The sequence below is a fragment of the Natator depressus genome, chromosome 15 (genome assembly GCF_965152275.1).
Source record: "Natator depressus isolate rNatDep1 chromosome 15, rNatDep2.hap1, whole genome shotgun sequence".
NCBI classification, from domain to species: Eukaryota; Metazoa; Chordata; order Testudines; family Cheloniidae; genus Natator; species Natator depressus.
Window position 1 is genome coordinate 5,898,273 of NC_134248.1, and position 53,330 is coordinate 5,951,602.

At 50.2% G+C, this 53,330-nt stretch overlaps 2 protein-coding genes across 4 annotated transcripts; one reads left to right on the forward strand and one right to left on the reverse strand.

The window, feature by feature from the left end:
- Positions 1-265: 265 nt before the first annotated feature.
- LOC141999206 (protein DGCR6-like) lies at positions 266-7,828 on the forward strand. Of its 3 annotated transcripts, none has more exons than XM_074972375.1 (5): positions 266-512; positions 912-1,072; positions 1,786-1,886; positions 4,478-4,618; positions 5,329-6,651. In XM_074972375.1, exons 1-5 carry the CDS (start codon positions 397-399, stop codon positions 5,386-5,388), a joined length of 579 nt encoding a protein of 192 aa, XP_074828476.1. In that variant the 5' UTR covers positions 266-396; the 3' UTR covers positions 5,389-6,651. The 3 variants fall into 3 exon arrangements, with proteins under 3 accessions (XP_074828476.1, XP_074828475.1, XP_074828474.1); XM_074972374.1 differs by lacking the exon at positions 5,329-6,651 and adding an exon at positions 6,680-7,828 and having other exon boundaries at positions 267-512; positions 912-1,060; XM_074972373.1 differs by lacking the exon at positions 5,329-6,651 and adding an exon at positions 6,680-7,826 and having other exon boundaries at positions 270-512.
- Positions 7,829-9,899: 2,071 nt separating this feature from the next.
- SLC7A4 (solute carrier family 7 member 4) lies at positions 9,900-24,414 on the reverse strand. Its single transcript, XM_074972942.1, has 5 exons — positions 24,292-24,414; positions 16,284-17,356; positions 14,917-15,593; positions 13,054-13,162; positions 9,900-12,450 (listed from the first exon to the last, which is right to left on the reverse strand). Exons 2-5 carry the CDS (start codon positions 17,263-17,265, stop codon positions 12,257-12,259), a joined length of 1,962 nt encoding a protein of 653 aa, XP_074829043.1. The 5' UTR covers positions 17,266-17,356; positions 24,292-24,414; the 3' UTR covers positions 9,900-12,256.
- Between the last annotated feature and the right edge of the window lie 28,916 nt (positions 24,415-53,330).

Sequence of the window (53,330 nt, forward strand, 5' to 3'; positions counted from 1 at the left end):
AATGCATTTACCAACCCTGACAGCCACACAGATCCTGCCCCCCACCTCCCGAGCGCTCCCATGGCCGCAGGCACACAGCCCCCTGCAGCCCCACAGCACGCACGGCCCCGGCCACCCAGGAGCCCTCCGGGCAGCTCGGTACCCCGCACCCCGCGAACCTGCCCCTACAGCTCCGCCCCGCACCTGCCGCGAACGCGCGCGCGCGGCCGCACGCCTACAGCCCCCACCCGCCTGCCCAGAGCGCGCACGTTCCCCACGCACAGCCTCCCTCCATGCCCAGAGCGCGCACGTTCCCCACGCACAGCCTCCCTCCATGCCCAGAGCGCGCAGGGCCGCAGACAAGCAGCCCCGTGTTGTCCCCAGAGCGCTCCCGCGGCGTCAGACCGTCCGCCCTGCATGGAGCGCTGCGGGCCCGGGCTCGGCTACGAGGAGCCGGCGGAGCGGGCCCGGCAGCAGGAGCGGCACTACCAGCTGCTGTCCGAGCTGCAGGCGCTGGTGAAGGGGCTGCCCAGGTGAGGGGGGCGCCGGGCCTGAGCCCCCCGCCTCATGGACACCCGCTGTCGCGATCGGAAACCCCCCTCCCCGCCGCGCGTGTCGAGCCCAGTCCGGCCAGGCCCGCGGCTGAGCTCTCCTCTGGACGCAGCCCGGGGGCGGGGCGGGGCGGGGCGGGGGGCGGCGGCGGCCCGGTAGCTGACCAGCCCCCGGGGGGAGCGGGGCTGTGCGGGAGTGCAGCCTCACGCCCCCTCTGCTCTGCCCTCCGGCCGGGCCGCTCCCTGCGGGGAGCTCGCCCTGGTTTCCAGCACAGGGGACCCTCTAGGGGGCTGCCCCACACCCCGGCTTTCCGGACTCGCCCTGGGCGCTGTCCGCTCCGCCCCCGACCCCGCACCCCTTTCCTTGCCCTTTCTCCGCAGCTCCTGCCAGCAGCGTTTATCGTACACCATCCTCAGTGACCTGGCGCTGGCACTTATCGATGGCACCGTCTTCGAGATCGTCCAGGGTCTGCTTGAGATCCAGCACCTGACGGAAAAAAACCTTTACAACCAACGGCTGAAGCTGCACAGTGAGCACCGCGGTGAGAGCCCCCGGTAGAGCTGAGCCACTGCCCAGGCCCGATCCCTCTCCCGCCTCCTTCCTAGGAAGCTGGTGCTTGTAGTTCCTTTGCTTTGCAGTCCAGCTGCTCAGCTCCGGACGCTGAGAGCAGGGGGAAGTCAGATTGTACAGAGATTAATAGCTGGGGAAACCCAGGGTCTTGCAGCCTGATCTCATGGGCTGGCAGCCCCAGTACAAGCATGAGTGGCCACTTTAGTAGATATAACATCAGTGAGTGTGTGCTTGTGGCAGGGATGTTGGGAGCAATGCTCCAGTCCTTGTCAGTGTATATGGCCGTGCTGCAGAACCAATGTTCTTGTGCAGATTGAAGAATTAATATAATTCCTCAATGGAACGTGAGCTACGTTAGTGGCTACATTTTAAAGCACTTAGTCTTACTGTGGGTAGCAAAGAGACTTGAGAACTTATGGACCGAATTCTGCTATTCAAACACCTTGATAAATACATTTGTGTGGTGGTTGATCTTCTGTACTTTTGCCTTTGGGTATCCACTCCTTGCCCCTGGAGATGCTCTGCTCCTGCTTGCAATGGAATTATTGAAAGCAGAGTTCTCTGAAATAAGATATTTAACTTCCAAAGCCTAGCCTTCTGCTGTGAATAGGGGAAATGCTGGGTGTCACTGCCTTGCCTACTGTCATTCTGGATGGAGAGTCTAACTTTGTATTTATTAATCAGTGCTCAAGCAAGAAATGTTCCACAGACACAAAGAGGCCCAGCAATCCTGCAAACCTCACAACCTGCCCGTTCTCAAAGCAGCTCAGCAGAGGGAGCTGGAGGTGAGGCTTTCATTAGCACTTTGAAGCTGGCGGTAGTGCAACGAGGTTGCTAGAGCTGTTCCTGTCTGTCATTTTTAAAAAACAATAAAGCCACATTTAAATGTAGGGCACAAACATTGAAGCTGGTTCTGAAATCATTCTAGAGACCTATGAGTTAGACTTCCAGCTATAGGATCTGATGATCGGAAAGGCCCTAACAAAGTTCTTTCCTCCCCATCTTCAGTCAGTAAGTAATGATGATCAAACCCTGTTGCGTGCTTTAGACTACCACTCCCACGGGCCTATCCTGAGAAATCACTAGAGGAGGTGAAAGGAATTGATTATTTGTGTACTGTGCACTTCTGGTGGCAGACTGCAGATGTAAATATGGTGGATCTGCTGTCAGGGCCGTCCCTAGGGGAGTGTGGGGCCCAAGGCGGATTCATCTCTTCAGGGACCGACCGACTGCGCCGGCCAATCACACCAGCCTATGGGGCCCAGGACGGAAGTGACGGATTCGTCTCCTCTGGGACCGACTATGCCAGCCAATCACACTGGCCCATGGGGCCCAGAGCAGTCGCCCCAATTCACCCTACCCAAGGGATGGCTCTGACTGCTGTTAAGGCCTCCATACTAATCAGTGAAGTACAAGAAATACAATGCTGTGTGCTTCTGCTGCTACGCTCCTAAGAAATTAGAGCTGGCAAGGACCAAGCAGAGGCAGAGAGTCAGGTTAGGAATCTTGGTGTGCTTACTGACCATGCCCAATTCCCACAATGCTTCCTGTGGGGTTGTTCCCTTGCTCAGGTTATGCCCTTATTTATCTCAGAAACCTTTTCTTGTGACATAGGACAGGGGTTCTGAACCTTTTTATTTCAGGCCACACCAACATGCTATAAAAATTCCACCTCCTGCCTGTGCCACAACAATGTTTTTCTGCATATTGAGTGGATTAAAAACCAGGGGTGGCATTAGGGGATAGCAAGCAGGGTCGGTCCTGGGGCTGGTTTTGTTCAATATCTTCATTAATGATCGGGAGGATGGCATGGATTGCACCCTCAGCAAGTTTGCAGATGACACTAAACTGGGAGGAGAGGTAGATACGCTGGAGGGTAGGGATAGGATACAGAGGGACCTAGACAAATGAGAGGATTGGGCCAAAAGAAATCTGATGAGGTTTAACAAGGACAAGTGCAGAGTCCTGCACTTAGGATGGAAGAATCCCATGCACTGCTACAGACTAGGGACCGAGTGGCTAGGCAGCAGTTCTGCAGAAAAGGACCTGGGGTTACAGTGGACGAGAAGCTGGATATGAGTCAACAGTGTGCCCTTGTTGCCGAGAAGGCCAATGGCATTTTGGGATGTATAAGTAGGGGCATTGCCAGCAGATTGAGGGATGTGATCGTTCCCCTCTATTCGACATGGGTGAGGCCTCCTCTGGAATACTGTGTTCAGTTTTGGGCCCCACACTACAAGAAGGATGTGGAAAAATTGGAAAGAGTCCAGCAGAGGGCAACAAAAATGATTGGGGACTGGAACACATGGCTTATGAGGAGAGGCTGAGGGAACTGGGATTGTTTAGTCTGTGGAAGAGAAGAATGAGGGGGGATTTGATAGCTGCTTTCAACTACCTGAAAGGGGGTTCCGAAGAGGATGGAGCTTGGCTGTTCTCAGTGGTGGCAGATGACAGAACGAGGAGTAAAGGTCTCAAGTTGCAGTGGGGGAGGTTTAGGCTGGATATTAGGAAAAACGTTTTCACTTTGAGGGTGGTGAAGCACTGGAATGGGTTACCTACGGAGGTGGTGGAATCTCCTTCCTTAGAGGTTTTTAAGGTCAGGCTTGACAAAGCCCTGGCTGGGATGATTTAGTTGGGGATTGGTCCTGCTCTGAGCAGGGGGTGGGACTAGGTGACCTCCTGAGGTCCCTTCCAGCCCTGAGATTCTGTGGTTCAATTGCCTGGGGCCCACACCACAGAGGGGCCCGCAAAGCTAAGTTGCTTGGGCTTCAGCTTCAGCTTTGGGTAGCGGGGCTGGGACTTCTGCTTTCTGCCCTGGGCCCCAGTGGCCTAACGCGAGCCCTGCTCTCTGGTTATTTTTGGCAGACCCCCTGAAACCTGCTCATGGCCCTTCAGGAGGCCCTGGACCCTGACTGAGGGCTGATCTCTCCCCAGGCGGATGCAGTTCCCACAAAGAATCAGTTTGTAGTTGCAGAGGTTGCCGTGACTGAACTGGCCTTCCTGTTAGAAAGTCAGGATTTGGGGAATTAGGTCTGTGAACAAATTGGCTCCAGGGGCTGCTCTGCAGAGACATATGCACCTGGTCTTGGTGTTCTAACTCACAGCCTCATGAGGAGAGCAGTTGTCCCATGCATTGTGGTGGGCACCATGATGGTGCTGCCTAGCCTATCTTCTTGTCCTTCAAAAATGCAGAGAATAAGCTATTCTTGGGGAGTACAAACAGGTCCTGGGCCCCTTTAAAAGCTTCCAAAGGATCAAAGTAGCTTCTGGGTTTCATTAGACAGGGGCTGGAGAAAAGCTAATAGGAAAGTAACTAGAGGAAGAACATTAAACTTCTTTAGCTTTAGAATCCTAGTGTCTTTTTCTCATTTCTGAGGCTGTGGAGCAGCGCATTCGAGAGGAACAGCGACTGATGGATGAGAAAATAGTCTTGGAACTGGACCAAAAAGTAGTTGACCAGCAGAGCACCCTGGAGAAAGCTGGAGTGTCTGGATTTTACATCACCACAAACCCACAGGTCTGTGAGCAGAGAGTGCAAGATTTGTCAGTACTCTTACAAGTAAATGGCTAAAAAGGGTAAAATACCAGAAGCCATCCTCATTGTTTCATCCAGCCACATGACAGAGGGTTTGAACTCTGTCTCCAGTGTTAGAAGTGTGATCCTTGCTCAGCTGCATGAACCAAAGGGCAAAAGGCTTGTCTACATGGCATATTAATGCTTGGCAACCTGGTGAACTGTAGATTGACAACCTGGCTTGCTGTACGCACTAACTCACTGCCTAGAGATGGCCTAAGTCCTCTGGCTGGAAACAGCAGCAGGCTCAAACTTCTTATGTAAACCAACCAGTAGAGAGGGACAAAGAGCCACAGTCTTCTACTGTGGGTTACACTGAGATGAGAAGTGTATGCCAGGAGCCTCTCAACCCTGAAACTTTAGTCTGCTTTAGCTAGAAAATAAACCTAACGTATAGTGAGCTGATTGCTTTCCTCATCTATAAATCACTGGCATCACCTCTGTGTAGCTGCCTACTGTAAAGTGACTTGGTAAAGGATACAGTTCTTGGTTGGAATCTCCAGCCTCTGCCATAATAGAAATAACCGATTGTTTTCCATAAATCTCCTTGTGCACCCATCAGCTCACGTTCCTATTCCAGTTTGCTCTACTAAACGCCTCCATACAGTTATTTTTCAAAAATACAGAAATATTATTGATCTGCGTTACCATAGTGTCTAAGAGGCCTCGTCATGGACCAGGACCCCACTGTGCTCATGCGCTACAAAAACTGAACAAAAAGATGGCCCCCTGCCCAAAAGACCTTACAATCTATGTAGGACAAGAAACAACAGATGGAGACAGACAGACAGGGGAGTATGAGAAAACTGACACAGCATTATCTGCAGTGGTCTGAGTATACCGGGGCCTAACCATTGTCAAATTTTTTGTAGGTATCACAGAAAAGGACATATATAAGAAGGGGTTTGAAGGAGGATAATAGTGGCTTTTTCAGGGGAGCTCCTCACAGTTGAGTAATGTTGTTTGCCAAGGGAGTACAAGTAATACCAGACCTAAATCTCAGTGATCACCTTTTCCTTTTGTGAGCATTTTAACTTGTAAGTTTTTAATGGAAAGTGTCACCTAGTGCCATACATGCTGCAAAGGCGACAGGCCACTGTGCCCCCTCACCTGGTATATTGACGAACAAGCAGTGGAAAAGGAAAGAACCTTCATAAAGTGTTGAGTCTTAAAGCATCAGTACCTTGTAATGCAGGGGTGGGCAAACTACGTTCCTTCAGGCCTTTTAATCCGGCCCTCGAGCTTCCGCCGGGGAGCAGGGTTGGGAGCTTTCCCAACTCTTGCCTTGCTCTGCTCTGTGCGTGCAGCAGCTCCGCATGGCTCCCGGAAGCAGGGGCAGCCAGGGGGCTCCACACAGTGCCCCCGCCCCAAGCGCCAGCTCCACAGCTCCCATTGGCCGGGAACCACAGCCAGTGGGGGCAGTGCCTGCGGACGGGGCAGCGTGCAGAATGGCATGGCCCCGCCCCTGTGTGGGAGCCAGAGGAGGACGGGCCACTGTTTCCAGGAGCCACACCTGCACCACTGAGCCGCGCCACCCCGCGTCCCAACCACCTGCCCCCAGCCCTGATCGCCCTCCAAACCCTTTGATCCCAGCCCAGAGCACCCTCCTGCACCCCCAAACTGTTATCCCTAGCCCCACCCCAGAGTCTGCACCCCCAGCTGGAGCCCTTATCGCCCCCATGCGCACCAATCCCCTGCCCCAGCTGGCCCTCCATACAATTTCCATACTGAGATGTGACCCTCAGGCCAAAAAGTTTGCCCACCCCTGCTGTAATGGGATGATTTGCATCAGATCTCATGTGGTGATGTACTTCATATTTTGTGGATGTGTTTAAACCAAAATAAGCCTTAGTTCTGCATGGGCAGTTTTTCCCTTTCATTCCCCTAGTGTGACTGACAGTCTGTGTGCTGCAGACCATGTTCTCCCTCTGCAGCTCTTGCTAGCAGCCAGTGTCAGAGAAATGGGACTGTCTGATTTCTTCATTAAAGTCTTTCCCTTCACAGGAGCTGACTTTACAGATTAACTTGTTAGAGCTGATACGAAAGTTGCAGCAGAAGGAATTGCAACCAGAGAAGGCTTTCCCCTGAGTAGGGCACAGCTCCTCTTTGTCCAGAATCTCCCTCTGAACGTCACACTAAAGAACAGGCTACTTACATCGTTTGCTCTGTAACATTGGAGAGAAGCCACTGGTCACCAAGTGTAGAAGAAACAACTAAAATTGTTAGATTCCGTTTCTTCGGGGAAAATGAAGAGCAGAGGGGGCAAGTAGAGAGCATTGTGCTTCTTTTATACCCTGCACCCCTCAGCGCATGGCGTCCACTCTGATTCCCCATATGTTCACTACCCAGCTCCTCAAGTACAGCTGTTGAGGAATAACTTGTGGTCTTTGAATAAGAAAATTAAGTTCTTTAGTGACCAATGCAGTGTCCATCCAGCCCAGAGTCCACGCTCTTGGGTGATGTGGGCACATTTTCCACAGATCACAAGACCAGAGACAGAGTTTCTGGGCACTTGGAAGGTATGTGTAAGGCACAAGATTTCTCAAGGAGACCAGTAATCCTCTTCCATGTGCAGTGTTGGCATGGCTTTACTAACACACCAGAGACCAGACCATGCTCGATATGATCTTGGCAGCCAGTTAGTGCCGTGGAGGTGTTTTCAGAGTGCCCAGCTGAGTGGGTCCTTCTGGAGAGCAGGCAAAGGGCTGCAACATCTTTGTGACGTGTGTATGTGTGAGTGGATCAATCTGGAGTAGTGAGCAGTATTTGCTGCTCCATCTCAAATGCAGCCTTGCCTTGCTACTGTGAGGGGGTGCATGTGTTGCAGATAAAGAACTGCAAATGATGGCATGGCATTTAACAGCTTCTGGTATCAAAGGCAGGAACTGGTCTTTTTAAAAGCAGACATCTGGCTGGAGTAAGCTCTCCTTCCCAAAGCAGCCTCTTGGCAGATAACGACACAGGTTTCCCTTCGTTGTGAGTTGCCACTTCTCTTCTCCCAGCTGAAGGAGAAAGCCAAGCCTGTGCCTGCCTACTCTGGGGCTGTGAAGGCAGATGTGCACTTTGTCTGAGAGGAGCCTGTTGGGGATGCTAAGGGTTATGTTACTGCATGCTACTTTAAAATGCCAGCCTCATAATGTTTAGAAATAAATAATTCATCTGCAATTCATGTCTGGCTCTTGGCTTTCATTTCCTGCTATCTGATTACTCTAACAGATGTTCCAATCTTTTGGTATTGTCAAAAGATGGCACTGGCCATTTAAGAGAAAAGGAGCCAGTGCTCCTGTGACTGACCGACTGCCTCCAACTTGGATTTTAAGAGAAGAAAAGGGGCAGGTGAGAGCTGCAAAGACCTGAAAGAAGCTGTAGGTGATTTTGGAGAAAGGCAGGAAAGCAGCAGGGAGGAATGCTCGTTGACTTTCTTAAGAGAGAGAGCAGCAGAAGCTGCTGACTTGTAAGCCTGGGAGGCCAAAGCCAAGGGCCAGAGAGGGCTGAAAGCAGGGGAGCAGTGGTGGGGTTTGCCAGCTGACATCGCACTGGAGAGCTGGAGCCAGAGGGATGCTCCCCTGTGAGGATAATCTGCCAGCAGAGAAGTTGTGGAGAAGAGCAGAGTTGCACTCCAGTTGGAAGGGCTGTGGTAGCTGTCCTGGCAAAAGGACAGGAAAGAATTGAAGACCCTGGGTGTGGCAGAAGATGCCAGTGTCCTACATATGAGACACTGGAATGAGGGGACCAGATGTAGTATTTTAAGTACTATGTGCACTGGACTATATTTGGGGGCTTTTGTTGTGGATTATTTGAACTGACTAATAAACCAGTCCCAAAGAGGGATATTAACTGAGGCAAGAGAGCTCTGGTGTAGTTACTGGGGACTCTGAAGGAGGGAAACTGAGGCAGGTGCACTAATTGTGCCACAGCCTGGTGCTGGAGGACACCCCAGGTAAGGCTGCCCTCTGACAGAATGCAGCCCTCCAAATGGGGGTCCTCTTGTAACCTTTAAGCATCTGCATAGGAACTTTTATTATTCTTACTTTAAAAATAAAAGTGCCTACTTACAAGCAACAGCACTGCTCTTTTTAACTGCTGGCAATACACTGTGCAGAGCCCCCGGATCCAGGGCAATGCACGGGTGCAGACTGGCTTGCTGGGGACATCACATTGTAAGGCAGGAGGGAGGGTGACCAAGGGTCACTGCCCAGAGGCAGGTGACAGTTGGAGCTCTGAGACCTGCCTGGACGCTCCTGGAGTGGACCATGAGCAGGGGGATACCCTGACAATATGGCAGGTGGGACAGGCAGGAGGAAAGGGGGCTCTAAGAACAAGTTTGGGGGGGAGCTATGGCAAAGAAAGCTGGAGGTATGGGTTGGGGCCAGGCCTAAGGCTCTGCTATGCCTAATGCAGGGCCACTTGCAGCCCTGCTCCCCATCATGAATTCACCCCCTGCCTGAAATGGCAGTGGCATAGTCCCCACCATGTCTTTTCAGACAAGCAGGTGTGGCAGCAGGGGCCCCTCCAGTGTATGCCCTGGCAGCTGGGGAGTATCAGCTTCTGTGGGTGGGCCAGCCCTCTTTTCCTCTAGCTACTCACACAGTCCCTTGGTGGCCTGTGGCTGATGGGGCATTGCATCAGGGTGTTAACTCCTCAGGAGGTGTCAGTGCACTGAGTACGCTGGGTTTGTGTCTTCCACCTTTTCTATGCAACAACTACAGCCAGGGGACTGACAAATTTTAAGGGTGCTGACATGACTCCAGCAGCTGGGGCCCTAGGCATGGATCTGTAGTGTCCGTGTTAATCCAGCCCTGTGGCCTATTAAAGGCTGGGGCTGGTGACACAGGAGCGAAGATACTATACCCCTGCTGCTGTGTAGACTTGCTCCTCAAAGGGGAGCCTCAAACTCATCTCCATACGGAGTTGGCCAACACACAGCAGCCAGCCTCCCAGTCCTGGAGCTTCTGCCTTGGTTCGGTCTTTGCAGGACTTGGGCATGATGCAGCAAAGCTGTTGGAGCTTTGGAAGAGCAAAGCACAAGAAGAGCCATGCCCTAATCCCTGCTGGTGCAGTGGGGTGCCTCAGAAGGGGTTTTGCTGGCCCCCCAGGACCACAGAAGGGATGGCCTCAGACTTGCACCAGGCTGGCTCCACTTTCATTTAGAGTGACTACAGAGCAGTGTGGACAGACTCCTCCCCAGGCAGAACTATTGCAGGACCATTATTTATACGTAGGGTGAGTGTCAGCACCTTTATTACAAACCGTTACACAGGCACTGAGCAGAGCACAGCAGGGACATACCACGCCATTGGCAACAGCAGCCCCAGTGTGGAACATTTCACACAACACAAGTGCCAGTGCAGGGCAAGGTGGCACCAACAGAGCATGGAGCAGGCAGGACCCAGAACAGTGTGTGCTAAGTACACCCGCTCTGGCAGTCACAGCAAATTCACAATGCCCATGCGGCACAGCTGCCTCCTGTGGGCTCCAGGAGCAGCCTCAGCCGACAAACAGCCAGGCTGTCAGAACGTAAGCCCAGTGTCCCTTCCCTGCTCTCCATCTCCTGCCTTGTGCAAACCCCTCCCAATGCTTTGTTGCAGGGCCTGGCTGTTGTGCTTTCTGTGGTGCTTGCATCGGCTCTGCACATTTCCTCCTAATAAATACGAGTAGCTAGGCCTCAGCCGGAAGCTCACCAGGTAACAATGCCGTACTCGCAGGTGAGTGTGAGGCTTACACCTGGCCCAAGCCCTACCTGCACCTCACGCTGTGGGGGCAGGGGACAGCTGCCATGACCACTCACGTATGCAGCTGCGGAGGGTGAGGGATATGTACAGTAAACAACAGCCACCTTCACGCTCGCCCTGGGCACTGGCCTAATGTCAGAGCTGGGCTCAGTAGCTCACAGCACAGCAGCCAAGAGGAGACAATGGGCAAAGGAAAACCGTGGGAAAAGGAGCCTCAGCAATGACCTGATGTGCAGGGCAAGGCCTCACCCTGACACCAGGCTGAGGGGAGCCCAAAGCTGGCTTTGCAGGGGAGGCCGCAGCCCAATTTACATGAAAGCTGGCAATAGAGCAGGGACAGCCTAGGGGCTGGAGCCTGCCAGGGCACTGGGGAAGTGAGGGCCTGCCCCCATCCCTGTATGCCACGAGAGCAGCCTGTAGGGCCCCAAGGAAACTGCAAGGGGCTAGGGGCACAGGAGCTGGAGCCCAAAGCAGCCCCTTACAGGGCCTGGTGTTAGCAGTGGGATGGGGTTGAGAAGCAGCTGTCTCATAGATGGGGCCCTAGGCCACTGCAAGCTACTTCAGCACTGAGTCAGGACACAAGTCCCAGGCCATTCTCAGAAACACAGAGCATGCCTAGGTCCTGCCTCTCACTTTCAGAGTGCGGTAGCTGCCAGGCAGGGACTAGCTGGCCTGTGTGTTGTACAGGGCTGAGCGCTGCAAACTAACCCGTGTGTGGGAGGCTGGGGGGACATGAGAGTCAGGCTGATGCACAGGCAGCCCAGCTGCTTGGGATGAGTGAGCGAGGGCACAGCCAGGGTAATGCACTATTCCACTGCACTAGTAAAGTGATTGATTGTCTAGAAACCATTTGCCTGGGAACAGCTAACAAAGGGTATGGGGAATCTCTGCTCCCTCTGCACTTGCCCCTGTGAGGCCATGGATTTACAACCAGAGTGCCTTGCCCTGGCCTCACCTTTGCCATCCCCACTCAGTACGAAGGCCTGGGCTGCCCCCTGCTCATTTCTGTGCCTTTTAGAATAATGGAACCACATGAATGTGCCCTGGGTGTGACCCCACCGAACTAGGTACTTGCACTGGACCTGGACCAGGGCAGGGAATGCCAGCAGGTGCCTGATCAGCACCCAATGGTCTGTGCCAAGAACCCCAGGAAAGCTAGTGCAGAAATGCCCTAATACTTTGCACTTCTAGAGCTTTGCACATTTCAAGTGCTTTACACACATCATCTAATTAAGCCCACAGCTGCTCAGTATAAGCATCACTCGCATTTTACTGATGAGGTGCAGGGAGAAGGGACTCAGCCAAGGCCAGGAGTCCCTGTGAGAGCCAGGATAAAGTCCTGACTCCCAGGCCTACACCCACCTGTGTGTCAACTCTTGCCTGTTTACCAGAGACCCTTCATCATACACCATGGACCACGGTGGGCTCTGGTGGGAATGGCCACATTGGCACTGCTGCCCCCCCAACATTTCAGGACGGGCAGGGCACAGAATGGTGGAACTGTAGAAAAGAAATGTGACCCCTCTGTTGCTATGAGGGTTGTGCTGGGTTTGGGAGGGGATTTGGGCAGAGCAGTTGGGGAAGACGCGGCTTACACATTACTAAGAGCTAGAAGTAGGTAGAGAAAAGCCAGATCCCCATGTGCCAGGGTATGGGAGAGGAGGCAGCCATCACCTCCCTGGTGCTTTTGCTGTGAGTGCCGATGGGGAAGTGTGTATATCACCATCCTGTCTCCAAACACCAGAGTTTGCTCAGGGAAGACCCAGCCCTGGCAGCTCTTTCTGCAGAGGAAAGTGGGGGTTGGGGGGTGTCCTTTTTCACTCAGGGAGGCTGCTATGCCGTGGACGCATCATCGCTTGGCTTCCTCAGTCACCATGTCCGACAGCCCCGTCGAGGGCTGGGGGTTGGGCTGAACCGCCTGCACCGTCTCCTCCAGGCTGCTGCTAGGGAACACCACGTAGCGGGCACTCACATTGCAGGACGTGAGCTCACGCAGGTTCTCTTTGCTGTGCCAGATGCCGTAACCAAAGTACACCAGGAGGCCTGTTGCAGCAGAGAGAGTTTGCTTTAGCAGTAAGGCAAAAGAGCTTGGAGGAGAGGAGCATAACTAAGTAGTGTCTGGCTCAGCCAAGGCAGGAGGGAGAGACCCCCGATGTGTGCGATGGAGACTGACTAGGAAAGAAAGGGAGAATGAAAGCGGGCCCAATGCCAATGCTGCAGGGCCCCACCAGCCCCAGCCCACCTACTCAACCAACTGGCATTTGCCATGGCCCATTGTCTATGGTCCTTCCACCAGTTTCAGACCATGTGACAGTATCACTTCCCTTCTCTTTATAATGGCCCTGACCAGTGTAGTATCCACACAACTTGCTGGCGAGTTAAAAACCAAAGCCCCAACAGGCCACTGGCCTGATTTCCCTTCTTACTTCCCCAGACCAGCCAGGGCCATTTCACTGATTTTTAGTTTTTTAACCCAAGACAATTTTAATTCATTTTCCCACTGACAGCCAGATGCATTTTATCAAACACTTGGCCTACAACTCCCTTGCCTAGCATCACCATGGATGTCAACCAGCTCCTCAGCTTAGAATGGGCCTGCTTCTCAGGAGAGTTAACATCACTGATTAGCCAAACTCCTGAACTCACCTAGGATCAACCAGATGGAGAATCGAAGCCATGTCATGTAGCTCAGCTTCAGCATGAGATAGATGTTCAGGAGAATGCTCAGCGCAGGAGTGAGTGGCACAAGTGGTATCTGCAAGGGAAAGAGCAACCAGTGACCAGGAGAGACCACACCTACGACAGTCACAACTAAGGCTGACCTCACACATTCAAAGGACACTGAAGTGTGGACAACTGCTGAGAAAAATTCTTCAAATGTTGTTGACCTACGACCTCTCCCTTGCTTGCAATGAGTATAATGATATAGGGGTATATGATTGACCTTGATGTTTTGCTTATTAGGTTGAAACAGACATGGGGGGCAAGCAGGTGAACATAAGTAATTGGTTTCAGAGTAGCAGCCGTGTTAGTCTGTATTCGCAAAAAGAAAAGGAGTACTTGTGGCACCTTAGAGACTAGCAAATTTATTTGAGCATAAGCTACAGCTGTAGCTCACGAAAGCTTAGTACTCCTTTTCTTTATAAGTAATTGGGTTACCAGGTTTGCTAGATTAAGGATTTGTTGTAGGAGACCTAATAGAAGTAGTTACACTAAAGGCTGGGTTTTAGTTATGATAGTATAGGCCTAGAGGAATATAACTTTAGGTCCTAGTTTTGCACTCCTATTCACAGAAGGTAAGCAGGAGACCATGAAAGGGACAGGGCAAGATTTCTGAAGAAGGGAGTTCAGGGTGTGTTTGGTCTTTAGGTTACCAGACACTAGGTAGGTAGTTAGACCACACTGCTGCATAGGAGTTGTTAGGAAATAACTGAGAAAGGATTGATGCAAATAGTTAATATTAGGGCTGTCAAACTATTAAAAATACTAATTGCAATTGCAGTTTTAATTGCACTGTTAAACACTAGAATATTAATTTAAGTTTATTATAAACATTTTGGACGTTTTTCTACATTTTCAAATATATTGATTTCAATTACACAGAATACAAAGTGTACAGTGCTCACTATGTTATTTTTTATTACAAATATTTGCACTGGAAAGAGATAAACAAACGATCTTGCTTCAACTTGTAGACTGCACTAAGGGGCATATGAAGGTTTAGCTTATCTGGCACATAAATACCTTCCAACCCTGGCTACAACAGTGCCACATGAACGCCTGTTCTTACTTTCAGGTGACATTGTAAATAAGAATCATGCAGCATTATCTCTTGTATCTCATTTCTCTGAGCGATTGGCTGAACAAGTAGGAGGACTGAGTAGACTTGTAGACACTAAAGTTTTCCATTGTTTTATTTTTTAGTGCAGTTATTTTAAAAAATTCTATGTTTGTAAGTTGTACTTTCAAGATAAAGAGATTATACTACAGTACTTTTATGAGGTGAATTGAAAAATACTATCTTTTGTTTATCTTTTTTTACAATGCAAATATTTAATAAAAATATAAATTGAGCACTGTACACTTCGTGTGCTGTGTTGTAATTGAAATCCATATGTTTGAAAAACATAGATCAGCATCAAAAAATTTAAATTGGCATTCTATTACTGTTTACCGGAGTAATTAAAACTGTGATTAATTGTGATTAATTTTTTAAATCGAGTTAATTTGTTTTGAGTTAATCACTTGAGTGAACTGTAACTAATTAATATTAATTATGCTTAATTTTGGACATTCAGAGATGGAGATGAAGGTGTCAGATGTAGAAGAGCTCTGTGTAACTCAAAAACTTGTCTCTCTCACCAACAGAAGTTGGTCCAATAAAAGAAAAGCCTGCACTTTAGCCACAAGCCCAGCCTTCCTCTCTACTGCAGACATTATTGTGCATGGGCCACTCCAACCTCCCCCAGACCACAGCAAGCAATGAGAATGAAATGGGCAGATGGCTACCTGAAAGGTCTGGGTGCTCTGCTGTTGCTCATGGACCCAAATGAGAAGCATGCTGAGCAGAAATCCCAGGCTGAAGAGCAGCAGCAGCAGGGAGTAGCTCCAGATGGGTAGATGAAGATGGGTGTTGCCAAATACCAAGATGGAGCACAGGCATATGGCAGACACCATCAAGGTAACCACGGCAATGGTGACCACCTCCCCAGGATGGAAGTCGCTGAGGAACTCCAGGTAGGGCTCGAAAGCTGCCTTCAGCTTCCCTGGCTCCCGGTGCACTTTGGCTTTGTACGTGCCCACCAGCTGCAGCTTGTCCGAAAAGGATTCATATTCCTTTAGCTCACTGGGGCCAGTCCCTTCGTTGGGCCCAGGACTGGGCTGGCTCCTGGCAGGCTGAGGGGGAGCTGCCGATTTCTCCTGCTGAAAGCGCAGCACAACAATGCTGGCTGCCACGAAGGTGTAAGCCAGCAGAGTGCCAATGGACAGGAACTGCACCAGGGCCTCCAGGTCGAAGATGAGGGCCATCAGAGCCATGAGCACCCCAAACACCACAATCCCAATCACGGGCACCTGCGTGCGGGGGTGCACTCTGGAGAACACCTGGAAAAAGAGCCCGTCCTCCGCCATGGCGTAAACAATTCTGGGGAGGGAGAAGAGGTTGCTCAGCAGCACCGTGTTCATCGCTGGGGGGGGAGGGAAGGATAAAGAAAGAGAGAGGCCACGGGGTCAGAGTCAGAATCAGAGCCACACACCCGAACCTGCCCATGCCACCCTGGGGACCAGAGTTGGCTCAGGGACAAGGCAGCAGTGCAGTTCCTGAGCTCATGTGCACCTGCCAAGGAGTGCAGGGATCTCTCCCATGAGGAGGTCACAATCAGGCTCATCTGCTCACTCCAGTGGAGGCCATTGCTCCTCAGTGGTTTTAGATCCAGGACCCTGGAGCCCCAGAGAATACTTTGCCATCAGGAGAGATTGCCCGGGAGTAGGAACTCTATCCAGGACTCTGCTTCATTCCCTCAGTCCCAGGACAGATCAACAGGCAACCCCAGACAATGGGAGCAACTCCGAGGGGAGGCAACCTCCAAGGAGGTGGAGTTAGCACACAGCATTTACTATTACACAGCATTGCACAGTGTAGTTAAGTGACTTGCCCGAGGTCACACTGAGAGTCAGTGGCAAACCTGGAAATGGAATACAGGGCTCGGAGCACAAACCAGTAGCCTGGCTATGACTCAGGCCCTGGAAACATGCAGTGCATAACCAGAGATGTTATTTCTTTCACGTACCCTGCCAGAGGACACAGGCCTAGCTACTAGCCCAGGGACTGGGGCACTGGGAGTCTGGACATGAGGTTTCAGCCTGTCCATACTTACCACAAATGGAACCAACAGCTACTATAAACCCTGCCCACGAGTAACCCCTTCTGTAAAACGCATCTGCCAGGGCAGCGTCAGGATCCAGAGTGTGCCAGGGCACCATTAGTGTCAGCACCACGGACACCAGTATATAGACCCCTGTGGCCAGGCCCAAGGAGATGGCTATTGCTCTGGGAACAGCCTTCTGAGGATTTCTGGCTTCTTCACTGGAGGCTGCTATGACATCAAAGCCTACAAAGGCATAGAAGCAGGTGGCCGTGCCTGCCATGATGCCCGACAGTCCATACGGAGCAAAGCCGCCTTCCTGGGCACTCCAGTTCTTGGGCTCTGCGAGAATGAATCCCATAATGAGGATGAAGAGGATCACACCCAAGCTGATGGCAGAGAACACATGGTTAAGCCAGGAGGACACTTTGGCCCCAAAGGAGATGAATGCTGTGGCTATCAGCAGGATGCCTGCTGCCAGGAAATCTGGGTAATGTGCCAGGAACGGCACCTGCCATGTGCCAATGTGGGTCTCGGTGAAATTTTTTATTTTATGACTAAATATGGAATCCAGGTAGCCACTCCATGCCCTTGCCACTGCAGCGCCCCCGATCATGTACTCCAGGAGCACATTCCAGCCAATCAGGAAGGCCCAGATCTCACCCATGGAGACGTAGGTGAACATGTACGCGGAGCCTGTCTTAGGCACCCGGGCACCAAACTCGGCATAACAGAGAGCAGCCAGCAGAGAGGCAAAGCCAGCAATGATGAAAGAGACGATGACAGCAGGGCCAGAGATCTCCTTGGCTACTGTGCCCGTGAGGACATACAGGCCAGAGCCAACCATGCCCCCTATGCCCAGCAGTGTCAAGTCAATGGTGGAGAGGCATCTGTTGAAGGTTGTCTCCATCATGTCATCCTCCAGAGTTTTCACCCGGTTGAGTTTCTGGCAGAAGCGGGTTAGGTCCGCAGAGCGAGGCAGCCGGCCCGCCATCTCAGACAGACAGCCCTGCCCGCAGCAGGGACAGCGGAAGGATGGGGAGGGTCAGAGCAGCGTGTTGCACAGAAGTCTCCACGTCAAAGACCTAGCGAGAATTAAAGAAAGCATGAACCAGCCCCTTTCCCCCCTGTACACACGTGACCCAAACACGAGCCAGCTCCTCTCCCTCCCCGCTCCCCACGGCCACACTTTAACTAACTCAGGTCCAGCAAGCACTAGCCAGGCTCTCAATTGTGTAACACCCAGCATCACATGACCAAGGATACTTCTCTCCAAACTCCCAACGATTACCAGCAGGGGGCAGGCAAGTGGCAAGGGCTCAGAAAGGTTTCAGTTTCCAGCCGAGCCCCTACAATCCCAGCGTCAGGCCTGCCTTGGCTGTTCCTCCAGGAACCACACTGGTTATGGGGAGCTGTGTGTTATGGCTGTACAGTGCAGCCAGGGAATCCAAGAGAAGTAGGGAAGAAGCAATTTTTTATTAAGTATGTATTGGTGTTCCATCAAAAAGTCCCTTCCCAGGAGGATTCCTGCTCACCCAGGAGTGCACCTGTCCTTTGTTAACAGACCACAGAATTGATTCCATACGTGTATCCACAAACCATTTACATGGGAGCCAATGACTTCTTTGAAATGGGTATTTTAGGCAGAGCTGGTAGCGTCACCTCTAGGGAAGCTGACGGACACTTTCAGTGATAAGACGTGTTTTCAGTTGCATATAACTTTGCCAAACATTAAGGGTTTGGGCTGAAATTCCCAATGCTGGGTGTCTACCTCAGCCTGACTCTTTTTAGATGTTATCAGAACCTGTTCAGCTGTTTCTGAGAACAAGATTAAGAGGAAAAAATACATTGTTTTGCCTATGTGCACAAAACCCCGTACAACCATTTCACTGTGAAACTCTAGCCCCTCCAGGCTCTGAAGCAGGGCCTGACATTTGGCAGAGAGGTTACCCTATAGTCCGGGATGTGCCTTTTGCTGTCCCATTGAAAACCTGCCCAAGTTTGGTCACATTTTAAGCCTTTAAGATTTTGGTTCACACATCAACACTCAGTAGAGACTGGCAGCATTATTATCTGAGACCAACTGCATGGTGCATGTACCATTCCCTCCCGGTGCACGTACATGCTGACCAGACTGATGGTATTCTGTCCCCACAGAGCATGCTCCACCCCAGGACAGTGGGGGCTCAGCAGGACTTTCCCTCTAATTCCTCCTCCCAGCTGCTGGGGGCTGCTGTGGGGACAGGCTCAGGACAAGGCAGCAGTCTGGCTCAAATAAAAAGGGTGGAGGAGCAGAGGGGGGAAAAGAGGGGCAGAGGCTGGAGTAGGAGCAGAGGGGGAGGGGGCAGAAGGGTCCTCAATCATAAGAGGACACTCCCCTCCAGAACCTGTAACTGAACCCAGGATTCCTGCATCTCCACACTCCTCTGCTGTTAGCCAACAGCTATGAAACCCACTGGCAAAGTGGCTGCTTCATCCCCCTTTAGTGGATGGTTCCTCGCAAGCGAACAGTCTGCTAATGCTCAGAGGTCTGTGCTGTGCATCTAAAGGTTCCAACTCTGCTGGTGACCCAAGTACGGTCCAAAATGAACAAACAGAAATGTTATTGTGGCTTTTAAAAAAAAAATGTATGAAACTACATTTTAAAAAAATCTGTTTCTCTCGTGCTGAATGTTTAGTGTATGTTTGTTCCTCCATTTTTTAAACTGCAGCTGAGTAAAACAACCTGCCTTGGAATTGGTGGTTTACAGCAATGAGCAGGATCAGCTCCCGAACAGATGCTGAGGGCCTCTGGCTAGCATGGTACTAGGGGAGGAGCTATGCTATGCACTCTTACGTGTGTAACCCACACACCTCCTGGGTGTGGTTTCTGTCCCATCAAGTGGCACCAAGACCACTTAGAGAGAGAGATTAATGAGTCTGCTCTACAGCCTTAACTAACAGCCACATGGCTTTTAGCTCACGCAGTAGAGGCTTGTGCACTAAGCTCCAGAGACCCCAGTTCAATCCCACCCACCTGTGACAGGGGTCTGTTGGCATTACACAAGGATATCTCAGAGATCTTCCTGGGCAAAGCACAATTCAGGAAAGGAGAAGACAATCTACAGACGGTGGCTGGGTGCAGGGAGAACAGATAAGGGATGAATTAGGCCCCCCTGTGTTTAAGCAGAAAATGTATCAACATTCCAGGTAGACAGAGTCACAGGTTTAAGATTAGAATGGACCCCCAGATCATCATGTCTGACCTTCTGTATAGCACAGGCCACCAACCCCTCCAGCCACCCCCACACCAAACCCAACAACCAGAATTAGACCAACATATTTCAGACCCCAGGAGACTAGACTATTCTGTGCCACAGGCAGAGAAGAGGAGGGACCCAGGGTGAACCAATGCCCGAGGCAATGGCAGGGAATCAATTTAGTGAGACATGCTGAGATCACTCTAGCAACTGACCCACACCCGATGCTGCTGAGAAAGATGAAAATCCCCCAAGGTCACTGCTAATCTGACCTGGGGGAAATTCCTTCCCAATCCCAAATATGGTGATCAATTAGACCCTGAGCATGTGAGCAAGACTCAATAGCCAAGTCCTGAGAGAGAATTTGCAGAACCACCTGAGAGCACTGACCCATCCCATCTAGGTCCCAGATCCAGCCGTGGCCATCTCTGATGCTTCAGAGGAAGGATCCGTCTCACCCCAAACACCAGAATACATTGGGGGCCATTCCTTTCTGGCCTCTACAAGTGACCAGCTGAAGTCCTGAAGCACAGGATTTTAGGAACATAAGACATGAACTGGAAGAGACTACCATGGCTGCTGAGTCCTGCCCCCAATACCACAAGTAACCCCATCATACAATCTCACTCATAAATTTGTCAAGCTCTATCTTAAAACTAGTTATGGTTTTTTCCCACATAGCTCCTATTGGGAAGCTGTTTTTCCTCAATCTTCTGATGGCTAGAAAGCTTCTTCTAATCTCAGGCCTAAATTTGTTCATAGACAGTTTATCCCCATTTGTTCTTGTGCCAACATTGTGCTTTAGTTTAAATAGCTCTTCACCCGCCATAAAATTTACCCACTTCCACTCCCCTTCCTCCCCGATGTAATTATAGAGTGCACAGATCCCTCTCAGCCTTCTTTTTCCAAGGCTAAAAAAGCCAAGCTCTTAATTTCCTCTACTAAGACAGGCTCTCCATTCCCCTGATTAACCTAGTAGCCCTTCTCTGCATCTGTTCCAGCTGGTGTGGGGGTTTTTGGTTTTAACATGGGTGACCAGAAGCGTACACAGTATTCCAGAGGAGGTCTTACCAGTGTCTTGTACAATGGCATTAATACTTCAATATCTTTACAGAAAATGCCTTGCCTGATTCACCCGAGGATCACATTTGCTTTTTCACAGCCACATCACATTGGCAGCTCACAGTCATCCTACAATTAACCCACATACACAGGTCTCTTTCCTTCTTGGTCACGTCCAACTGATGAGCCTCCAGCTTGTAGCAGAAATTCTTGTTATTAGTCCCTAGCTGCATGAGCTGGAACTTTGTACTATTAAATTTCATCCCATTTCTCTTACCCCAGTCCTCTAGGTCATTCGGTTCTTCTTGTGTACTAGTCTGACCCCCCTCTGTACTGATGGTGCCCCTCAACTTTGTGTCATCAGCAAATTTCATTAGCTCTCGTCCTACTTCTTGTGCCAAGGTCCTTAATAAAAATATTCAAGATTGGCCCCAAGACTGATCCTTGAGTAGCCTTCCGCCAGCCCATCATTCACTTTTCAGCACAACCCGTTGTCTTTTCTCCTTTAGCTAGTTACCACCTTACAATTCTTGTACAAACTCCCATCTTCTTCTGCTTCACTAATAACATAGTACCGTATCAAATGCTTTACTGTTATTAGATCTATGGCATTTCCCTCACCTAAAATATCAATGATCAAAGAAAGACATTGGGTTGGCTTGGCATTGTCTTCCTTTGGTAAACCCATGCTGCATTCATAGAATCTCAGGGTTGGAAGGGACCTCAGGAGGTCATCTAGTCCAACCCCCTGCTCAAAGCAGGACCAATCCCCAATTTTTGCCCCAGATCCCTAAATGGCCCCCTCAAGGATTGAACTCACAGTCCTGGGTTTAGCAGGCCAATGCTCAAACCACTGAGCTAATCCCCCTTGATTGTGTCCCTTTTTCCATTTACTTCCATATATTTAATTATTCTTTCCTTCTCAATTTATTTTAAAGCCTTATATACTACTGAGGTCAGACTAAGGGTATTTCTCCACAGCAACTAGACACCTGCGGCTGGCCCGTGCCTGCCAACTCAGGCTCATGGGGCTCAGGCTGAGGGGTGGTTCCATTGCATTCCAGGCTCAAGCTGAAGCCAGGGTTCTGGGACCCTGCAAGGCTCCAGCCCGAGCCTGGAAGTCTACAGTTCAATGAAGCAGCCGAAGCTCCGCAAGCCCGAGTCGGCTGGCACAGGCCAGCTGCAGGTTTTTCTTTGCTGTGTAGACAGACCCTGACAGGTCTATCATTGCCCAGATCACTCCCCTGCCCCCCTTTCTTAAGTATTACATTAGTGATTTGCCAGTCACATGGTACCACCCTCAGTTTGATAGTTTTATTAACATCCTTGCTACTGGATTTAAATTTCACGTGCCAGCTCTTTCAGTATTCTTGGATGGAAATTACTGGGTCCCCCCCAACGTGAGCACAGTAAGCTCTTAAAGTGTGGCTGCCGCCTCAGACGTGGCTTGGAATTGGCAGGGAGGGGAGGAGAACAAAGGTGACCAGGTGCTGCTTTTGTGCCTTCGTGTGTCAACCAAAGCATTCCAGGGGCTGCCCTACTTATGGTTCCTGCCTATGGAGCCATCCAGCAAACCAGGACAGCCAGAGCGCAGTGCCCGGGCAATTCCCCTCCCCTCCTCCACCAACACTCCTCTCCCAGCATGCCCCTAACCTTGGGGCAATGAGCAGCCCCCCCTTTAACATCAGTTGTCCTCCCCCCTTCACTAGGGGAATCCCTGTGCTTGGGCTCCACCCCCTTTTATGCTAAACACACTATGTAAAGGACTTAGCACATGGCCCAGAATCAGGGCATTGGCTAGCACAGCAAAGAGCCCTAGTCTATCGACCTTCTGGGCACGCTGCAAAGATCATTGTTCCCGAGCTGCTTGAAACTGCAGGTCACAAAGATCTCGGGTCATTCCCAGCTGCTGGGCTACTGATGTGAATTACTGGTCAATGGTGGCTACTGGACTAGTTCACTTTTATCACACATTTCCAGAGTGTCAGGAGTGCGTGGGCTCCTTGTACTGACTATATAACTGTATAACCCTAAACAAGTACAGTCAGGCAGTGAGGGGCCCTGTGCCATGCTCCCTATGAGATGATCGTCACTGGCCGGGCCTTGGGGACAGGGCTGCCCCTTTCTCCACCATACTGCTGAGGTGGTGAGAGCAGGCCCCGACTCAAGGTACGTCTATACTGCAGTCATTCCCTGTGATTGCAGTATAAACAGACCCTCACTGTCCCAGCTCCTGCGGTGTTCCCTCCTCTGGTGTGCAACCCACACCCACTCCAGGTGGCTCTGTCCCTCTCTAGTAGTGGCTTGCCCACATCCAGAGGTTGATGAGCCTGCTAGAGCTTTGGCTAACAGAGCCGGTTCTTTCAGCTCAGTCAGAAGTGGTGCCTGCATTTCGAACCAGACAGCCCCAGTAACGGCGCTGCAGACCACCCACTTGGGGAATCGTGTAACACCTTCTCCCCATGCTTCGGAGACCAGCCTCTCCCTCTATTCGGGGCCAGGCTGTCCCACTTGCCTGTCAAGCTCTCAGCTCCCTGAAGCCTCCCTAACCTCCCAGGACCAAACCACCCGTCCCAAGCTCTCTGCCCCACAGGGGTCTCAGTTCCCACACAACCCTAAGCTCCACCCACTACTCCCAACAACCCTCCCTGCTCCCCCAGCCTAACTATCCCCTCCCCCGGCTCTCAGAGCTACCCCAGCTCCTCCCAGGAGCCCTGAACCTGGTAGCTTCCTGACCCTGGCTCCTCTCCACCCATTGATCCAAGCTGCTCCGAGCTTCCCAGCTGCTTTTACCCTAAAGCCACTTGTTCAACCAGGGCGATAGCTCACCCAGGCCCCACCCCTCATATACCCACTGGCTCCAGCTATTGGTCCCTTAATTCCAGCCTCCTGCTCCTCTGGCCTCAGCTTCTCCCCACCCGCCATTACCCACTGCCCTGCTTTCTCCAGCCCACCAGTAACACCATCCTCCAGTTTGCTTTCATCTGCCCCAATCGACCCCCACCCCAGGCCTGAGGCCTCAGTTACTCTGCCCTCACTGGCTGCAGTGCCCTCTGGGGGAGGGGGAATGGGTTTTTTCTCCCCCTTCCTGCATCTTTCAGGGGTGGCCAGCTCCCTCTATCCCAAGGGACCACCAATGGAGCTTGACCACTAGCTCCAAATCCTCTGGGAACTCCAATTTTCAGGGGAAAGGATGCACCCCCCTCCCAGCACCAGGGCAATGCCCAGACAGCAAACAAGCCAGCCCCTCCTGCTCCCAGCTGGGGCCCAGGCAGACAGGCAAGCTGGGCAGAGATTTTTGTGCTCAGATACAGGTACTGTGGGAGCACAGGCAGACCCTGTCCCCAAGAGGACTGGCTCCCCCTTCCCCTCCCAGCCTGGCCATCTGGGGGATGCAGGGAGGAAGCTGGGAGATCAGCACCTGCTGCTACCTGTCCGGCTCGGGGTGGAAGCAGTTCTCCCAGACCCAGGCTAGCACGACTGAGCCGGAGGAGCAAAGGAACAGACGTCAGAGCCTCCGCCTCCAGTAGGTCTGCGCTAGCGCACGGTGCCAAGGGGGATGGGGTGCAAGGGCGGGGACCGGTCCTGTGCGCCCAGCCCCCAGCAGTGGGGCTGGCGGGGGGGCACCTTCCCCCTCCCGCCTGCCGCGACCCCACGGGGATGGGCCCGACCCTGGGCAGCACAGGTGCCGCGGTGCCAGGGGGTCGGGCCGCGCTTACCTGCCCCGGCGCCGGGCCGCAGAGAGGATCGTGCGTCTCTGGCCGTGCGGGCCGCCGCGCCCCGTGTGCGGGCCGCCGCGCCCCGTGTGCGGGCCGCGGGGATCGCCCTCCGCTCCCCTCTGCCCGGCGCGGCAGGAGCGAGCAAAGCGCCGCTGCTCGGCTCGGCTCGGCTCGGCGCGGCGCGGCGCGGGGGCGGTGGCCGGGGCAGCCGTGCCCACCACCGGGCGGGGGGCGCTGCCGTCACTCGCCGCCTCGCCGCGGAGGAACCAGCTGGTCCCCGCCTTATTTACCTTCGCGCCGCGCTCGCCCCGCCCCGCCGCCGGGCCCGGATCAGGCTGTGCCCGGGCATCGCGCCGCAGACTCGGCTTGCGCTCAGCCCAGGGCTGCTTCTGTGGTGGCCCCGGGGACCGCACCGACCAGGGCGGCGTCTCTTCCCTCGCGACCTTTTCTGCGCGCCCGTCACCGTGGTATCTGAGCCTCCCACGAAGGCTCCTTTTCCCAGCTCCCCGGGGGGGGAGGGCGAGTACCCCCGGGTCACAGATGGGGAGCTGGGACACAGAGACAAAGGCGGCCGCTGATCTGTGTCCAGTCAGACCTCGAGCTGCGCTCCATTACTGACCCTTTGGGCAACCCTGGCTGGGAATCAGGCATTGGCCGCAATGCTTGTGATGAACGAGGCACTTTCCAACCACGAAGGACAGTCCCTGGCCCTGCACCAAGCGGCTTACAGCCGAAGGACAGACAGACTAGGGCTAGTTAAAGGAAATCTGGGACAGAGACAAGGCTTGAAGTGGTTCCATTGGGCACAGCTCTGTTACCTGAACCAGGAGACCCTCCTGGCTCCTACCGCTGCACATTCACTATCCCCGATCCTCTGGCTTAGGCCAGTGTTTCAGGCAGATGACCCCTCTCCCCAGTTGTCACAACTCCCCTCCCCTTTACATTTAATAGAAAAGTAAGATTAAAAATGGATCAATGCCAACAGTGATCAGCCTATAGAGCTGATTCCGGGGGGCGGGGTTGGAGAGGTTAACAGAGTACTCCACCTTAAAGGGGGAGGGAGGGAGATTTTATTTGCTTCAGACAGCAGTAAAGTTTTCAGCACCTCCCACTTGCTTTTTGTGATCCCCTTTGTTGTGACCCACTGGCTGAGAAATTCTCTCTGCACTACGAAATTAGGTCGAATTTATAGAAGTCGTTTTTTTTAGAAATCGTTTTTATATAGTCAATTGTGTGTGTGCCCACACAAAATGCTCTAAGTGCATTAAGTGCATTAACTCGGCGGGGTGCATCCACAGTACCAAGGCTAGCGTGGACTTCCGGAGTGTTGCACTGTGGGTAGCTATCCCACAGTTCCCGCAGTCTCTGCCGCCCATTGGAATTCTGGGTTGAGATCCCAATGCCTGATGGGGCAAAAAAGATTGTCGTGGGTGGTTCTGGGTACATGTCATCAGGCCCTCCCTCCCTCTGTGAAAGCAATGGCAGACAATCATTTCACGCCTTTTTTCCTGAGTTACCTGTGCAGATGCCATACCACGGCAAGCATGGAGCCCGCTCAGGTAACCATCACCGTATGTCTCCTGGGTGCTGGCAGACGTGGTACTGCATTGCTACACAGCAGCAACCCATTGCCTTGTGGTAGCAGATGGTGCAATAGGCCTGATAACCATCGTCATCATGTCCGAGGTGCTCCTGGCCACCTTGGTAAGGTCAGTCAGGAGCGCTTGGGCAGACATGGGCGCAGAGACTACATTAGGAGTGACTTGACCAGGTCACTCTCTTTAGTCCTGCCGGCAGTCCTATTGTACCATCTTATGGTGACCAGCCAGGAGATGTGGATGGCTTGCAGTCCTACTGCACTGTCTGCTGCCAGCCAAAGATGTAAAAGATAGATGGAGTGGATCAAAACAAGAAATAGACCAGATTTGTTTTGTATTCATTTGATCCCTCCCTCCATGAAATCAATGACCAACAATCATTTTGGTGAGGTCTGTCAAGGGCACCTTGAAAACTTAAATGGCGATTCAGTCCTACCTGAAATACAAGAGGAAGGGGTGGTTTAGTGGGTTGAGCATTGGCCTGCTAAGCTCAGGGTTTTGAGTTCAATCCTTGAGGGAGCCATTCTGTGTAATAGTTGTTTTTGTTTCTCTTTGATGTAAACCCACCCCCTTTGTTGATTTTAATTCCCTGTAAGCCAACTCTGTAAGCCATGTCGTCAGTCGCCCCTCCCTCCGTCAGAGCAATGGCAGACAATCGTTCTGCGCCTTTTTTCCATGCAGACTCCATACCACGGCAAGCATGGAGCCCGCTCAGATCACTTTGGCAATTAGGAGCACATTAAACACCACGCACATTATCCAGCAGTATATGCAGCACCAGAACCTGGCAAAGCGAAACTGGGCGAGTAGGCGATGTCAGCGCGGTGACAAGAGTGATGAGGACATGGACACAGACTTCTCTCAAAGCACGGGCCCTGACAATGAGGGCATCATGGTGCTAACGGGGCAGGTTCATGGCGTGGAATGCCAATTCTGGGCCTGGGAAACAAGCACAGACTGGTGGGACTGCATAGTGTTGTGGGTCTGGGATGATTCCCAGGGGCTCCGAAACTTTCGCATGTGTAAGGGCACTTTCATAGAACTTTGTGACTTGCTTTCCCCTGCCCTGAGGCACAAGAATACCAAGATGAGAGCAGCCTTCACAGTTCACAAGTGAGTGGCAATAGTCCTGTGGAAGCTTGCAATGCCAGACAGCTACCGGTCAGTCGGGAATCAATTTGGAGTGGGCAAATCTACTATAAGGGCTGCTGTGATGCAAGTAGCCAACACAATCAAAGATCTGCTGATATCAAGGGTAGTGACCCTGAGAAATGTGCAGGTCATAGTGGATGGCTTTGCTGCAATGGGATTCCCTAACTGTGGTGGGGCCATAGACGGAACCCATATCCCTATCTTGGCACCGGAGCACCAAGCCGGTGAGTACATAAACCGCAAGGGGTACCTTTCAATAGTGCTGCAAGCACTGGTGGATCACAAGGGACGTTTCACCGACATCAATGTGGGATGGCCGGGAAAGGTAGATGACGCTCGCATCTTCAGGAACTCTGGTCTGTTTCAAAAGCTGCAGGAAGGGACTTTATTCCCAGACTAGAAAATAACCATTGGGGATGTTGAAATGCCTATAGTTATCCTTGGGGACCCAGCCTACCCCTTAATGCCATGGCTCATGAAGCCATACACAGGCAGTCTGGACAGTAGTCAGGAGCTGCTCAACTACAGGCTGAGCAAGTGCAGAATGGTGGTAGAATGTGCATTTGGACGTTTAAAAGCGTGCTGGCGCAATTTACTGACTCGGTTAGACCTCAGCGAAACCAATATTCCTACTGTTATTACCGCTTGCTGTGCGCTCCACAATATCTGTGAGAGAGAGGGGGAGATGTTTATGGCGGGGTGGGAGGTTGAGGCAAATCGCCTGGCCACTGGTTACGCGCAGCCAGATACCAGGGCAGTTAGAAGAGCACAGGAGGGCACAGTGCACATCAGAGAAGCTTTGAAAACCAGTTTCATAACTGGCCAGGCTACGGTGTGACAGTTCTGTTTGTTTCTCCTTGATGAACCTCCCCTCCCCCTTTTTGGTTCACTATACTTCCCTGTAAGCTAACCACCCTCCCCTCCTCCCTTTGATCAGCACTTGCAGAGGCAATAAAGTTATTGTTGCCTTGCATTCATGCTTTCTTTATTAATTCATCACACAAATAGGGGGATAACTGCCAATGCAACCCAGGAGGGGTGGTGGAGGAGGGAAGGACAAGGCCACACAGCACTTTAAAACTTATTGAATGCCAGCCTTCTGTTGCTTGGGCAATCCTCTGGGGTAGAGTGGCTGGGTGGCCGGCGGCGACCCCACCGCGTTCTTGGGCATCTGGATGAGGAGGCTATGGAACTTGGGGAGGAGGGCGGTTGGTTACACAGGGGCTGTAGTGGCAGTCTGTGCTCCAGCTGCCTTTCCTGCAGTTCAACCATACGCTGTAGCATATTAGTTTGATCCTCCAGCAGCCTCAGCATTGAATCCTGCCTCCTCTCATCACGCTGCCGCCACCTTTCAGCTTCAGCCCTCTCTTCAGCCCTCCACTTACTCTCTTCAGCCCGCCACCTCTCCTCCTGGTCATTTTGTGCTTTCCTGCACTCTGACATTGTCTGCCTCCACACATTCATCTGTGCTCTGTCAGTGTGGGAGGACAAAATGAGCTCAGAGAACATTTCATCACAAGTGCAGTTTTTTTCGCCGCCTTATGTTCGCTAGCCTCTGGGAAGAAGAAGATCCTGTGATCCTTGAAACCCATGCAGCTGGTGGAGGAGAAAAAAAAAGGGACAGTGGTATTTAAAAAGACACTTATAGAACAATGGGTACACTCTTTCACGGTAAACCTTGCTGTTAACATTACATACATAGCACATGTGCTTTCGTTACAAGGTCGCATTTTGCCTCCCCCCACCATGTGGCTAGCCCCTCCCCCCTCCCCGTGGCTAACAGTGGGGAGCATTTCTGTTCAGCCGCAGGCAAACAGCCCAGCAGGAACGGGCACCTCTGAATGTCCCCTTAAGAAAAGCACCCTATTTCAACCAGGTGACCATGAATGATATCACTCTCCTGAGGATAACACAGAGAGAGAGAGAATGGATGTTGTTTGAACGCCAGCAACCATACACTGCAATGCTTTGTTCTACAATGATTCCCGACTACATGCTACTGGCCTGGCATGGTAAAGTGTCCTACCACGGTGGACGGAATAAGGCTGCCCTCCCCAGAAACCTTTTGCAAAGGCTTTGGGACTACATCCAGGAGAGCCGCGAATGCTAGGGCAAATTAATCATTAAAATATGCTTGTTTTTAAACCATGTATACTATTTTAAAAAGGTACGCTCACCAGAGGTCCCTTCTCTGCCTGGCGGGTCCGGGAGGCAGCCTTGGGTGGGTTTGGGGGGTACTGGCTCCAGGTCCAGGGTGAGAAACAGTTCCTGGCTGTCAGGAAAACCGGTTTGTCCACTTGCTTGCTGTGAACTATCAATCATCATCATCATCTTCCTCGTCCCCAAAACCTGCTTCTGTGTTGCCTCCATCTCCATTGAAGGAGTCAAACAACACGGCTGGGGTAGTGGTGGCTGAACCCCCTAAAATGGCATGCAGCTCATCATAGAAGTGGCATGTTTTGGGCTCTGACGCAGAGCAGCTGTTTGCCTCTCTGGTAGGCTTGCCTCAGCTCCTTAAGTTCCACGCGGCACTGCTTTGGGTCCCTGTTATGGCCTCTGTCCTTCGTGCCCTGGGAGATTTTGACAAATGTTTTGGCATTTTGAAAACTGGAACGGAGTTCTGATAGCACGGATTCCTCTCCCCATACAGCGATCAGAGCCCGTACCTCCCGTTCGGTCCATGCTGGAGCTCTTTTGCGATTCTGAGACTCCATCATGGTCACCTCTGCTGATGAGCTCTGCACTCACCTGCAGTTTGCCACGCTGGCCAAACAGGAAATTTAAATTCAAAAGTTCACGGGCCTTTTCCTGTCTACCTGGCCAGTGCATCTGAGTTGAGAGTGCTGTCCAGAGCGGTCACAATGGAGCATTCTGGGATAGCTCCCGGAGGCCAATACTGTCTAATTGCGTCCACAGTACCCCAAATTCGACCCAGCAAGGCCGATTTCAGCGCTAATCCCCTCGTCGGGGGTGGAGTAAGGAAATCGATTTTAAGAGCCCTTTAAGTCGAAAAAAAGAGCTTTGTTGTGTGGACGGCTGCAGGGTTAAATCCATTTAACGCTGCTAAATTCGACCTCAACTCCTAGTGTAGACCAGGGCTTAGCCAGTACTGAATGCTGATTTGAGGCAACCTTTTGAATTGTGCCTAAGTGACTTAGGAATGGAACTTAGGCTTCTATGTATCTAAAAACCCTAGACTTCCAAAATGACAAATTATTTAGGAAATTCTACCCTTGATCTTTTTCTGCAGCAAGAGTCAGCCATCTGATAAATCCTTTCAGAAGTTTAAGACTTCTTTTAACTTGGGTCCAAGTGACTAATGACTCCTACAACTACATAGGCACAAAGAGGCAGATATCCCCCAGGCTGGGGCATGCACCAGCTCCTGGAAAGTAACAGTCACAGAGCTATTAGCATTCTGACAGCAAAACACAATGGTTCCTCCTAGAGGCAGCACACACACAGAGCCTGGTCTACACTACAAGTTTGTCGGATTTAGCCGTATTAAATCTGAATTAACCCTGCACCCATCCACACAAAACAAAGACATTTTTTCAACATAAAGGGCTCTTAAAACCGATTTTTGTACTCCTCCCCAACGAGGGGATTAGTGCCGAAATCGACATCGCCGTTTCGAATTAGGGTTAGTGTGGATGCAATTCGAAGGTATTGGCCTCCGGAAGCTATCCCACAGTGCACCATTGTGACCGCTCTGGACAGCACGCTGAACTCGGATGTACTGGCCAGGTGTACAGAAAAAGCCCCGGGAACTTTTGAATCTCATTTCATGTTTGGCCAGGCGAGATCAGCAGCACAGGTGACCCAGAATTGAAAAAGAGCTCCAGCATGGACCAAACTGGAGGTACTGGATCTGATTGCTGTCTGGGGAGTCCACTGAATGCATCCAATGAAGTGAGCTGGAGCTCACGAAAGCTTGTGCTCAAATAAATTTGTTAGTCTCTAAGGTGCCACAAGTCCTCCTTTTCTTTTAGTGTGGGGAGAGGAATCCATGCTCTCAGAACTACGTTCCAGAAGATAAAATGCCAAAACATTTCAAAAAAATCTCAGAGGCCATGAGGGACAGAAGCTACATCAGGGACGCAACACAGTGCCACATGAAACTTAAGGAGCTCAGACAAGCATACCAGAAAACCAAAGAATCAAATGGATGCTCCGGGACAGAGCCCCAAACTTGCCACTTCTACGATGAGCTGCATGCAATTCTAGGGGGGGCCCGCCACCACTACCCTACCCCTGTTCGTGGACTCTGATGATGGGATACACTCCACCATGGCTGAGGATTTTGCAGATAGGGAAGATGAGGAGGAGGATGAGCTTGAGGAGAGCACACAGCACACCCTTCTCCCCGACAGCCAGGATCTTTTTGTCACCCTGACTGAAATACCCTCCCAACCCAACGAAGCTGGAGAAGGGACCTCTGGTAAGTGTACCTTTTAAAATAATACAGGCTATAAAAGGAAGCATTTTTTAATGATTAAGTAGCCCTGAGGACTTGGGATGCATTCATGGCCAGTACTGCTACTGGAAAAGTCTGTTAACGTGTCCGGGGATGGAGCGGAAATCCTCCAGGGACATCTCCATGAAGCTCTCCTGGAGGTACTCTAAAAGCCTTTGCAGAAGGTTTCTGGGGAGAGCAGCCTTATTCCGTCCTCCATGGTAGGACACTTTACCACGCCATGCTAGTAGCAAGTAATCTGGTATCATTGCATGACAAAGCCTGGCAGCGTATGGTCCCGGTGTTTGCTGGCATTCAAGCAACATCTGTTCTTTATCTCTCTGTGTTATCCTCAGGAGAGTGATATCATTCATGGTAACCTGGTTGAAATAGGGGAATTTAATTAAGGGGACATACAGAGGTGCCCGTTCCTACTGGGCTGTTTGCCTGTGGCTGAAAAGAAATCCTCCCCACAGTTAGCCACGCAGTGGTGGGGGTGGGGGGGGGCATTGGCGCTGAGCTGTTCACGTTTGGCTAGCAGGGATCTTCCCTGATACCAGCCAGGAGGTGGAGGGGAGGGGTAATCCCAGAGAATTGGATGGCGGGGGGGTTAGTTTGGTTTCTGCTGCTGCACGTTAACAGGAAAATCGCAGCACTAAATGGCCAACTCAACAGGCTTTGCTTGGTATGGGAAAGGAGGGCGCTGCTGTTATGAAGGTTGTAGAAGCCGAAAGACTATAGCTTGCCATGGCTGCCTGCAAGCCGAATTCTGTTGCCACACGCGCAGTGCCGGATCTCTAACACCAAAGCCGCAGGCACTCAATATAAGATGCAAAATGCGACCTGGTATCAAAATCACATGTGCTATTTACTGTGAATAGTGTTGTTCACCATGAAAGAGCATAGCCATTGTTCTGTAAAATGTATCTTTATAAATACTTCACTCCCTTTTTTTTCCTCCAGCAGCTGCAAATGTTTCAAGCCTCCCCCCTCCGTCCCAAAGGCTATCTCAGATAAGGCAGCAAAAAAAAAAAAAAAAAACGCACGCGTGATGACATGTTCTCTAAGCTCATGCAGTCGTCCGGCACTGACAGAGCTGTGTGGAGGGACACAATAGCAGAGTACAGGACGGTGGCCGATGAACGTGAGGAGAGGAGGCAACTCTGGGGTTACTGTGGGATCAAATGGACATGCACACACTACCACCATTCTGCACTTGCTCAGCCTGTAGTTGAACAGCTCCTTACTACTGTCCAGGCTGCCTGTGTACGGCTTCATGAGCCATGGCATTAAGGGGTAGGCTGGGTCCCCGAGGATAACTATAGGCATTTCAACATCCCCAACAGTTCTTTTCTGGTCTGGGAAGTAAATCCCTTCCTGCAGCCATTTAAACAGACCTGAGTTCCTGAAGACGCGAGCGTCATGAACCTTTCCTGGCCATCCCATGTTGATGTTGGTGAAACGTCCCTTGTGATCCACCAGTGCTTGCAGCACCATTGAGAAGTACCCCTTGCGGTTTATGTACTGGCTGCGCTGGTGGTCCGGTCCCAAGACAGCGATATGGGTTCCATCTATGGCCCCACCACAGTTAGGGAATCCCATTGCAGCAAAGCCATCTAGTATGACCTACACATTTCCCAGAGTCATATCTTTGATAGCAGCAGCTCAGCGATTGCACTGGCTACTTGCATCACAGCAACCCCCACAGTAGATTTGCCCACTCCAAATTGATTCCCGACTGACCGGTAGCTGTCTGGCGTTGCAAGCTTCCACAGGGCTATAGCCACTCGCTTGTGAACTGTGAGGGCTGCTCTCATCTTGGTATTCTTGTGCTTCAGAGCAGGGGAAAGCAAGTCAAAGTTCCATGAAAGTGCCCTTACGCATGCAAAAGTTTCGGAGCCACTGAGAATCATCCCAGACCTGCAACACTATGCGGTCCCACCAGTCTGTGCTTTTTTCCCGGGCCCAGAATCGGCGTTCCGCGGCATGAGCCTGCCCCATTAACACCATGATCTCCAAATTGCAGGAGAACACGGTTTTAGAGAAAAGTGTGTTCATGTCCTCATCACGGCACTTCCATCGCCTCCTCGCCTGGTTTTTCAGGTGCTGGTTCTGCATAAACTGCACGATAATGCGTGAGGTGTTTACAATGGTCATAACTGCTGCGGTGAGCTGAATGGGCTCCATGCTTGCTGTGCTATGGCATCTGCTCCTGCTCGGGCAATCCAGGGAAAAGGGCACAAAACGATTATTTGCTCTGGTGGAGGGAGGAAGGGGCAACCGACAACATGGCTTACAGGGTTGGTTTACAGGGAATTAAAATCAACAAAGGGGGTGGCTTTGCGAGAAACAGAATGGCCCCCTGAAGGATAGAACTCAAAACCTCAAGGATAGAACTCAAAACTGGGTTTAGCAGGCCGTAGATTTCACAGAGGGAGGGAGGGAGGAGAAAAATGAATACAAAACAAATCTGGTCTTTTTCTTGTTTTCATCCACTTCATCTATCTTTATACATCTTGCTGGCAGCAGACTGTGCAATACGACTGCTAGCCATCGTCATCTCCTGGGTGCACGTTAAAAGATGGTGCAGTAGGATTGCCAGTAGGACTGAATCGCCATGAGACGAAATTTAAAAGGGAAATGACCTGGCTGAGTCACTCCCATGTTTGGCCAGGTGCCCCTGACCTCATCAAGATCGGTTAAAAGAGCACCCTGGACTACGTCGACGTCGGCTACCAGTCATACTGCACTGTCTGCTGCCAAAAGGCAATCAGCTGCTGCTGTGTAGCAATGCAGTACCGCGTCTGCCAGCACCCAGGAGACATACGGGGACGGTGAGCTGAGCGGGCTCCATGCTTGCCGTGGTATGGCGTCTGCACGGGTAACCCAGGAAAAAAGGTGCGAAACGATTGTCTGCTGTTGCTTTCATTGAGGGAGGGAGGGAAGGGGGGCCTGACGACATGTACCCAGAACCACCTGGGACAATGTTTTAGCCCCATCAGGCATTGGGATTTCTACCCAGAATTCAAATGGGTGGCAGAGACTGCAGGAACAGTGGGATGGCTACCCACTGTGCAACGCTCCAGAAATCGATGGTTGCCTTGGTACTGTGAACGCACTCCGTCGACTACATACACTTAGAGCATTTGTGTGGGGACACACACAATCGACTGTATAAAAACGCTTTCTACAAAACCAACTTCTATAAATTCGACCTAATTTCGTAGGGTAGACAGGGCACACAAAATCCCTTTTACTCCAAAGACACTCTATACTGTGGTCAAAGGCTGCCCACGTACTTTCCCTGTTTGGTAATCCAGGAACTGACTTCCTTACTGAGGGCTCAAGCCTCACAATGATGGGGCACCATCCCCCCAGCTCAAGGGCTCCAGCCACATACGAAAGGGGCACCAGCCCCCTGACTCAGCTTTAGGGGGAATTTTTGCTCCAGAAGCCTATTTCAACAATAAATGTCTCTACATTTGCGAGAGAAAAGGTGCCTCCAGTTTCATTAAGAAAGGAATACATTTCAGAACCTGCTGTTAGCATTTCACTCTTCCTATCAGCATTTTAGTTTCTGCTAGTAAAGGTTTAGAGCAGAAGTTTGTACACTGGCTGATGGACCATTCGGGGGAGGGATAGCTCAGTGGTTTGAGCATTGGCCTGCTAAACCCAGGGTTGTGAGTTCAATCCTTGAGGGGGCCATTTAGGGATCTGGGACAAAAATGGGAGATTGGTCCTGCTTTGAGCAGGGGGTTGAACTAGATGACCTCCTGAGGTCCCTTCCAACCCTGATATTCTATGATTCTATGACCCAAAGAGAGTTTCAAGCCATGGTACATTGCACTGGTGCAAACCTCATAATCAGTGGATGCTGGTCCCATCCTCAGGGCATAGCTTCAAAGGCGGGGGGCGGAGGGGATTTGAATAACTAGAGGGTGAGGAGTGGTGGTTTGGATTCACTGGGCCTGCCCTGTCCTGACAAACAGGGCAGAGAATGGAATAGTGGAAAATTAATCGGCGGGAAATTTTAAACAAGACAAACTTTGCTAGATGGCCCAAACCATTCCTCAACTATTAAAGAGGTTCCTCAGTTAAAAAAATCCTGCATAGGAAGGAAAGTGAAAGCTGTAATAAAAAATAAAGCATAATGGCAAATGGAAAACAGGAGAGATTAGCAGCAGTGGCTATAAATGAGCAGTTATGAAATGCACACAAATGATAACAAAAACAGACAGACAAAAAGTATGGACAGCAGGATTAAAGACAATGAGGAATTTTAATAATATATCAGGAATAAAAGATATCCTACCAATGGAGTGTAGGTCCATCTCTATATAGGGATAGTAAAATTGTCAGGAATGATGCAGAAAAGGCTGAAGAGTTCACTACAATTTTCTGTTCTGTATTTGGAAGGAAGCTGTACAACATTCAGTTTACAGTGATATGCAATAGTTTCAGTTCCTACAGATGTTAAACAGCAACTCCTATAAACATTTTTAAATAAGCAAGACAGTTTACTCCCAAGAGTTTTAAAAGAATTGGTGAAGGAGCTCTCTCAACCATTGATGTTGATATTTAACAAATTATAGATTTATAAAGAAAACTGTTTAAAAATTTAAAGTAAGTTCCAGAAGATTGAAAAACCTAATGTGCCAATATTTTAAAAGGGTACATGGAAGATTTAGGCTGGTTAGTCTGACACTGATCCTGGTAAACAAAGGATGGAAACAGGTCTTTTCAAACATTTATTGATGAGATTACAAGTTTGATTGATAAAGGTCGTAGACATAATATACTTAGGATTTCTTGCCTGCACCCCCAAAAAATCTTTGTTGAAAGGAAAAAAAAAAAAGAAGAAAAACTGGGTTTTGGCAGATTTTGATTTTCTAATGAAAAAGAAAAAACATCACAAATTTCTAAGACAGATATGATTTTGTTTCTTCAAAAATTCAGTTTTCTTTAATAATAAAAAAAAAGCGCAGTTACCTTTTCCGTAACTGGAGTTTGAGATGCGTTGCTCATGACCATTCCACATTAGGTGTGTGTGCTCACCACATGCACCGGTGACAGAGTTTTTCCCTCAGCAGTATCTGTAGGGGACTGGCTCTGGTGCCCTCTGGAATGGTGCCCGCATGGCACGGTATAAGGGGCACCGCCAGCTCCCCCCACCCTCAGTTCCTTCTTGGAAAATCCGACAATGGGGAAGGAGGGCGGGTTGCGGAATGGACATGAGCAACACATCTCTGAGAACACCAGTTACAGAAAAGGTAACTGTCTTTTCTTCGAGTGCTCGCTCATGTCCATTCCATATTAGGTGACTCCAAAGCAGTACCCCTGGAAGATGGTAGGAGTTCACGGACGTGTAGATTGCAACACAGCTCTGCCGAATCCAGTGTCATCCCTAGCCTGCTGAGTGATGGCATAATGAGTGGTAAATGTGTGAACAGAGGACCATGTTGCGGCTCTACAGATGTCCTGGAAAGGGATGTGCGCCAGGAAGGATGCGGAAGATGCCTGTGCTCTCGTCGAGTGGGCTCTGACAATTGATGGAGGCAGAACCCCCGCCAGGTCATAATAGGTCCTTATGCACGAGGTGATCCAATTGGAAATCCTCCGCAAGGACACCAGAAGGGCCTTCATCTTATCCGCTGTAGCGACAAGAGTCGAATCGATTTTCAGAAAGGCTTGGTATGTTCTAAGTAGGAAGCCAAGGCCCTTCGGACATCCAGGGCCTGAAGACGCCTCTCTTCACTCGTGTTGTGTGATTTGGGACAGAACACCAGGAGGAAGATATCCTGGTCTACCTGGAAGGTGGAGACCACCTTTGGCAGGAAGGCTGGATGGGGCCGCAGCTGAACCTGGTCCTTCTAGAAGACTGTGTATGGCGGTTCTGAGGTCAAGGCTTTAATTTCAGAGATCCATCTCGCCAACTTCACCACCACCACCACCACCACCACCACCACCAGGAACGCAACCTTCCATGACAGGTGGGAAAAGGAGCAGGAACCCAGTGGTTCACAGGTGAGCCTAGAGAGGACCAAGTTAAGATCCCACTGTGGGACAGGAGTCCATACCTATGGGAAGTGTCTCTCGAGCCCTCTCAAAAAGCTGACTATCATGTCATGGGAAAACACCGTTTGTCCTTGGATCAGCAGGTGGAAAGTGGAGATGGCTGTGAGATGCACTCTAATGGAAGAGTGTGCCAGGCCCTGGTTCCTCAAATGGAGCAGGTAGTCTAGGACAGCCTGTATGGAAGAACCTTGAGGGAGAGATGCCACGTTCGGACACCCAGTGGGAAAACCTCGTTCACTTGGCCAGGTAAGTCAGTCTAGTTGAGGGCTTCCTACTTCCCAGGAGGACCTATTGGACTCCTTCTGAACAGGTCCACTCCTCCGAGTTCATCCACGCTGAGAGACGGAGGAACATGAGGCTGTGGTGTAAGAGCTGACTGTGGTCCTGTGACAGCAGGTCTGGGCGGTTGGGCAGGGGCCAGGGAGGGGCTGCTGACAGGCTCATGAGTGTGCCAAACCAGTGCTCGTGAGACCACGCCGGGGCGATCATGATAACCTACACCTGGTCTCTCTTGACCTTTGCCAGGACCCTGCTGATGAGTGGAATCAGAGGGAAACACGTACATCAGGCTTCCTCCTGTCGTGATCAGGGAGACATCGGAGAGGGAGTCCTTGCCCAGACCAAACCGGTGGCACTTGGGGAGTTCCCCACCTTTGGAAGTTCATGGAAGATCCTCTGGATGGAGCGACCACTCGTGGTGAGAGAAGAACTCCCTGCTGAGCTGGTCTGCCAGCATATTCTTGATGCCGGTGGCCCGATCCTGGTCACCCGGTACTGACCGCTCCATTTATACATCTGGCTCGGAGCGAGGTTCCCTGAAAGCAGGACAAGCTCTGGTACCTGTGGTGCTGCCTACATCATCAGCACCAAAACCTGTCCCATGGCCCCAAGCGCAGTGGCCGGCACCATGGTATCCGTGGAACTCTTGGGGGCTCACCCAACCTTCCCAGGCTGCCCGGTTAGTGTCGGGAGCATCAGAGAGGCCAGTGGCCTCAGTATCCTGTCCTTCTCCGGTGCCCAAGGCTTCAGGGGGTAAGACTCCAGCGGTCCAGGAGGACCCAGGGGAGCAAGCTGCTGGACCACCAGTGGAAGTGGAGGTTCCCACGGCACTGACATAGTCCTCATCATCGCTAGACGAGGCTATCTTGGGGCCTCCTCACCCAGTTCCTCAGGATGATGTCAAAGCACACCAGGAACTTTTGAAGAGGGTTGCTTCCAACCTGGGGCTTCAGGCAGAGGAACTGGAAGAGCCCTTGGACTCTGTTTGACATCCTCCTTTCCTTCCAAAAACCTGAGCTGGGGCCTATGCATGTGTCCCCGCTTCAGCAGCGCCATTCCCCATCGAGAGAGACGTTCCGCCATAGCTCGCCCACCCGAAGCAGTCATGCCTCAGGACTAGAGAGGCAGGCTCAGCGGAGCCCTCTTCGGTCTCCACACAGGGGGCACCAATCAAGGGACTTGAGGCTTAACTCGCCGGTAGATTGGTGCAGACCCTCTGAGGCATGAGCCACCTGGCGAGAACTCCTGGACCATCTCCAACCGTCTCCAAGGGCCTGGGACTGATCGAGGATCAGAGAGTGCAGATCGCCAGGCCGTCATCGGCCGTCTCCAAGCAGTAGGTCGTCCTACTCAGGAAGATCCTCCTAGCAACTGGCCCATATTAGCTCCCGGTCCCATCTGACGTCCCGGTACCGGTCTAGTAGTCTGAGGCATAGATCACCAGGTGTCCAACGCAGATCTGCCAAACACCGTCGGTCCCTGAGATCCCGACCAAGATGCCAGTCTCGTTCGGACATGTCGGCTTCAGGACGCACCCACCAGTCAGACATGAGCCTGCACCGCTATCTGGAATCATAGAATATCAGGGTTGGAAGGGACCTCAGGAGGTCATCTAGTCCAACCCCCTGCTCAAACCAGGACCAATCCCCAATCAAATCATCCCAGCCAGGGCTTTGTCAAGCCTGACCTTAAAAACTTCTAAGGAAGGAGATTCTACCACCTCCCTAGGTAACGCATTCCAGTGTTTCACCACCCTCCTAGTGAAAAAGTTTTTCCTAGTATCCAACCTAAACCTCCCCCACTGCAACTTGAGACCATTACTCCTTGTCCTGTCCTCTTCTACCACTGAGAATAGTCTAGAACCATCCTCTCTGGAACCACCTCTCAGGTAGTTGAAAGCAGCTATCAAATCCCCTCTCATTCTTCTCTTCCGTAGACTAAACATTCCCAGTTCCCTCAGCCTCTCCTCATAAGTCATGTGTTCCAGACCCCTAATCATTTTTGTTGCCCTTCGCTGGACTCTCTCCAATTTATCCACATCCTTCTTGTAGTGTGGGGCCCAAAACTGGACACAGTACTCCAGATGAGGCCTCACCAATGTCGAATAGAGGGGAACGATCACGTCCCTCGATCTGCTCGCTATGCCCCTACTTATACATCCCAAAATGCCATTGGCCTTCTTGGCAACAAGGGCACACTGCTGACTCATATCCAGCTTCTCGTCCACTGTCACCCCTAGGTCCTTTTCCGCAGAACTGCTGCCTAACCATTTGGTCTCTAGTCTGTAGCGGTGCATTGGGTTCTTCCGTCCTAAGTGCAGGACCCTGCACTTATCCTTATTGAACCTCATCAGGTTTCTTTTGGTCCAATCCTCCAATTTGTCTAGGTCCCTCTGTATCCTATCCCTGCCCTCCAGCGTATCTACCACTCCTCCCAGTTTAGTATCATCCGCAAATTTGCTGAGAGTGCAATCCACACCATCCTCCAGATCATTTATGAAGATATTGAACAAAACTGGCCCCAGGACCGACCCCTGGGGCACTCCACTTGACACCAGCTGCCAACTAGACATGGAGCCATTGATCACTACCCGTTGAGCCCGACAATCTAGCCAACTTTCTACCCACCTTATAGTACATTCATCCAGCCCATACTTCTTTAACCTGCTGACAAGAATACTGTGGGAGACCGTGTCAAAAGCTTTGCTAAAGTCAAGAAACAATACATCCACTGCTTTCCCTTCATCCACAGAATCAGTAATCTCATCATAGAAGGCGATTAGATTAGTCAGGCATGACCTTCCCTTGGTGAATCCATGCTGACTGTTCCTGATCACTTTCCTCTCGTGTAAGTGCTTCAGAATTGATTCCTTGAGGACCTGCTCCATGATTTTTCCAGGGACTGAGGTGAGGCTGACTGGCCTGTAGTTCCCAGGATCCTCCTTCTTCCCTTTTTTAAAGATTGGCACTACATTAGCCTTTTTCCAGTCATCTGGGACTTCCCCCGTTCGCCACGAGTTTTCAAAGATAATGGCCAATGGCTCTGCAATCACAGCCGCCAATTCCTCTAGCACTCTCGGATGCAACTCGTCCGGCCCCATGGACTTGTGCACGTCCAGCTTTTCTAAATAGTCCCTAACCACCTCTTTCTCCACTGAGGGCTGGCCATCTACTCCCCATGTTGTGATGCCCAGCGCAGCAGTCTGGGAGCTGACCTTGTTCGTGAAGACAGAGGCAAAAAAAGCATTGAGTACATTAGCTTTTTCCACATCCTCTGTCACTAGGTTGCCTCCCTCATTCAGTAAGGGGCACACACTTTCCTTGGCTTTCTTCTTGTTGCCAACATACCTGAAGAAACCCTTCTTGTTACTCTTGACATCTCTTGCTAGCTGCAGCTCCAGGTGCGATTTGGCCCTCCTGATTTCATTCCTACATGCCCGAGCAATATTTTTATACTCATCCCTGGTCATATGTCCAACCTTCCACTTCTTGTAAGCTTCTTTTTTATGTTTAAGATCCGCTAGGATTTCACCGTTAAGCCAAGCTGGTCGCCTGCCATATTTACTATTCTTTCGACTCATCGGGATGGTTTGTCCCTGTAACCTCAACAGGGATTCCTTGAAATACAGCCAGCTCTCCTGGACTCCTTTCCCCTTCATGTTAGTCCCCCAGGGGATCCTACCCATCCGTTCCCTGAGGGAGTCGAAGTCTGCTTTCCTGAAGTCCAGGGTCCGTATCCTGGTGCAAACCTTTCTTCCCTGCGTCAGGATCCTGAACTCAACCAACTCACGGTCACTGCCCCCCAGATTCCCATCCACTTTTGCTTCCCCCACTAATTCTTCCCGGTTTGTGAGCAGCAGGTCAAGAAAAGCTCCCCCCCTAGTTGGCTCCTCTAGCACTTGCACCAGGAAATTGTTCCCTACGCTTTCCAAAAACTTCCTGGATTGTCTATGCACCGCTGTATTGCTCTCCCAGCAGATATCAGGAAAATTAAAGTCACCCATGAGAACCAGGGCGTGCGATCTAGTAGCTTCTGCGAGTTGCCGGAAGAAAGCCTCATCCACCTCATCCCCCTGGTCCGGTGGTCTATAGCAGACTCCCACCACTACATCACTCTTGTTGCTCACACTTCTAAACCTAATCCATAGACACTCAGGTTTTTCTGCAGTTTCGTACCGGAGCTCTGAGCATTCATACTGCTCCCTTACATACAGTGCTACTCCCTGACCTTTTCTGCCCTGCCTGTCCTTCCTGAACAGTTTATAACCATCCATGACAGTACTCCAGTCATGTGAGTTATCCCACCAAGTCTCTGTTATTCCAATCACGTCATAATTCCTTGACATTACCAGGACCTCCAGTTCTCCCTGCTTGTTTCCAAGGCTTTGTGCATTCGTATATAAGCACTTGAGATAACCTGCTGATCGCCCTTCATTCTCAGTATGAGGTAGGAGCCCTCCCCTCACAGACATTCCTGCCTGTGTTTCCTCCCGGTATCCCGCTTTCCCACTTACCTCAGGGCTTTGGTCTCCTTCCCCCGGTGAACCTAGTTTAAAGCCCTCCTCACTAGGTTAGCCAGCCTGCTCGCAAAGATGCTCTTTCCTCTCTTCGTAAGGTGGAGCCCGTCTCTGCCCAGCACTCCTCCTTCATGGAACACCATCCCATGGTCAAAAAATCCAAAGCCTTCTCTCCGACACCACCTGCGTAGCCATTCATTGACTTCCACGATTCGACGGTCCCTACCCAGGCCTTTTCCTTCCACGGGGAGGATGGACGAGAACACCACTTGCGCCTCAAACTCCTTTATCCTTCTTCCCAGAGCCACGTAGTCCGCAGTGATCCACTCAAGGTCATTCTTGGCAGTATCATTGGTGCCCACATGGAGAAGCAGGAAGGGGTAGCGATCCGAGGGCTTGATGAGTCTCGGCAGTCTCTCCGTCACATCGCGAATCTTAGCCCCTGGCAAGCAGCAGACTTCTCGGTTTTCCCGGTCAGGGCGGCAGATAGATGACTCAGTCCCCCGGAGGAGAGAGTCCCCGACCACCACCACCCGCCTCCTTCTCTTGGGAGTGGTGGTCGTGGAACCCCCAACCTCAGGACATCGCATCTCATGCCTTTCAACCAGCGGAGTCTCCTTCTGCTTTCTCCCCCCAGACGTATCATCTGGTCCACTCTCCGCAATGGTACCTGTGGAGAGAACATGAAAGCGGTTAGTTACCTGTGTCTGCGTTGCTGGAACCCGGACATTCCCCCTTCTTCTTCTGGAGGTCACATGTTGCCAAGCTTCTTCACTGGCCTCTTGGCTCCACTGTGCAACCTGCTCTAAATCTTTAGAGCTTTGTGCCCGTAGAAGCATATCCTGACTTTTGTCCAGAAAATCCTCAGATTCTCGTATGCAACGCAGGGTCGTTATCTGTTGCTCCAGACCTTCAATCTTCTCTTCCAATATGGAGACCAGCTTGCACTTTGTACAGACAAAGTTGCTTCTGTCCTGTGGAAGAAAGACAAACACTGCACATCCAGTGCAGGTCACAACAGCTGAACCCCCCCCCCCCTTCCATATCACTTTCCTACTATGAGCTTCCTCAGAGAAGTTGACAAGATGTAAGCCTCCCTGGGGTGAGCCCAGGTGAACTCCCAGGCAAACTCCTGCTGTGTGCTGCTCTGCTGTTCCCCGCTGCTCAGCTGGTTCGCCGCCGCTCAGCTGGTTCGCGAAGCTCTGGCTATTTTTAAACAGCCAGGCTTCCCTGAAACAAACAAACAGACAGCCCCAAGGCCCGCCCCCTGCAGGCTACCAGCCAATCAGCACTCGCTCAGGCTCTCACACTGCCCTCCCAGCAAACACACACTCGGATACTCACCAATCCCAGGCAATCACAGGAGTCACAGGCGAAGTGTGGATGGGCTGCACTACTCGACTTGAGCTGGGGCCTGATTTCCCGGGTCATGGATGGTGCCAGCGGAGCACTGTGCACAGAGGCTGTGGTGCTTGGTGCGGAGTTGGACAGCTGCTCCGGTGCCGGAGTGAGTGCTGACTCCATTAGGAGTGCTCTTCGATGGATATTGCGCTATTCTTCATCCTAGGTTTGAAGGACTTGCAGATACGACACGTCGCTTGTGTGTCCTTCACCTAAGCACCTTAGGCAGCTGGTATGTGGATCGCTGATGGGCATAGGTGTGGTGTTTAGATGCTGTTTGTAATTATTAGAACTGGGAGCACTGACTGTTGGGAGTCTGAAAGGACAGGAAATAGGAAGCGGGGGGAAGTTGAGGAGGCGGAGTGAGAACTACCAAGGGTGCAGCAGCAGCTTGGTAAAGAGGTTTCCACTTTAAGAATAAAGGCCTGTTGAAGTTTGTTAGTACCTTGCCTGGTTGTTACAACATTTTGGTGACGAGGATGGATCTTCTGTCTCTGAACCCACCTGCACCCTTTCTGTAAAGCCCAGGTCGAGCCTCCAACTGCTTTTACTGCCTGAATCCATATGTTTGAGACTTATCTGCTTGCAATCAGTGCTACAGAGATTTCTGAAGTAAGAAAGCGTGCTCTGCTAATCCACTACCTTGGAGCAGAAGGGCAGCATATATTTTACACTTTTCCCCTTGCAGATGATAAATATGAGACTGCACTCACTGCATTAAAGAACTCTTTTGTGCCAAAAGTGAATGTAGTAGCTAATCGCTACCGATTTTGCCAGTATAAGCAGAAAACAGGGGAGACTATAATGCGGTATATTGCTTCCATGAGGAGTCTGATTATAACTTGTGACTTTGGGAATATGGCAGAGGAGATGATTAGAGACCAGCTCATTGAGAAAACAACCATGCTTCGTGTATGAGAATGCTTACTTCTAGAACCACAACTTACACTAGAAAAAGCAATAACCATTGCTACTCAGATTGAGTCAGCTACAGCTGAAGCCAAAATAATGAGCATGGATACAGGAGGCACAGTCCAAGCTGTGACTCCTTTGCAGAAAAGTTCACTATCGCTGCAGACAAACTATTACAAGAGGAAAATTAATGGAAAACCACCGAATCAGCAAATTCAAAATACAGTAAAAGCATGCATTCGCTGTTGATCCCCACCACACCTTGCAAGCTACACAGGATGTCCAGCAAAAGTAGCTCAGTGCAATAATTGCAAAAAGATTGGGCATTTTGCTAAAGTATGTCGCAGCAGCCAGTTCAATCAACAGGTGCATGCAGTTACAATACCAGATGTCATCTAGTCATCTAAGGTCAGGCTTGACAAAGCCCTGGCTGGGATGATTTGATTGGGGATTGGTCCTGCTTTGAGCAGGGGGTTGGACTAGATGACCTCCTGAGGTCCCTTCCAAGCCTGATATTTTATGATTCTATGTCACTGTGCTGAGCATGGACAAAGTCATTACTGCACATATTCCAGAACAAATAAAGTGCACTGTAAATGTTTCCACCATACCCTCAGGCAAATCACACTCTATTCAGCTAATGTTGGACACTGGCTCAGCAGTATCTATACTACCTGATTCCATCTATTTGGATTACTTTAAAGATGTGCCTCTTACTGAACCCAAACTTCACTTGGTGTGCTATTTGAAAAACCATATTCCAGTACATGGCTGCCTGCCAGCAATAGTTACTTTTGGTGATTGCTGTGTAACTGCAGAGTTCTACATTGTCCACAAAGGCACAGCTATCCTTGGCAGAGATTTATTCACTGCTTTAAATCTCAGGGTAGTTAACGGACGAATTGATCTTCCTCATTAAAGCACTCTTGCGGTACACACACCAGTTTCAGCTGGGACCCAACACCAGGTTGAGGAGAAAGTCGGCTGTGCTTATGGGTTTCTCCATAAAGTTAAAATGCGGAATAATGTGATGCCTGTACGACACAAGTTACGGCACTTACCATTTTCAGTCAGGGAAGCTGTTTCAGAGGAACTCAGAAAACTAGTTCAAAAGGACATTACTGAGGAGATTGACTTCTCAGGAGAGTGATCACTTTAGATAATCTATTACCAGCAGGAGAGTGGGTTTGTTTGGGGGGGGGCGGGGGGAGAGAAAACCTGGATTTGTGCTGGAAATGGCCCACCTTGATTATCATATACATTGTAAGGAGAGTGATCACTTTAGATAAGCTATTACCAGCAGAAGAGTGGGGTGGGGGAAGAGAAAACCTTTTGTAGTGATAAACACCCATTTTTTCATGATTTGTGTGTATAAAAACAAACATCTTCTGTATTTTCCACAGTATGCATCCGATGAAGTGAGCTGTAGCTCACGAAAGCTTATGCTCAAATAAATTGGTTAGTCTCTAAGGTGCCACAAGTACTCCTTTTCTTTTTGCGAATACAGACTAACACGTCTGTTACTCAAACTTCTCAGAATGGGTTTCACCTACAGTAGTGACACAGAAGAAGGGTGGAGGCATTCGCCTTTGTGTGGACTTAAGGGAGCCAAATAAAGCTATTGTGATTGACAGCCATCCTCTTCCTCACATAGAAGAAGTGTTTGCAGAACTCCGTGGAGCAAAGATGTTTTCTACTCTTGATTTGCAGAACGCATACCACCAGGTTATGTTGCCTGAAGATAGCAGAGACCTCACAGCATTTATTACACGAGGGACTGTTTCGTTTTAAATGTGTTCCATATGGTCTTGCATCTGCCCCAAGTGCCTTCCAAAAAATGATGTAATTGATTCTGAAGAATCAACATGGAGTTCAGTGCTATCTGGATGATATTACCATGTTTGGAAATACTTCTGAGGAGCACGATAATAACCTGCAATCTGTACTAAACTGCATCAGCAAAGCAGGCCTCAAGCTCAATAGGTCCAAATGCAAATTTAGACAAACTGAATTCTCCTTTCTGGAGCATACAATTTCACAGACTGGACTAAAACCTGATCCAGATCATATCCTGGCAATTTAAAATGCTCCTCCTCCAACAGATTTGCAAACCTTACATTCCTTCTTGGATCTTACCTCCTGGTATGCAAAATTCATTCCCAATTATGGTTTTGTCATTGAACCATTACGAGAATTACTATGGAGAAGTCCAACCTTAGTGTGGACAATGGCTGCACAAGCTAGTTTTGAAACGGTGAAAGACTTGATTGTACATAGTCCAGTACTTGCACTATTCAGCCCTGCATTGCCCATAATTGTAACTACTGATGCTTCTGATTATGGACTTGGGGCTGTCCTCACACAACTTCATGAGGACAACACAGAGAGGACTGTTGCATTTGCTTCAAGGACACTAAGTAATGCTGAAAGAAAATATTTTACAGTCAAAAAGAAGCACTTACTTGTGTCTGGGCTACTGAAAAATGGAAAACTTACCTGTGGGGCCGCACGTTCAAGTTGCACACAGACCACAGCCCTTTGATGATGTTGCTCACCACGAAAGGACTGGGAAGAGCAGGCTATCATATTGCTAGATGGTCTGCAACACTACTCTCTTTCAATTATGAACTGGAATATAAGCCTGGAAACCAAAATGTGGTAGCTGATTGCCTCTCTCACCTGCCTTTGCTTTCACCAGATGGTCCACCGGAGGATGAGGATGTAGTGGTTGCGCTTATTACAAGCACTCTTACTCCAGTTACAAAAAAACAAATTTCAAGCTGCTTGTTCAGCGTGTCCAATTCAACAAAAACTACAGGAATTTCTGACAAAGATGGCCCAGTAACCATAAAAACCTTGACCCAGTTTTGCTACCTTATTTTAGAGTTTGGGATGAACTTTCTTTGCTTGATGGCTGTGTGCTACGAGGTACATACCGGCTACTTGTGCCAGAAGAATTACAGTCAAAACTCATACACCTGGCACACGATACTCATCAAGGAATTGTCAGAACCAAACAACAACTACAGGATCTGTATTGGTGGCCAGGGATGGACTCTCAAACTGAAGCACTCAAAATCCTGTGTCACTTGCCAAATGCATGATAAGACAGCAGTGACATGTACCCCTCCATTACAGCCTGTTCCTCTTCCTGAATCTGTATGGCAAAGAGTGGCGATTGACATTGTAGGACCCTTTGATACTGCTCCAAGTGACTGCCATTATGCCATCACTTTAATAGACTATTTCAGTAAATGGCCTGAGGTAGCGTTTACATCTCTTCTGCTATAGTAATTAAGTTCCTCTCTTCAGTTTTTAGCAGGGAAGGTAATCCCAAAGAACTGGTTTCAGATAATGGTAGTCAATTTACTTCCCTGTAGTTTGAAACTTTTCTAGCAGAGAGGAACATTTTACACAGAAAGTCACCCCTATATAACCCTAAAGCCAATGGGGAAATTGAACGGTTTAACAGAAGTTTGAAAGAGAGTTTGCAAATGGCTAAACTGGAAGGGCAATTGTGGATACCCTTCACTACTGATTTCTTGCAAGCATACTGGGCTACACGACATGCCACAACACAAAGATCACCCGCAGAGTTACTGCATGGGAAACAGATGAATACTAAACTGAACGTTGCTAGATTGTTACAAGCACGACCTGATGCCCCAACCGAGGATGATGTGAGAAAAACAGTTGAACAGAACCAAGCAAAGTATAAGGCTTTCACAGACAAGACAACCAAAGTTTGAGTGTGGTTCCTTTGTCAGAATACAAAAACCTGGAATTTTACGAAAAGGGGACCATAAATTCACAGCTCCTCTTAAAATCAGAGAGAAGAAGGGACCTTACACTGCTCAACTTTCTGATGGGTGGGTATGGAATACTGATCTTGCACCTGCCTACGCACCAAGAGGAGATTATGCCAACATCCAGTCTGCATGGGATGACTTCACTGTAGTATCAACACAACAAGACATTGCACTGGAACCGGGGCTTGAGAGACGGCCTGTCAGACCCAGACGACCACCTGTCTGGGCTAGAGACTATGTTATGTAATATCTACAGTGTTTTCAGTGTAATATTTCTGCCAACAGTATAGTGTCTTGTTTCATATTTGTTCCTGTGGTTAGAACGTGTATTTTAATTGGGAGAGTTTCTTAAGAGAGGAGGGAATGTGGTGTTTAGATGCTGCTTGTAATTATTAGAACTGGGAGCACTGGCTGTTGGGAGTCTGAAAGGACAGGAAACAGGAAGGAGGGGGGGAAGTTGAGGAGGCAGAGTGAGAACTACTGAGGGTGCAGCAGCAGCTTGGTAAAGAGGTTTCCACTTTAAGAATAAAGGCCTGTTGAAGTTTGTTAGTACCTTGCCTGGTTGTTACAACAACAGGCCGTTTGCAGCGATCGCAGGGCTTAAGGCCTGGGGACCGGGGCATGTCCCGTCCCCTGGCTGAGTCCTGTTTGGGACTAATGAAGAGTTTGAAAACTACTACCAAGGGTAACTATATACAACTACATTACAGGTATTCAAAGTTCACAAAAACAGAAAAGGAATCAACGCTAGCCAAAGAAGCAGACGTTCCAGCACCGTGACTGGCAGCAAGAAGGAACCGAGGATGGAGGGAGCTGGCGGTGCCCCTTATACCGTGCCATGCGGGCTCCACTCCAGAGGGTGCCAGAGCCGGTCCCCTATGGATATTGCTGAGGGAAAAACTTCCAGCACCGGTGCATGTGGCGAGCACGCACACACCTAATATGGAATGGACATGAGCAAGCACTTGAAGAAAAAAGTTTTAATGGAAAATTTTCAACCAGACCTAACTAAAATGCATCTAGGAACAAATAATGTAGGTCACATTTTAACAATGGGGGACTGTATCCTGGAAAGAAGTGACTCTGCAAAGGTCTTAGAGGATAAACAACTAAACATGTGTTCTCAGTGCAACACTGTAGCTGAAAGGGCTAATGTGATCCTCAGAGGTATAAGCAGGGATTATCAGGAAGGAATAGGAGGTGTTCTTACCTCTGCATATGGCATTAATGAGACCAGGATTGGAGATGGTGTCCAGTTCTGGTGTCCACACTTCAAAATGGAAAATTGAAAAATTGGAAAGGGCTCAGAAAAGAGTTACAATGATTGAGTATGGAAAACTTGCTTTATAGTGAGAGACTAAAGAAGCTCAATCTATTTAGTTTATCAAAGAGAAGGTTAAGAACTGACTTGATCATATCTACAAACACCTACATGGGGAGATTTCCAATATTGGGTGGTTCTAATCTAGGAGACAAAAGCAGAACAAGAGCAAATGGTTGGAAGCTGAAACTAGACAAATTCAGACTAGAAATCAGGTATAGATTTTTACCAGTGAGTGTAATTAACCATTGGAACAATTTACCTAGCCATGTGGTAGATTCTCTGTCACATCTCATCTTGAAATCAAGACTAATAAAACTCTCTAAAATATGCTGTAGCCAAAACAGAAGTTATGGGCTTGATGCAGAAATTACTGGATAAATTCCTAAAAAGAAAAGGAGTACTTTGAAGTGATTGAAGTGTTCTCTGACTGGGTTATGAATGTTATAATTTTTGACATCTGATTTGTGTCCATTTATGGCCATAACAGCCCCTTCAGATCCAAGCATCTCTATAATGGGGTGGTACTCACCTCTCACAGTGCCCCTTGGTCAAGTGTGTGGGTGCCTGCAGTTGTTCTTAATGTCTCAGCTCACAGTGCCTCCTGTAGGCCACTGTGCTCGTCAGGTGGGTCTTCAGTGACTCAGCCCTCTGGCCAAGTCATACACAGTCCATATGCAAAGAAACAACCCCATTCTGGGTTATAAATCCAAAATGTCTTGCAGCCTTCCCCAGGCTCAGTCCTTTAAGAATCTAACCAGGCCCATCATGGTACCCCTCCACTGGCAACATCTCTTTAGTTCTTCCCAGGCTCCCGTCCTCAGTCTGATCAACAGGGCCTATCTCAGTACGCTAGTTGGCCAGCTTATATGTGAAAGTTCCTGCTCGGAGATGGAGCAGCAACCCCAGGGCTTCTTCTCTGGACGCTCTTCACCTGCCTTTTAGTACTCTGACCCTTGCTCTCTGGATGGGTCAGTCTCAGTTCAGCCCCCTTCTGGGGGCCTAACAGATCCATGTATGGTCCCTTCCCTGGGCCTGTCTAAACTCCCTTCTCCTCAGGGCACAGTCACTTCCCCAATGGCTGTTGGGGGCTAGGGAGAACCTGGGCCTACCCCCTACTCCGGGTCCAACCCAGGGAACCTCTAAGTAGCAACCACGCACCACATCCCTTTATCTAACTGCATTTCCCTGGGCCACTTCGCGATAGCCCATCTTAACTGAGTCCTGGCAGCTAGTCAGAAATTATTCCCTCGCTTCATCATTAGCAAATACCTGCCCTAGCCCTTGCTGCCCACCAGGTGTACTTCTTGCTTCCCCGGTCACTGCTAGCAGGCTGATCTGTTCAGGCCTTTCAGCTCCTTTTATATGAGCCTGCTGGGCCCTGATTGGCTGCTCCCTGCAGCCCCTCTCATTGGCTCTGTCCCACAAGCTGCTCTACGCAGGTTGGAGGACCTCTCTATTGCTCTTTTCTGGGGCAGGGTGAGGCAGGGCCATGAGGCCTCCAGCAGGGAGTCTCCGGACCTAGTCTATTCTGTCACAATCTCCTAATTAAAAAGCTAGTTTTCAAAAAACAGTGTCACCGTACACGTCAGACATGTATTTAATCAGCAGTTACTCTAATAGCAAATAATCCAGTTATGTAACAATACAAACACTGAAATCAGGCTTCAGTGGACACCACGATCAGGTCAGACTAGAGAAGATCATAGAAATAGATGACCTATCAATGTCCCTTCTAGTCCTACAAGTCCAGTCCCCTGCATGGAGCAGGACTAAGTATTATCTAGATCATCCCTGACAGGATGGAGGTTCTACAATCTCCCTAGAGATAACTAACTACCCTGCCTCGGCCCCTGACCACAGCCCAGCTGCAGCTCTGCACCCAGCCCCGGTTTTTGCCCCAGCCCCAGCTCCAGGCCCTGGACACGGCTCTGTTCCTGCATAATGGACTTCGTGCATTAATATACCGACATCTCAGATGTAAGTTAGATTTCCCCCCTATATTCCCTCATCTCCTCTTTGTGCCTGCTATGATTGCCCACATTCCCCCCAGATTCCAACCCTTCACCCAGGTCTCCATGTTCTGGGCCTACCTGTGGGCTTGTGTCTCCTGCCCAGGTCAAACCTAGTTTAAAGCCCTCCTCACTAGGTTAGCCAGTCTGTATCTGAAGATACCCTTCTTCCTTGATACGTGGACCCCATCTCTGCTCAGCAATTCTCCTCAGAACAACAGCCCATGTTTAAGGATGCCAAAGTACCCCTGGTGACACCATCCACACAGCCATGCATTCACCTCCACCATGTGTCTGTCTCTGCCTAAGCGCCTACCCTTGACTGGATGGATTGATGAGAACACCACCAAACATTCCCTTCAGGCCTTATCATCTGTAAATCTACAAACTCATTCTCGTTCGACCCCAATTTTGGAGCGCTTTCACAAAAGCAAAGAGGCTCCACGGATTGCCATAGCAAAGAAAAGGCAGCCCAAACTGTCCACAGGCTGCCTTATATTATATATATATATGTTGAACAGGAGTGCAGACATAGGGAGTCCTGTGGATGTCACGGAACCAGGGGAAGTTGAGGAATTCATTGTAATTGCACTTGCAATGGCCCAGCATGAAATGGAGCTGATCTCTGGCTCTGTTACAGCAAAGCCAAGTAACTCCTTAAACAATTTTATTTGTGTATTTTAAAATGTTTTTAAAGTAGGATAAAGTGGAGCCCAACACGCAACTATTCATTCCGTTTTTATGTGTTACTGTGGAGTGGACACTGGGGACGGACTATGGCATGGGCACTGACCTGGGACTCAGGAGATCTGGGGGCTGTTCCTAGCTCTGCCATTGATTTGCTGAGTGACATGGACGAGTCCCTTCCCCTCTCTGGGCTTCTATTTCCCCTCAGCCCTTTTTCTATTACCTACCTAAACACATTGTTAAAGCTGAGTGAAGGCTGCCCAATGCTGCTGTATGCCCTTCCCGAAGGTGGAGAGTTAAGGTACACTCCCCATGAAATCTTAACCCTGTCCTCCTTGAGCAATGCTGCAACAGACTTACTAGCACTCTGCCATTAGAGGCTGTGGCTCGCTGCGGGAACAATGCACATGAGCACTGTAGGAAACAATATAATGCCTTTTCTTTGCTATGGCAATCCTTGGGTGTAGGTCAAGCGTAGCGAATGGAAGCTACCTACACCTGGCCACCCCCAAGCACTGAGCCTACTCCACACAAAGCACCCCACACTTACAAAATTCTCCTGCAGATTCTCTGAGACATTTCCTTCACTTTCCCCTCATTAAGCCCATGTCAGCAGTCAGGTGGCAGACAATCTTTGCTGACACAACCCACAGAACTCAGGGCTCAAATGAAAGTCCACCCAGCTTTCATACACAGGCAGGCTGTTTGTACTATTAACAGGGTGAGACACCACTTGATTCAAATCTTATCTAGTTTATAAAGAATTGTGGGAGATGTTGGGCTGCAGAAACAGCAAAATGAATAAATAGGTGATTTAAAAT

Excerpts from the sequence above, each read along its gene's own strand:
- LOC141999206 (XM_074972373.1), top strand. The coding sequence starts at position 397 with ATGGAGCGCTGCGGGCCCGGGCTCGGCTACGAGGAGCCGGCGGAGCGG. Across the intron at positions 513-911 it reads CTGGTGAAGGGGCTGCCCAG|CTCCTGCCAGCAGCGTTTAT; the intron begins GTGAGGGGGGCG and ends CTTTCTCCGCAG. Across the intron at positions 1,073-1,785 it reads GCTGCACAGTGAGCACCGCG|TGCTCAAGCAAGAAATGTTC; the intron begins GTGAGAGCCCCC and ends TTTATTAATCAG.
- SLC7A4 (XM_074972942.1), bottom strand. The coding sequence starts at position 17,265 with ATGGCGGGCCGGCTGCCTCGCTCTGCGGACCTAACCCGCTTCTGCCAG. Across the intron at positions 15,594-16,283 it reads AGCTGTTGGTTCCATTTGTG|CGATGAACACGGTGCTGCTG; the intron begins GTAAGTATGGAC and ends CTCCCCCCCCAG. Across the intron at positions 12,451-13,053 it reads CTCCATCTGGTTGATCCTAG|GCCTCCTGGTGTACTTTGGT; the intron begins GTGAGTTCAGGA and ends CTGCTGCAACAG.